Source organism: Bidens hawaiensis, unplaced genomic scaffold, assembly GCF_021521415.1.
Source record: "Bidens hawaiensis isolate Kalapana, Puna unplaced genomic scaffold, B.hawaiensis_p1.1 tig00007954_1, whole genome shotgun sequence".
In the NCBI taxonomy this organism is placed as follows: domain Eukaryota; kingdom Viridiplantae; phylum Streptophyta; class Magnoliopsida; order Asterales; family Asteraceae; genus Bidens; species Bidens hawaiensis.
The window spans coordinates 6137-78225 of record NW_027491554.1 but is presented as its reverse complement, the minus strand read 5'-3'; the positions used below and the strand labels follow the sequence as shown (position 1 = coordinate 78225).

The 72089-nt window shown below is 37.1% G+C and overlaps 3 protein-coding genes across 3 annotated transcripts; all 3 read left to right on the top strand.

Annotated features, from left to right (window-relative positions):
- Positions 1-20924: 20924 nt before the first annotated feature.
- On the top strand, positions 20925-21707 carry LOC143636446 (uncharacterized). The gene has a single exon (XM_077104035.1). It carries the CDS (start codon positions 20925-20927, stop codon positions 21705-21707), a length of 783 nt encoding a protein of 260 aa, XP_076960150.1.
- Positions 21708-26470: 4763 nt separating this feature from the next.
- LOC143636445 (uncharacterized) lies at positions 26471-26932 on the top strand. Its single transcript, XM_077104034.1, has one exon. The coding sequence runs from the start codon at positions 26471-26473 to the stop codon at positions 26930-26932; it is 462 nt and encodes a 153-aa protein (XP_076960149.1).
- Positions 26933-62530: 35598 nt separating this feature from the next.
- On the top strand, positions 62531-63799 carry LOC143636436 (protein SPIRAL1-like 1). The gene is made up of 2 exons (XM_077104028.1): positions 62531-62832; positions 63512-63799. The coding sequence occupies exons 1-2, from the start codon at positions 62545-62547 to the stop codon at positions 63590-63592; spliced, it is 369 nt and encodes a 122-aa protein (XP_076960143.1). The 5' UTR covers positions 62531-62544; the 3' UTR covers positions 63593-63799.
- The last annotated feature ends 8290 nt before the right edge of the window (positions 63800-72089 follow it).

Genomic DNA, 72089 nt, shown 5'->3' with positions numbered 1-72089 from the left:
ATATTTTTTGTATATAGCCTTCAGACTTGTATTGTAATGGTAGTATCTTTTACTATAACAAATTACCAAAACAAATTTGTTATAAGTTTCGGGTCAACCAGAATAAACTTTTAGTTTTGAAATTAAATATGTTTTCATGTATAATAATTTAAGTCTTAGCCACTAAAGTTATCCGAATCTGGCTCCAATTGACTATTGTCATTCTAACTATTATGGATCGATTGTTTGTTATTAATTTATGTTTTCTATTTATTACTAATAGCAACTGAAATCGAACAACCAAATTACGACTCATTGAATACGATTATGGTTCAAGTGCGATTCACTCTACTTTTGAATTGTTTTACCAAGTTATGTTAATTTGTTATTTGATTGTTTGCATTATAAGTAAAGAAGAATATGTTATTTTAATTTTAATATTGTAGTTTTTTTATGTTTTTTTTGGTTTATTTTCTAGGATACTCGAAACCCGATTAACTGTAAGGCCCCGTTACCGGCGCCTCACATTTAGACGTTGGATTTACTCATCAACATAGTTCTAATAATCATAGTTAATAAAAACATTCGCGGAATATAAAAACTTTCATAAAATATTACATATCTTGTCTTAAATAAACATCTTTGTCTTTTAAAATAAACAAAACATTAAGCATAAACTGATAAACGTCTCGAGTCTGCCGATGCCAGCCTCTTATTCAATGCCATGTGTTCCCCTCAAGAGAGCTGCTTCAACCTACTCACCTGCGTGCATACTAAAAGTCAACTACGCTGAGTGAGTTTTAGTTAATCAGGCAACATACAATACATTCACATATTACATATTACTTATATACGTATCCGGAGATACATATTACATACTTAACCTGTTCACCGTTTTTCCATACACATACTTTCATTCTTTCGTGCCTTCTTTCTTTAACATACACAATACATACGTAACTAACCTTACATTATAAAGAGCAACTCGCCCTACATACCTCGGATATTGTTAGGGTCCGGTACCCTCCATCCTCGGGTATTATTAGGGTCCGGTCACCCTCCAACCTCGGATATTATTAGGGTCCGGTCACCCTCCATCCTCGGATATTATTAGGGTCCGGTCACCCTCCATCCTCGGATATTATTAGGGTTAGATCACCTTCCATCCTTGGATATTATTAGGGTCCGGTCTCCCTTTCTTCCATACAACTATACATTACCTTATATTCATACATACATACATACGTATCATATATACGTTATTCGTGCATACTTTGTCTCATGTACTCATTCATACTTACTACATAATACCTTCCTTAACAATACGTGCAATACCTGAAGGTCGTTCACGTACTGTTAAGTATTAATTCATAACATAAGCATCACATTCATCAATAAGGCATACACTTACCATTCAAGGTAAGTGTATTAACATTCACATTGAGTATACACACAGCCCCGAAAACGTAACAAGGAAATAGGGCTCGAAACTCACCTAGATCCTGTTTCTTTCTCCGTTTATTGTAATTCCTTTCTTTAACCGCGTCCTGCTAACTGTATATAGGGTACGCATCTTAATATTCATCTTATTTGTATTCCAGTTGGAAATGACTAAGTCTGGTATGATCGGTTGGCCTTGTTTAAATTTCATTTACTTATTATTCTTCCTACGAACCCTAATGTAAGGTTTTATAATTGTTTTATTATCATTTTCTCTTTCCTGAAATATTTTATTATTATCTTAAGACTCGATTATTTAAATATTATTTTAATATTCTTTTCTTTATCGAGTTCACGTCCCTCCTCGTAAACCGTCTTTTTTTATAAGTATGTTCGTATATAGACGTATGTGTGTGTATGTATAGGACACGCGGGCTATCCCATACTTGTGGACCTCCAAGTGTGATCTTAGGTGTGCACTTAAGCGAGTTTTTCTTTATACGTATACGTACTCTCGGGTTCTCAACGAGATCAATTACAAATTAATCAAATCACTCCGTAATGTAATCGAACTATAAGTGATCCGAGTGTGGGGGTGTTATAGGGATCGGGTTTGTATTTGGGCTTGGCTAGATCTTTGGGCCTGGGTTGAATAAAAAAAAACACCAAGCCCAATCCCTCCTTTAAGCGTCGGCCCATCTTCTTCCTTTTTCATCATTTTTTTTGTTCTTCACCGCCGTTCCAAGTAAACGAGTTCCTCCCCCTCCCCCGAATCGATTACAATGTAATCGATAATGATGAAATCAACTGACTATAGGGACAGCTTCATAGTAATCGATCCTCCCTTGTATGTGATATGCAAAAATATATATATAAAGAAAACACAAGTCGCAACTAAGCTTTAAAAACCAAACAATCTATCCTAGTTCACACAAAAGACAAGTGTACCGATCGCGTATAGCACAGATAAGGAAAGTCCGGATATCGAACTCGAAGACACGTGAAAACGTTTATAATTACTAAACACTAACCAAAACTCACCAAAATATTTAATTAATTTATTTTAGAATTTAATTAACTACTTAACTTAACTGAATGAAAACTTTTAACAAAACTTTGAAAACTTTGACTGCAGTGATAAAAACGTCTACCTAGGAATGAATCATGTTGATAGAAATAACAAGACAACGGATTGAAAATATTCAAGACACCGATTATAAAAGATGACACAACTAAATTTTTTTTTAAGAAAGTAAAATTACCTCTCAGTCTCTCTAACAAACTCTAACTTATTTTAGTTGATTTTAAAGAATAAACCGGAAAAACAATTATTAACGTGTTCAAATACCGACTCACCTCTCGGTCTCACCGACACACTAACCTAATGGAAACGAATACTACGCAACCAAGGATAGAGGAACAATTTAACTTAACCCAAATTAAACCAACTAATTGCACATAAACACTCAAACTTGACAAGACAAAAACCCGCTCTCGCGCGGTCTTAATTCTAACAAGTAAAAACAACGAGACAATATTACTTCTTATCACCTCTCGGTCTCAAAAAAGGTGTATTTTAACTGATTTTAGATGATTATATTACCCACTTATCCCTACGGTTGTACACCCCGCAAATAAACCCGAAACACCAAGTTAAGAGTTTAACAAGCAATCAATTAATCAAAACCAATTCAATTAACTAATGCAAGAGTATTATAAGTAATAACAAATAAAACACAACCATCACACACAATCTAATTTATGGTTTAGTTAAACTTTACATCTATAATTCAAGTCTTGAACATTAACAATCCCTTAAACAAGTCAAAACTACTCAACAATCATCTATCCTAGGTAGAACAAACAAGTTTAGCTACTCATTACTTTTGGACAGCCATGCATACCCAAGAAAAACACCATAAACATCATCATAAACATTATAAAACTCATTCAAGATCCAAACAATATCACTAACAAGTCAAACAATCAATCAATTGCAAAACAATTCAAAACAAAAGATCAAATCAACAAAGTTAGGGTTCTTAAACAAAAAGTAAAGTTTATGAATGTTTTACTAAGTATTATGGCTGAGATTTATGCTTATTATTGATCCCTAGTAGCTGCCCCGATGTCCCTCTTTGATTTCTAGCCGCCAACACCTCAGCCGCCTTGCTTTTTCTCTTTTTTTTCTTTCTTTCTTGCCGGCGGCAGATTCCGATCGGAATCCTTAGCGTTCTATGGTTCTTTTGTGTATTTCGGGATTATGGACCAGATAATGGCTGGTAACAAGTGTTATTAACTTAATATAATATTATAAAAGGCTTTTAAGAAGTGGGCTTGGGTCGGGCCTTGACTTATAAGTTTGAAAGTTGCACAATTAAGCCCCTAAACTCTTCAATTTAACTCTTTTTTCCACTAAACTTCATAACCTACAAGTAAACAATCATCTTTGTAATATTAAGCATAAACAAACCATAAAACTTAATAATTAAACTAAAAAGTAATTAAAACATGATAAAAATGATACGGAAAGTAAGTGTGTTTCACTACACATCAAACATCCCCACACTTAAGTCTTTTTCGTCCCTGAAAAAGTCTAATGCAGTTGGATCAGAATCGGAGAATCAAAGTTAAATCAAACATATAGGTTATATTTTAAAGCTCAGAAAAACGCAAAAACCGCGATCATCGATATTGTTGTCCACCTAAACCCATGCCTTAATCTTTACCGGGACAAATAAGATCCGACAATAATATTATTTAGTGGTTTACACAATTAAGACCCGCTTATTTTCTGCTTTTACCGGACCAGACCACCCCAACTTGACTTAAACCTCAAAGTTAGCAGAATTAAAACTTTGTTGCTCCATATTTATGAATAGTTAAGACGATCAAGGGTATTGTTTATCCACCTAAGCTTAAGCAACAAAGTCTACCAGGCAGCCATTAGATATATTTAAGGTTCAATTATTTATAGTCAGTGCTCCCCACAACATGACATACCCCCGTTATCAAGCAATACCCCAAATCCATAACCATAGGTGAGTATGCAAAATTTTATCTGTAGGGCTTACATGTAGCGTGTCCCTTGTGGTCCGTTTCTTAATGGTAATGAGACGCGAGCAAGGGGACCCCACATGACTAACAGCGTGGATGATCAAGTCTGTAGTGTATTTGTACTTTCGTACTTTTTGTGATCATGTTTATAGACTTATAAGGGTTTGCTCTTTGGCTTTATTTTAAATATACACAACCCCACTTAGGAATTGTGAATACCCAGCTAAATAGATTGCATACAGACCCATGGTCTCCGAACCCGAAGCATCCCATCAATATAGGATTTAAGGTTATAAAACCATCGCCGATGAGGTGTAAAACACTAAACTAGCATTTTAAGATTTATATCACAGGCTACACGGCATACTCTAACGTTAAACCTACCCAAGCATCATATAATAACGTATTCAAATTTTTAAAACTCATGATACTTCCACTTTTTCATACCAAAATTTGAGGCTTGAGTATGGCCCGATCTTTCATTGCTTATTTTCCACGGACAAAACGCTTTACCCACAAAAAATTTCCGTTTAACCGTTTTATCATATTTGCCCTTTCATTTTCAAGGCTGAGCCTACCGACACATCCCAAGTTAAGTGCGTTTTCATTAATTTATCTCATATTATTAGTAGTTTGAAAAACCGATTTCCGATAAATATCATCATCTCCCACTTTAATGCAAAAGAAGCTAAAAACAAGGGACACATATTTTAAAAAAAAAAAAAAAACGTACGAAAACGAAAAACAAGTGAAAACTTTTTATTTTTTTTTAATTTTTTTTTCTACAACTAAGTAAAATAAATTCTCATCCCCACACTTAGAACGAAATCATCCTCGATGAGAACAAAGAAAAGAAATAAAATAAAAATAAAACGTAAAGCATAAAATTAAAACTTGAAAGAACAGAAATTAAAATAGAGAACGGGTTACTCCCCTGGTTTAGATGCAAATTCTTTATCAGCTGTATATGACTCAAACGAACGACCGTATAGCATTTCATTCGCGGCCGCAACCTCGGGTGAACCAGTTCCAAAACGCCATCAGAGCTACCATGCGCATAATAATACCTGTAACAACTCAAACTCGCTCGCATGTAGCGGCGTACAAAACAGAAAACAGAAACATAAGAAATAAACATATTTTTGTGTTTTTGAATTTTTTAATTTTTTTGATTTTTATTAAATATTTTAATTTTTTTTTGTATTTTTATGTTTTTATAAATATAAATAAAAATAAAACAAATAGAAACAGATAATAAAGAGAATCATGATACAAACTCTACAACTTGGGCTGTCTCCCGAGTGATGCATCCATCAAGACTATTCCTCGGTGAATGAGTCAAGGTAGAACACCTCGACTGTCTGATCAGTTATCGGCTCTCCAATATAGTGCTTCAATCTATGGCCGTTCACCTTAAACTTCCCGCTTCGATCTTGTATCTCAATCGTGCCATACGGGAAAACCTCAGTGACCGTGAACGGTCCCGACAATCGGGATTTCAACTTTCCCGGGAATAACCTCAACCGTGAGTTATACAGTAAAACCTTATCCCCACACTTGAACTGCTTATTACCCTTCAATTTCCTGTCATGCAGTTCCTTCGTATGCTCCTTATACCGAAATGATTGTGCATATGCGTGATACCGGAGCTCCTCTAATTCATGTAATTGATGGAAACGATTACCCTCTGCGGCGGGTAAATCAAGATTAACCCTTTGAAGGGCCCATGAAGCGCGGTGTTCCAATTCAACAGGAAGATGACAGGCCTTCCCATAAATCATCCGAAATGGTGTGGAACCAGTCGGAGTCTTGTAGGCTGTACGGAAGGCCCACAGAGCGTCATCTAATTTGTCGGACCAATCCCGACGATTTGAACCAACCGTTTTCTCGAGAATACGTTTGATTCCCTGATTACTCACTTCTACTTGCCCACTAGTCTGTGGGTGGTAGGCGGTCGCAAGCCGATGGGTGACCCCATAACGCTTCAACGCCTTATCCATCTGCGAGTTGCAAAAGTGAGTACCTCGATCACTGATCAAGGCTTTCGGGACTCCAAAACGAGCAAATAGACTTTTCAGAAAACGGACTACCACTCGGGCATCATTGGTGGGTAGAGCTCTGGCCTCAACCCACTTAGACACGTAATCGACGGCCACGAGTATGTATTTGTTTCCATGCGAAGATGAAACGATCCCATGAAATCAATACCCCAAATGTCAAAAACCTCACAAACTTGAATGACATTCTGGGGCATTTCGTTTCGCGAGGAAATGTTGCCGACACGCTGGCAACGATCACAACTCTTAACGAACAGATGAGTATCCTTAAAGATAGACGGCCAGTAAAAACCAGAATCAAAGACTTTCTTTGCCGTAAAATTAACACCGTGGTGACCTCCAGTTGGTCCCACATGACAATGGCTCAAAATTTGCCATCCTTCCTTGACATCCACACACCTTCTAATAAGCTGATCAGCACCAATGCGGAAAAGATATGGATCGTCCCAAAGGTAAAATTTGATGTCAGCAAAGAATTTCTTCTTTTGCTGGTAAGGCATCTTTGGGAGGTATCCGTCAGCGAGATAGTTCGCGAAATCAGCAAACCATGGAAAACCTTCCTCCTGTGCAGTAACGAACATCAGACTCTCCGTCGGAAAACGATCGTCGATCCTAACTCCTGAATCTCCTGAATCAACTCCCTCTAGTCGTGAAAGATGATCAGCCGCCACATTCTCGCCCCCCTTTTTATCACGGATCTCTATATCGAACTCTTGCAGCAACAGGATCCATCGGATAAGACGAGGCTTAGCATCCTGCTTGCTGAAAAGATATCTAATAGCGGCATGATCCGTATAAACAATCGTTTTGGACAAAACCAGATAGGACCTAAATTTGTCGAAAGCGAACACCACAGCTAAAAGCTCTTTTTCGGTGGTGGTATAGCTTTCCTGTGTGCTATTTAAGGTCTGGCTCGCATAATAGATCGGATGGAAATGTTTATCCTTCCGTTGTCCAAGAACCGCTCCGACTGCGAAGTCGCTTGCGTCACACATCAACTCGAATGGTAACGACCAGTCGGGAGCAACCATGATCGGGGCGTTAACTAGTTTGTCTTTTAGAAGATCAAACGCCTCGATACACTGCTCAGAAAAAATAAATGGAGCATCCTTCTCCAAAAGTTTGGTCATGGGTCTCGCGATTTTAGAAAAATCTTTGATGAACCGGCGGTAGAACCCAGCATGACCTAGGAAGCTACGAACTGATCTCACAGAAGTAGGCGGGGGAAGATTAGAAATGGTCTCAACCTTTGCCTGGTCAACTTCTATCCCCGCACTTGAGATTCGATGACCTAGAACAATGCCCTCGCGAACCATGAAATGACATTTCTCCCAGTTAAGGACTAGGTTGGTGTCAACGCAGCGGGACATCATCCTTTCGAGATTTGATAAACAATGATCGAAGGAACTCCCAAATACGAAAAAATCGTCCATGAACACCTCCATGGAGTCCTCGATCATATCATGAAAAATGGCCACCATACACCTCTGGAATGTGGCCGGAGCGTTACAAAGTCCGAACGGCATACGTTTGTAAGCAAACGTTCCGTAAGGGCAGGTGAAAGTGGTTTTCTCCTGGTCGTCGGGAGCTATCGGAACCTGAAAGTACCCGGAGAAACCATCTAGGAAGCAATAGTACTGCTGACCTGCTAAACGCTCTAACATCTGATCAATGAATTGGAGAGGAAAGTGGTCTTTCCTGGTGGCATCATTCAATCGGCGATAGTCAATACATACTCGCCATCCCGTCACAGTCCTCGTGGGAATAAGCTCGTTCCTCTCGTTGGTGACGACAGTCATGCCACCCTTTTTAGGAACCACTTGGACTGGACTCACCCAAGCACAATCAGAAATGGGGAAAATGATCCCCGCATCAAGGAGTTTAATGATCTCCTTCTTTACGACCTCTTGCATTTTCGGGTTAAGCCGCCGTTGCGGCTGGACGACAGTTTTGAAATTTTCCTCCATGAGGATTTTATGAGTGCAGAATGATGGGTTGATACCCTTGATGTCGATAATCTTCCAAGCAATAGCCTCCTTGTGCTCTCGTAGCACCCTCAACAACTTCTCCTTCTTGACCTCGGTCAACGCAGATGCAATGATAACCGGAAGCTTCCTCTCTTCATCTAAAAAAGCATACTCAAGGTGGGAAGGTAAATCCTTAAGCTCTAAGGAGAGAGGAGGACTCTCGACCGAAGGTCGGTCCATCGGATCATCTCGTACGATCTCAGTAGACACGCCAGATTCAGGGGTATGCGACTCGGTGTCGTCATCTAAGGACTGATTGGTTATGGCAACCATTTCAATCTCAGGAATCTCCCTATCGAGAATCTGGGTGTCGGAGGCAGATCCTCCACAAATTTCGCTGAAAAACTCCCCGACATGCTCCATGATGGTATCAATGAAGTATAAGGAGTCATCAGCAGACTTGGGGTGTTTCAGCGACTGTCGAACGTCAAAGGTGACGTTCTCATCCCCAACTCTTAAGATTAATTTACCCTCGCAGACATCGATCAATGCCTGTGCAGTGGCAAAGAATGGTCGGCCCAAAATGAGTGGGACACTATCGTCGTCGTTCATGTCCAGGATGACAAAGTCCACCGGGAAGATGAACTTGTCTACACGAACAAGCATGTTCTCGACCACCCCTCGGGGGTATTTCACAGAACGATCAGCAAGCTGGATACTCATACGGGTAGGCCTCGGTTCGCCTAGACCCAACTTGCGATACACGGAATACGGCATGAGATTAATACTGGCACCAAGATCTGCCAGCACATGGACGACCGTATTATCACTTAAGATGCAGGGAATTGTGAAACTCCCAGGATCGGACATCTTTTCTGGTAACTTTCTCTGCAAGACTGCAGAGCAACCAGCACTCAGAGGAATGGAAGAGACTTCGGCCAACTTCTCTTTGTTTGAAAGAATATCCTTGAGAAACTTTGTGTATTTGGGCATTTGCGTAAATGCCTCAAGGAAAGGAATATTAAGATGAAGTTGCTTCAGAAGATCAAGAAATTTGGTGTTTTGCTCCTCGTCTCTATCTCTACGGACTCTCCCGGGAAATGGGAGTCTAGGTTTCTAGACTCTCGGTGGTGTGCTGTGCTGGGTAATGGTTGGTTCTCGGCCTGTGCTGTACTTCCTGGGCTGTGCCTTTGATGCACCCTGGCTGGTGGAGACTCCAACTGAATCTCCTCCTCTACCTGCTCCTCAACATCTACCGCAGGCTCGTTAACGACTCCTCTCATCGCCTCTTGAATCACGGGCTCGCTACGTGCCCCCGCACCGCTCCTTGTCGTCACAGCCTTCGCAAACGCCTTCGGATTTTGTTCAGTGTTACTTGGAAGTGTACCTGGCGACCTCTCATTTAGACGACTTGCTATCTCTCCCATCTGACGCTCAAGATTTTGAATTGACGCTCCTTGATTTCTCATGAATGACTCATGCTCCCGGAATTTCTCTTGAGTTTCTTTGTGATGGGAGTCCTCTCGAGTCATGAGTTGCTGCAGCATCTGTGTCTGCTGTGCCATCATCTCCTCGAACGTGGGCTTCTTCTCCCCACTACTCGGTCCCTCATCGGAATCCTGGAATAGGCTCTGACGTTGCTGGAAGCCGGACTGATTTCCATTCCTCCAGTTGGAATTTTGGTTACCTCTCCACCCCGAATTATAAGAATTGAAAGAATGTTGATTTCGGTTTGGATTATTAACGAAGTCGACTGCCTCCTCCTGGAAACCTACGGGGCATTGAACGGTATCGTGCCCCCCTCTACAGATCTCGCATAACTTACTTTTCACCTGCAAGTCCTTCACGATCTTTGCTAACGCTTCAACTTGTGCCGCCAGTGCGGTGTTGTTGTCGACCGAATGCATGCCGCGTGATATGGAATCGACGGTTTTGGTGCTCTTAGCTGGTGGTCGCTGGTATCCACTCATGGCTAAACCGTAAAACAAGGCAATGCACTCATCCGTATCTTTCGTTGTTAGTAGGTTACCTCCTGCAGCTGTGTCGAGCATACTCTGAGTTGCGTACGTCACCCCGTTGTAGAACTTCTCGACAACCGCCCAGTCTTGTAGGCCGTGATTTGGACATAACACGAGTAGATTTTTGAACCTTTCCCACGCCTCGTAGAAGCTCTCGGTGTCCTCCATCTGGAAAGAATGAATCTGGTTACGCAAACGAGCGGCCTTAGCCGGAGGATCGTATTTTTCAAGAAATTGGGTCTGCATGGCAGCCCAAGTAGCAATGGATCCCTGTGGGAGGGACTCAAGCCACAGACTCGCATGATCAACGAGTGAGAACGAAAAGATTCGGAGTTTTATGGCGTCTTCGGATACGCCGGCTAGATGAAACGTGTGGCAGATACGTGCAATACGAGCGAGATGAGAATGCGGGTTCTCGTGGAGCAACCCGTGAAACTGAGCAGAATGAGCAATCGTGTTCAGAACGTTAGATGGAATTTGCCAAGTCGTTTGAACTCCTATAGCTGGTGGAGCAATGCTGGATCTCGCGCTAGCATCGACCGGACGGGCCCGGTCTGCAACTGTCCTCCTCGGTAGTGGATTCGCGTCGCCCATAATCCTATCCCTAATGACGGGTTCAGAAAAAGTAGGAGAAGAAAACGTATTACCGACGGATGTAGATGAACTGGAAGACGGTTTTGTACGACGTCTCTCAAGAAGCTCTCTCTCTGGTTCGGGAAATCCTTCAACTTCTGGGGGTCCTAGAGATCGAGTACGTCGCATACAACTATTAAAATAAATAAAAGAAATTATAATTAGCTAAATATTTTAAAGTAACAAACAAAACAATTAAGAAACACAAGTAATAAACAAGGCAAGTCCTAACTCGAGTCGTTCTTAATACGCCTCAAACCGTGTCCCCGGCAACGGCGCCAAAAACTTGATGTGCGAAAATATATATATAAAGAAAACACAAGTCGCAACTAAGCTTTAAAAACCAAACAATCTATCCTAGTTCACACAAACGGCAAGTGTACCGATCGCGTATAGCACAGATAAGGAAAGTCCGGATATCGAACTCGAAGACACGTGAAAACGTTTATAATTACTAAACTCTAACCAAAACTCACCAAAATATTTAATTAATCTATTTTAGAATTTAATTAACTACTTAACTTAACTGAATGAAAACTTTTAACAAAACTTTGAAAACTTTGACTGCAGTGATAAAAACGTCTACCTAGGAATGAATCATGTTGATAGAAATAACAAGACAACGGATTGAAAATATTCAAGAAACCGATTATAAAAGATGACACAACTAAAACTTGTTTAAGAAAGTAAAATTACCTCTCAGTCTCTCTAACAAACTCTAACTTATTTTAGTTGATTTTAAAGAATAAACCGGAAAAACAATTATTAACGTGTTCAAATACCGACTCACCTCTCGGTCTCACCGACACACTAACCTAATGGAAACGAATACTACGCAACCAAGGATAGAGGAACAATTTAACTTAACCCAAATTAAACCAACTAATTGCACATAAACACTCAAACTTGACAAGACAAAAACCCGCTCTCGCGCGGTCTTAATTCTAACAAGTAAAAGCAACGAGACAATTTTACTTCTTATCACCTCTCGGTCTCAAAAAAGGTGTATTTTAACTGATTTTAGATGATTATATTACCCACTTATCCCTACGGTTGTACACCCCGCAAATAAACCCGAAACACCAAGTTAAGAGTTTAACAAGCAATCAATTAATCAAAACCAATTCAATTAACTAATGCAAGAGGATTATAAGTAATAACAAATAAAACACAGCCATCACACACAATCTAATTAATGGTTTAGTTAAACTTTACATCTATAATTCAAGTCTTGAACATTAACAATCCCTTAAACAAGTCAAAACTACTCAACAATCATCTATCCTAGGTAGAACAAACAAGTTTAGCTACTCATTACTTTTGGACAGCCATGCATACTCAAGAAAAACACCATAAAAATCACCATAAACATTATAAAACTCATTCAAGATCCAAACAATATCACTAACAAGTCAAACAATCAATCAATTGCAAAACAATTCAAAACAAAAGATCAAATCAACAAAGTTAGGGTTCTTAAACAAAAAGTAAAGTTTATGAATGTTTTACTAAGTATTATGGCTGAGATTTATGCTTATTATTGATCCCTAGTAGTTGCCCCGACGTCCCTCTTTGATTTCCAGCCGCCAACACCTCAGCCGCCTTGCTTTTTCTCTTTTTTTTCTTTCTTTCTTGCCGGCGGCAGATTCCGATCGGAATCCTTAGGGTTCTATGGTTCTTTTGTGTATTTCGGGATTATGGACCAGATAATGGCTGGTAACAAGTGTTATTAACTTAATATAATATTATAAAAGGCTTTTAAGAAGTGGGCTTGGGTCGGGCCTTGACTTATAAGTTTGAAAGTTGCACAATTAAGCCCCTAAACTCTTCAATTTAACTCTTTTTTCCACCAAACTTCATAACCTACAAGTAAACAATCATCTTTGTAATATTAAGCATAAACAAACCATAAAACTTAATAATTAAACTAAAAAGTAATTAAAACATGACAAAAATGATACGGAAAGTAAGTGTGTTTCACTACACATCAGTATGCGAATGTGTATGTATTGTAATCGGGTTGTGTGCGATTACTATTTTAATCGAATTGGTATTTTAATCGACTCATCGTATAATTGTATGCGACTATGATTGAGTGTGATTGTAATCTACTCATTGTCTAATCGATCCACTACTTGTAATTGGCTTCTATTGTGTTCGAGGGTGATATGCTTGGTTGCAAGGAAGACGATGTCCAGATGGTTCTCCACTGTATTTAGGTTTGGGCTGGGCAGATGGGTTTTGGTTAACATGAGGTTCAAGGGTTGGGTCTCCACCCACAGCTCGTTTATTATTATTATTATTATTATTATTATTATTATTATTATTATTATTATTATTATTATTATTATTATTATTATTTACATATAAACCTTTAACATGAAGCCATTTTTCCCTTAAGCACTCTCGTGACCATTTTCGGGTAAGACTTGACTCTGGAAATCATAAAGTTCGGATCTTTTAAAGTTAAAATGTTCAAGACTAGATCTACGGTTCATTTTAAATGAGCCGTTCATTGTTACGTGTTCGTTAAGTTTCATTTTAACATCAAGTTTTCAACTTTAATGTTCGTTTAGACCCGATCTACTATTGTTTCAAGTTTCAAAGCTAAACGTTTATAAAAACGTAAACTTTAATATCAAAAACATACCTTTCCGGGTTCGTTTGGTCTCAGTTAGCTTGATTATAAATCTTGAATCTTGTATCTATCTATATATTGAAGATTTATCTATGTTTGGCTTGATTTTGGTCTCGGATCTCGTTTCTCTCTCTCACGACCGTTTATATATAGTAAGGGAGGTGTGTGTGTGTTCTTGAGTGTGTGTAGAGATTATGGAAAGGATGGAATGAGAGTTAGGATTTTAGGATGATTTAAGAGAGTATTTATATCCCTTAAAGCCCATGGACCTAAGTTCGATTACCCTTTAACCCACCTTAATTATTCCAAGTCCATGATCATTTCTTTAATACTAATTAATTATTTTACACACGATAACTTTAACAAAATATTTCTCTATTTAATATTATAATTTTTCTATTACTTCGAACAATTTTTAAGCCATAAATAAATAATATATTTAAATATTATTCTTTGAAAATCCGAGATGTTGCAAGTCTTCCCTCCTTAAAGAGGTTTCGTCCCCGAAACCTAGCTTATTCCTTGTAAAAGGAACACTCCCCGTATTCGCGTACTCTCTTGGATCGTCTTTGCACTCTGGGTTACCCTTTTTACCCCTGTCTTGTAGTCACCGAGTGGTGTTAATGTGTTTTAGCTATTCAAGGTAGCTTGTCCATGAGGCCCTCGATGTTTCAAGTCTCGTCTCATCCTACCCTGGGACTTTGTTTTGTATCATTTAACACTATTTTCTAAACGACATTTATAACATAAATAATCATTCATAACCAAACTCGATATATTACATTTCATAAATAAACATAAGTTTTAAATCTTAGCATAAAACAAGTTCTTGGACAATCATACTTTAAACGAAATAAGACTATTAGGTAAGTAATTATTCTTTCATCGAGCGCTCCCTTCTACAGTTTTCCTTGGCATATGCTCCTACCGTTTCGCGCCTCCCCCCTCTGTTCCCTTGCACTCCCTTGCCATGTGATCTGTCTTACCGCATTTGAAGCATGCGGGTTTTGTGTCACATTCATTAGCATAGTGCCCCACCTTCCCACACTTGTAACAGGCATTCGTCCCAAGCCTCTCCACCATGAGCTTTTCCACATTTTTGACACACATCCGAACCAATACTCCACCTGCACTCACCACCATGCACCTTCCCACACGTCTTGCATGTCTTCCTCTCCCATACCTCCTACTTCTTGTCCTTTGGATTACATAACTAAGTACCTGGTCGTTTAACAGGAGCGACCCACTTCTTATCCTTCTTTTCTCCCCCCACCACAACATCGTCCACGGCCAGATCCTCATAAACCATCTCTACGAGTTCAACGGCAGAGTCAAAAGTAGCAGGTTTATTCGCCCTGACTAGTACACGAACTTTCTGCGGCAATCCCCTCACATAGGACTTGATTCTCTTAGCCTCAGTGTTAACCATATCGGGTACCAACCTTGACATTCGGTTGAACTTGGCGGTGTACTCACGATGTGTCATCGTCCCAACTTTCAAGTTCAGGAACTTCATCTCCGCCCTTTCAACCTCAGCATCAGCACATAACCTCTTCATAACTAGTTCCTTCAGATCCTCCCACTTTATGGCCATAATTTCCTCTGGACTCTTTCTCTGCTCAATTGATTCCCACCAATACATCGCCTCTTCATCAAATGATTGGGTGGTGTAACCGACAGCTTGGTCAGGGCGACACTCGCTGATTCTGATAATTTTATCCATGGCTGTTATCCATTGAAGAGTAGCAATAGCGTCTCCCAAACCAGTTAGCTTCGGCGGGTCACATCCTTTGAAGGACTTGTAGTTGCACCCACCTCGGCCTCTTTTCCTGTCATCGGCTTTCAAAGACTTAACCCCACTCGAGGCCTCTCTCTCCCCTTCCTCATCTCTCCTACCATCACCACCTGCTCCTTCTGCAGTTCTTTCACGGCTTCCAGCAGACCTTCCAGGAGTCATATTCTTCACAGCAGTGGCTACAGCTTTTACAATAGCTACTTGAATTGCGGGATCCAGTTGAACCCCTTCGTTGTTCCTCGGGTTTCCTCCAGCCACGCTTCCTTCATCTCTGGTGTTGGAAGCTGTTTCGACCAAAAGTTGTTGGGCACGACGAGGCCTGCCCCGACGTCCAGAGCGACCTCCAGCTCTCACAATTCCTCCAACTCCCACATTTCCACCCATTCCAGCCATCGTATTCTAAAAGGGGAAACACAAACATCATCACTCAATGAACTATTTAGTACAAGGATAGTAAGGCTAACAGGTAATAACAGTGGCCAGTTGTGATTAGCTGATCACGTTACTTTCCGTGTCCTATACACTTCCTTTTATGAGTCTATTTGTGCTTATTCTAATCTTAAACAGTTAATCAATCAAACAACCAAGAAATCCGTTCCACATCAATCAAGATAACATTAACATTTACTATTTAACCATACACTTTACCTTTACTGAGCTTGCTTGAGTGATACATGGCATTCTTGAACTTGCATCTTCTTACTTAAACACCATTCTCTGTTCGAGTCTAAGCATGTAGGATGCTTAAATCTCTCGAACTTTGCTCTGATACCAACTTGTAAGGCCCCGTTACCGGTGCCTCACATTTGGACGTTGGATTTACTCATCAACATAGTTCTAATAATCAGATTTAATAAAAACATTCGCGGAATATAAAAACTTTCATAAAATATTACATAACTTGTCTTAAACAAACATCTTTGTCTTTTAAAATAAACAAAACATTAAACATAAACTGATAAACGTCTCGAGTCTTCTGATGCCAGCCTCTTATTCAACCTACTTACATGCGTGCATACTAAAAGTCAGCAACACTGAGTGAGTTCTAGTTAATCAGGCAACATACAATACATTCACATATTACATATTACTTATATACGTATCCGGAGATACATATTACATACTTAACCTGTTCATCGTTTCTCCAAACATATACTTTCCTTCTTTCGTACTTTCTTTCTTTAACATACACAATACATACGTAACTAACCTTACATATATAAAGAGCATTTCGCTCTGCATACCTCGGATATTGTTAGGGTCCGGAACCCTCCATCCTCGGATATTATTAGGGTCCGATCACCCTCCATCCTCGGATATTATTAGGGTTCGGTCACCCTCCATCCTCGGATATTATTAGGGTCCGGTCTCCCTTTATTCCATACAACTATACGTTATCTTACATTCATACATACATACGCATCATATATATGTTATTCGTGCATACTTTATCTCATGCACTCATTCATACTTACTACATAATACCTTCCTTAACAATACGTGCAATAACCGAAGGTCGTTCACGTACTGTCAAGTATTAATTCATAACATAAGCATCACATTCATCAATAAGGCATACACTTACCATTCAAGGTAAGTGTATTAACATTCACATTGAGTATGCACATTGCCCCGAAAACATTACAAGGAAATAGGGCTAGAAACTGATGTGGTCTAATTTATATATTCTTTATATTAATATTTCCAACACTTTTAAATACTTTTGAGCCATGTTTTTGTTCGAATATTATATTAATTGGCTCATATGTGAGTTTAATGGTTTCGAGAGACAATGAGCTAAAATAGAGTAATTTTACTAACTTAAAACCAACGGGTGAATATTTGAATATGTTAGTATAATTATTATAAAGTGGCTTTCAATTAAATGGTGTGATGTGCACTTGAGTGAAATATGTTATTCACCATTTTTATTTGTTATGGAAAGTAGCATGATGAGGGAAGTCTAAAATTAACGTGGGGTCGCAAGATTTGAAGACATGTATTATTGACCCTACTTTGGACGGAAGAGATCGTTATTATTATTAGTTACTCCAGTAGCCTCCATATATATTATCATTATTATTTTCTTGGAGGTTCATTATGATTACAATAGTAGACGTGAGGGCTGCAGAACTATTATTATTAATTTGTTGGGGTGAGCCCACGACACAAAAAAAATGCCTATTGTTTTAGTTGGGAAGCAACAGATTATTATTAATATAATACAAAACCCTACGTGGGTTTGGAGGGGGAATCAAGTCAGAAGGACGTGAGACAACACCAGCGCCGCCATTGTTTGGATTTTGGTGGGGGGCGCCATTGATAGTGAAAGGCATTCAATATCATTATTATTGTTATTCACGTGGGTGGAGACAAGGTCAGACAGCAGCAGAACGCAAGAGATTATTATAATTATTCTATCCCTACTTTAAGGAGCAGACGAAATTTAAAGAGAAAGAGGAAGCGGTTTGGTGTTCGGGTTCACATCTACTTCAAGATTGGTTTGATTTTATTATCTTTATTATGAACTCCATTATTGAACTCCATTATTAAACCCTTTTAGTTATCTAGGCTTGTGATGATGTTTTGTTGACTGCTTTGGACTTGTTGGTTTTCGGGTTTTGTTTATGGGACTTTGATTAATTAAAAATTTTGATTAGTTTTATTGGATGTGTCTCATGCGTATTTACTTTTGATTTGTGTCTGGATGAATGTTTCACATGTTACTTTATTGATTGTCTTTAAATTATATGTTGCATGTTAGGGTTGTTTACTGTGTGTTTGCAACTTGTTTATGGTTTATTGAGCTCTTTTACCATAGAAACTGATTTTTGGCATATTTTAGAAGTTTATATTCTTACTGGCTTAAATATCCGATGGGTGATAAGTTGTTGGGTTTGTCTGCGTTGTTAGGGTTTTAGGTTAAATTATCTGACAGAAGGTTTGCCTATTTTTGCCTTAATTTCACTGTTTGCCCGTATCCTTTAGACTGTTCAAAAACTACCCCGTGTACTTAGGTGCATTGAGATAGTGAAACTGACGGGTTAGCAGTTTTTTAGGGTAATTAATCATAGTTGGTGAACTGACCGGTTAACCAATAAGCCAGTGTTTTTATATGATCTCTAAGATTTCTTTTTAGGTGACACCTTGAGAGTGATTAAGGATCCATTAAGTTTCCTAGAGCTTCATACCTTTATATTCCCGGTTCCCATAGCATTTTCCCGTAACTGATAAAAGCCCGAGTCGTCACAATTCGGATTCCTTGCCTAGGTAACTCTTTCTCATATTTGAATTTACTAAAGTCTTATTCGGTAATTTAATTATCTAGTTTACTTTAATTTAATTAAGTAATTAGTTTAATTACTTATTAGTTTTTAAAATAAAATAAATAAAAATCCAAAATTATATATTTTTTTAATTATTATTTTAAATTAGCTTTTAGAACTAGTCTCGTTATTTAAATTAGTGTCTCTAGGGTTCGATATTCCCGGTCTTCCCATAGCTATTCTACACCCGATAGGTTCACTTGCCTGTTGCTAGTTGTTTGGTTTAGGGTATTCTAGGTTTTTATTACTCGTTGTGCTTGGTCATTATTTGATAAAATTTTATATACCACTTTACGCACATCAAGTTTTTGGCGCTGTTGCCGGGGACACTTGGTAATAGAGAACTAGTTTCTATTTGCTTTTATTTGTTTTTAGTTTTAGTTTCTAGTTAGTTAATTAGTTTTATTTTATTTTATTATTTAATTGCTCCTGATTGCTATTTGTGCCTTGATTTTAACGTTTGTGCTTTATGGATAATCTTGGGTCCTCATATTTTACTTGTTTTTCAGCGTATGCGACGTACTCATTCACTAGGACCCCAGAGTTCACTGCTTCTGACAAACTCGAGAGAGATTTTCGTGAGCGTCGTAGGGAGTTTCGAGAAATTGCACGTGCTCTACGCGAAAACAAGGTACACATTTCTTATTCTAAATTAGATATGGGTGACGCTAACCCCCCTAGGCGTACGGTTCACTCGAGAACGAATGAGGGAGTTATGGGGAGACGGTCTGCTATCACACGTCCGGCGATGCCCGATGCTACTAACTGGCAAATTCCGACCAACGTCATGAATTCCATCACTAATTCTGCCCCATTTCACGGACTTGGAGACGAGGACGCGCCTGGCCATCTGAACAAATTCACTCGTATATGCGACACTTTCATTATTGCCAACGTCACTCGTGCTTCTATTTACCTTCATCTTTTTTCATTTTCTCTGGAGGGTCGCGCTTCATCATGGCTGGAAAACCTTCCCCCTGGGTCCATCACTACATGGGAGAATCTTCAAGCCGAATTCCTTAAGAAATATTTTCCGCCATCTAAAGCCTCGCGACTTACTGATCAGATCTGTTCCTTCCGCATGGAGCCTGACGAGCCATAATCTTTGGCTTGGAAAAGGTTCCATAATCTGCTTAGTAAATGCCCCCAACATGGTCTACTTGAATGGGCTGCAGTCGAGAAATTCTATAACGGACTGACCTTTGAGATGCAAAAGAGATTCAATACGTCAGCTGGAGGAAACATGTTACAAAAGTTGGATAAAGATGAGTGTGAGTCGTTGTTTGAGAGTTTCGCCCTAGCTGAGCAGCAGGAGCCGTCCGCTCAAAGTACTTCTAAAACCACCACCTCTTCCGCTCGAGGCATTTATCATGTCTCGAATGATACTAGCATCGCGGCTGCCCTAGAGGCAGTGCAGAAAGATATCCGAGAATTGAAGAAGATCGCTCAGGAATGCAAAATCCATCGCAGAGGGCACAATACAGTTGATTGTCCGGTCGATCAACATGAGAAGGTGGACAACTTGGGTAATCAGAGTCGGGGAGCGAATTCCTATGGTAACTCATGATGGAGAAATAACTCCAACTATGGTTGGAGGTCAGGAGGTAATGCTCAGGGTATTCAGCAGAGGCAGGAGCAGGTTAGTGACCCAGAGGCAGCAGGAAGTTCGAGTGCGGGGAAGAGTAGCGGTATGGATCCAGATCTTAAGGAGCTTCTAACTAAGCAATCCACCATGCTTTCTCACCTTATTGACAGAGATAATAACACACAGCAGAGACTAGCTGAGCACGACACTCTATTGAAAAACCAGCAATCGTCACTATTGGAGATGTCTCGAAAGGTGGATGAGATGATGAAGCAGATGCTACCTAATAAACAGGTTGGTGCATTTCAGGGAAGCACTGAGCTTAATCCTAAGGCATAGTTGAATGCGGTGACCACCCGTAGTGACAGAGGAGGTGATCGAGAGCATTCACCGGCAGATGATGAAGAGTCGGTGGACGAGGAGATAGAGATGGAGACTCCTGTGAGGATGCACGAGAGGCAAGTCCCAGCAAGTACCGCGTCAAACGATGAGTCTCCTGCAGAGAAAGTTGTTGAAAAGAAGATTGAAGATAAGAGGAGTCCCGAAGTCGATATTACTCGTGTTCCGTATCCTGCTCGTCTTCTGCAACAGAAGTATGCGCAGGAATATGGACATTTCTTGGACATGTTTAAACAGCTAAAAATCAATCTTCCGTTTGTCGAGGCACTCCAGCATACGCCTAAATATGCCAAATTCCTAAAAGATCTTCTTTCAAACAAGAAGCTGGAGGGGCTTTCGACAGTACGTCTAAATGAAGGATGCTCTGCGGTAGTCCAGAACAAGCTGCCGGAGAAATTAGCAGACCCGGGACACTTCACGATCCCGTGTTTGTTTGGCAGATCAACTAAGAGCTACGCGTTGGCCGATTTAGGTGCTAGCATAAACCTGATGCCATATTCTCTCTATAAAAAGCTAGACCTTGGCGAGCCGGTCCCGACGCGCATGAGTTTATCCTTGGCCGACCGTTCGGTCAAATATCCGCGGAGAATCGTGGAAAACGTACTCGTTAAAGTCGATAAATTTGTTTTCCCCGTGGATTTCGTTATTCTTGACATGGAGGCTGACGATCAGGTCCAACTCATTTTGGGACGACCCTTCATGCGTACTGCTAAAGCGCTTATTAACGTCTTAGACGGCAAAATTACACTTCGTGTATGGGAGGAGAACGTCACCTTCGATGTCGTTAAATCGATGAGAAACTCCACTAGTTAGGACGATTCCGTTTACTTTCTTGACACGTTCATATCTCAGTTCGAGCACTGTCTTGACTACATCTCTTGAGCAGATTTGCTCAATCAGGAGGACAAGGTTGATGTTTCCCCAAGAACGACCTAAGCATTCTTGTTAGCCCAGCTCGGTGTTCACGGTTGCCGATAGCATCGAGGAACCGAAGGAGAGACCATAGATTGAGGCGCCACCGTCATTAGTGACTCGATTAATTATACAAACTCCTTGAAACCTCCCCACAGTTGAACTTAATCAGGAGGTTTCTCCTTAATCCGGACCCTATCAAACCCGTTTAGTTCCACCCGGAATTTAACAAATAGTAATATATCAATGATGGAATCGCAAAATATTAAACTAGAATTAAAAATCAATAACGGGTCAGACCACCTATATTTAAACTTACCTGGCAAGAGCCGAATGCGTTGTAAGTATCGAGAAGACTGGTCGTGTTTGACTTTTAATAGCTTTTTCACTCCCGTAGACCATCTTCTAAAGTATACGCAACTTCGGTTTTCTGGTAACCTATAATCCTCGACCTTCTCCCGTGGTTTTGATTCTTGATAAGCATTCAAAACACAGTCCAGGGCCGGCAGTGGTGTTCTTCCTCTAACACCACATCATCATCTACAACGTCCTCTACAAGTAGGGCCTCGAAAAACGCAACATCCTTATTAACGTCCAATGTATCCCCCTCGTCATACTCTGACAATCCATCCAACTCCAGATTCAAGAATTCATCTTCCTCATTAAGCTCATTATCAACCTTAACCATATCCTCAACACCAAACATTAGCTCGGGTGACTCTCCCAATTCTATCTCTTCCTCAAACACAGGTTTCACCATAATTGATCTCAGATATGCAGCCCACTCCTCCTCGTCAAAATCATCATCGGAGTCACTACAAAACTCAGTACAATTAGTAACACATACCTGTGAAACCTGAGGTGGGACTTCATCAACCACTCGTGTCTCCATATCCAGGATGATCTCCTCTTCTTCATCTACATATTCCATAATTGGCTCTTTCCCTTCTTCTGGAAACGTCGGGAACAACTCGCCCAACCGATAACTAAAATTATACTAATCTAGACACTAAGTAATACTCTAGACCCTTAAACTACTAACGGCAAGTGAACCGATCGACTCTAGTACAGCTAAGTAAGTCCGGATATCGAACCCACGAGACTCTTTAAATTACGAAACTAGCAAATTAGACTCAACTACAAGACACGACTATTTATTAATAATATATGAGGGGGATTTTAAAACTAATTAATTAAAACTCTAACAATAATTAACTAATGATTACTTTAATAATATAATAATAGAACAAGCCCTAATTATTATAACTAATAAACAATTTAGAAAACTTGGTTTAATTCAGATGATAAAAATAGCTACCCAGGCCGGAATCCCCAAAGTTACGGTTATTAATTTAAATGGCAAAACGTAAGTTATGAAACCGGGATCATAAGATAGACCCTTGACAGAAAACCCGAACAGGACCCTTGAACTTCAAGAAGACGCCTATGGATTTCTAACAAGTTTTAAGACTCACCAGTTTTATATTAAACTTCCTTACGGTTATTTAATTGCTTATGTCTAAGTATCTTTTATGACGAAAACCTACCTTACAGCGCGGAATTCAAAAGATAGCAAAGCAAACCCAATTAATTTAATAGACTAAGCTGACAATCAAATCTAGACGGACTCCTTACGAAGAACTAAATCTAGCAATCTCGACAAGCAAAGATCTATTAATAGCCTATCACTTTACAGCTTTTTAGACTAGCAGCTCACTTTTATTTGTTTAGTTGATTTTATTGTTTCTACGATCTTAATCGATATCAATCATAAACTAGTCAAGAACACACAGTAAATGACCTAACAAAACCCTATCCTATGAAACACTCAACAAGGGCAATGTGAAACAATAGATTCATGTAAACAAAACCAAGCAATCATACGCATCAACTAAATAAAACTCAACCGTTTACTTAGAACATAATATCCATAACGAAGCGAAAATCCAAATAAAATCAAACCGAACTAAGGTTCATCACGACCTAGGCAGTCTATGGAATTTAGCCTAGCATATTAAAATCTATATCAAACAAAACAAATAATAACGAAAACATGGTGAAAGTATAAGAAACGGGGAATCAAAGATGATAAAACCCGTAAACTCGAACGTGAACGTGTAGCTCTTCACCGGATGTTCTCTCGCCTTCAAAATCACCAACAAACGCGTAAAATAACTCCAAGAACTCTCCAAAATCGGCTGGTGGCTTTCAGGTTATGTCAGGTTTAAGTTAAAGGTCTTTAAATAGCGAAAACCAGGCCCGACAATAAACAAAAACGAGTTAAAAACCCATCAGCAGTGCCTAGGCGTCGCGCTAAGGGCTTTTTGCCTTTCTCCTAGGCGCGGCGCGGCGTGCTTCTTTAAGAGGGGCGGTCAGACCGGCCCGGTCTGACCGGTTCTCTGTTCCGGTTCTTCCTGACGCGTTCCGGATCTCCGTTTCGGCTCGTTTTAGCTCATTTTTCGCCCTTTTTAATCACGATCAAATCCCGGAACCTACGACACACAAAAGCGTTAGTAGTATACAAATCTTGACTAAAAACGAACAAAAACAATTAAAATATTAAATAAAATAAACAAGAGAAACATATATATTTAGCATTATATCCGCGGGTGTGCATCAACTACAGGAGGCGTAACGATGCTACTAGGAAAGACCACTTTCCTCTTTCGTTCACCGATCAGATGTTGGAGTGTCTGTCGGGACGACAGCTTTAGTGTTTTCTTGATGGATTTTCAGGTTATTTCCAGATCCCGGTCGCACATGAGGATCAGGAAAAGACCACATTTACATGCCCATACGGTACCTTTGCGTACAAACGTATGCCTTTTGGGTTATGTAATGCTCCGACTACTTTCCAGCGTTGCATGGTAGCGATATTCCAGGATATGATCGAGATTTCCATGGAGGTTTTCATGGACGATTTTTCGGTATATGGGGACTCATTCGATCAATGTCTTTCTAATCTTGAGAGGATGATGAAGCGGTGCATAGAGACTAAGTTGATGTTGAACTGGGAGAAGTGCCACTTCATGGTGACTGAAGGCATTGTGCTCGGGCATAAGATTTCGCGAGATGGTATTGAGGTAGACAGAGCTAAAATCGACACAATCAGTAGACTTCCTCCACCGACTATTGTGAAATCTGTTCGTAGTTTTCTCGGTCATGAAGGTTTTTATCGTAGGTTCATTAGAGATTTTTCTAAGATCACCCGGCCCATGACTCGCCTTCTAGAGAAGGACATCGCATTCGACTTTGATGGTGATTGTCTGAAGGCATTTGAGTTTCTCAAGGGGCAGTTGGTTAATGCCCCTATCTTAGTAGCACCCGACTGGAGCTTACCCTTTGAGCTCATGTGCGACGCTAGTGATTTTGCAGTCAGGGCTGTTTTAGGTCAGCGGAAGGACAAGCACTTCCATCCTATCTATTACGCAAGTAAGACCCTCAATGAAGCTCAAGATAATTATACGACTACTAAGAAGGAGCTTCTAGCAGTGGTCTTTGCGTTCGACAAATTTCGTTCTTATCCCGTGTTGTCCAAAACCATCGTTTATACTGATCATGCGGCATTGTGATACCTGTTCGTCAAGAAAGATGCCAAGCCTCGCCTGATACGATGGATTCTCTTGCTTTCCGAGTACGATATTGAGATTAGAGATAAAAAGGGAGCGGAGAATGTAGTTGCGGATCACTTATCACGTCTGGAGGATCCGAAGAGAGAGGAGATTAGAGAGGATGCCATCGGGGATAAGTTTCCCCATGAGTCGTTGATGATGGTGAGAGTAAGATTTGAGAGAGAGCCAGTTTTGTACGTGAGTGCTGAAGAGGAGGGTCTGCCATGGTTATCCTACATTGCGAATTATCTGGCCGAAGGAGTAGTGGTTAAGGGCATGATTTATTAGCAGAGGAGGAAGTTTTTCGCAGACGCCAGTCACTACATATGGGATTCGCCGTATTTGTTTCGTGTAGGCGCTGATCGAGTGTTGAGGAGATGTGTGAGTAGGGAAGAGGGCCGTGAAATTCTTAGGCACTGTCACGAGGATTTAAGTGGAGGTCACCATGGTTCTTCTTCCACCGCTAGGAGAGTTCTAGATTATGGCTTTTATTAGTCATCGATTTTCAAAGACTCACACGAGTTTGTCAGACAGTGCGACGCATGTCAGCGCACTTGTAACATCTCATCCCGTAATGAGATGCCCCAAAACCCTATTCAGGTTTGTGAGGTTTATGACGTTTGGGGCATTGATTTCATGGGTCCATTCCCTTCTTCTCGAGGGAACCGATACATTCTCGTGGCTATCGACTACGTTTCCAAGTGGGTTGAGGCTCAAGCCTTGCCCACTAACGACGTCCGAGTTGTAGTGGGATTCTTGAAGAGGTTGTTCTGTCGGTTTGGTACTCCCAAGGCCTTGATCAGTGATAGGGGCACACATTTCTGTAATGCCCAGATGGAGAAGGTGTTGGCACGATATGGGGTCACCCATCGGTTGTCCACCGCTTATCATCCAGAGACGAGCGGGCAAGTGGAGAATGCAAACCGAAGAGTTAAATGAATTTTGGAGAAAAATGTCGACAAGAACCGAAAGGACTGATCTGACAAGTTGGATGATGCACTTTGGGCTTTCCGTACAGAGTTTAAAACACCTATTGGGACCACACCCTTTAGGATGGTTTACAGGAAAACGTGTCATCTACCGGTTGAGTTAGAGCATAGAGCATATTGGGCGTTGAGATCCGTTAAACTTGACCTGACCCAAGCTGCGAAAAACCGGTTTCTCCAAATTCATGAGGTAGAGGAGTTGAGAGATGAAGCGTATGCTAGATCATGGAGTTATAAGGAGCGTATGAAGGCGTTACACGATCGAAAGTTGAGGAAAGTGAAAGTGTTCAAGTGTGGGGATCGAGTGTTGGTTTATAATTCCCGTATGAAGTTATTTCTAGGTAAGCTTAGATCGAGATGGGTTGGTCCATATACGGTGAAGGCGGCATTCCCGCACGGTGCAGTTGAGTTAGTTGATCATGAGGGGAGAGCGTGGAAGGTCCATAGGTTAACACATTATATCGGTGGGCCGGCTGATTCGGTCGAGGAAGATGTATTTCTCCTCGACATCCCTACTTTGACTGCTTGATAGGGATTGGCCTCGGGAAATACCCGAGTGTAGAGTTTGTATAATTTTTACTTGTTTTCTTTTATTTTTGTATTTTGAGTCAGTTTTAAGTTTTTAGAGTCTGTTTGATGTCTGCTTTAGGTGCTTTGAGCTTTGTTTTGCAGGTTTGGATACTTTCATTCGTACTCAATCTCCATTCGGACGGGGGCGTTCTGAGCTTATTTGATTGTAGAGGGTACCCAACAGCTGCGGCCGCGAATGAAATGCTATACGGTCGCTTTATCGGAACATGACATATGCAGATCATTGCCATATTACCAGGGGAGCCTGTTCCATTTTCTTTATGCTTTGTTTTATTTTATTTTATTTTATTTCTGCTTTATTTTTGTCTTTTTCTTGTCTCCCATTAAGGACAATGTGAAATTTAAGTATGGGGATGGGAAACTGACGTTTTTAGATTTTTATATAAAAAAAAATTTCAAAAAAAAATAATAAAAATAAAAATAAAAAAACGAAAAAAATATATAAAAAAATAAATAAATAGAAAATTTTAAAAAAATATAAATAAAAAAATTTGTCCCGGAAATTTACTTTGCGTATAATGGAAAATGATATTATTGTTTAAGGTTGATCTTTTAAAACTACTATTATATATGAGATTAAATAAAATATTGTGCACTTAATTTGGGATGTGTCGGTAGGCCAACTAGCTTTGATAGTCCTCTTTAGCATATTTTATATATCTAATAATTTGAAAAACGGTGAAACCGAATTTCGATGCTTAGGGAGGATTACCATAATCTAAAAACTTTGAGCTGGTAAGACTTAGATGCACTCAAACCAGCACACCACCACATGTCCATCTTTTTACGAGCTTAGAAAATAGTTATATATTTAGGGTGATATAAAAAAAAGAAAAAAGAAAAAAAAAGAAGAAAAAAAAAGAAGTATGTTTTGAAAGTGTATTATGAGAAATCATTCCGAAAAGCAAATGATTGTGAAAAAGTTATGTAATGAAAAATGCCAAAGAAGCTTCTCAAAAAAATAGAAAAAGAGGCCAAAGATTCACATACTAGACGGAGCTTAGAGTTTACGTGTTACCAAGGGGATAGTGACTCTGAGGATACACTATTGGGGCTCGAAGGTTCTTAGTCAATAAATATCAAATTAGAAATTTATAGGACAAAGTCCAATAATATTTAGGAATAGCTCGTACGACCTCCACATGACCATTCATCCATCAAATTTCACTGAGTGCATCTAATTAGTACCATCAACGAGTTATTGGCTTATGGTGATTTGTCGAACCAGTTTGCTTCGACTCTATTTATTTTAGCTCTCTTTGTCTGAGATGGGGTAGGTGTAGCTGTAGCTTTTGAGCTTTAAAACGCTTAATGCAATTGGGGGCTTGATAGGCTGGTGACTGGGTTTAAGTGGACAACAATATCGGCAATCGCGGTTTTTGCGTTTATCTAGGCTTAAAAGATAACATATATGTTTTGAAGATCGACTTTGAATTATGATTCCATTGCAATATATATTTTTCGAGGACGGTAAAAAGTTTAAGTATGGGAATATTTAATGTGGTCTAATTTATATATTCTTTATATTAATATTTCCTACACTTTTAAATACTTTTGAGCCATGTTTTTGTTTAAATATTATATTAATTGGCTCATATGTGAGTTTAATGGTTTCAAGAGACAATGGGCTAAAAGAGAGTAATTTTACTAACTTAAAACCAACGGGTGAATATTTGAATATGTTAGTATAATTATTATAAAGTAGCTTTCAATTAAATGGTGTGATGTGCACTTGAGGTCTTGAGTGAAATATGTTATTCACCATTTTTATTTGTCGTGGACAGTAGCATGATGAGGGAAGTCTAAAATTAACGTGGCGTCGCAAGATTTGAAGACATATATTATTGACCCTACTTTGGACGGAAGAGATCGTTATTATTATTAGTTACTCCAGTAGCTGCCATATATATTATCATTATTCTTTTCTTGGAGGTTCATTATGATTACAATATTAGACGTGAGGGGCTGCAGAACTATTATTATTAATTTGTTGGGGTGAGCCCACGACACAAAAAAAGGCCTATTGTTTTGGTTGGGAAGCAACGGATTATTATTAATATAATACAAAACCCTACGTGGGTTTGGAGGGGGAATCAAGTCAGAAGGACGTGAGACAACACCAGCGCCGTCATTGTTTGGATTATGATGGGGGCCGCCATTAGTGAAAGGCATACAATATCATTATCATTGTTATTCACGTGGGTGGAGACAAGGTCAGACAGTAGAAGAACGCAAGAGATTATTATTATTGTTCTATCCCTACTTTAAGGAGCAGGCGAAATTTAAAGAGAAAGAGGAAGCGGTTTGGTGTTCGGGTTCGCATCTACTTCAAGATTGGTTTGATTTTATTATCTTTATTATGAACTCCATTATTGAACTTATATATTTTATTATTTTGAACATGATTATTGGCTAAACCCTTTTAGTTATCTAGGCTTGTGATGATGTTTTGTTGACTGCTTTGGACTTGTTGGTTTTCGGGTTTTGTTTATGGGACTTTGATTAATTAAAAGTTTTGATTAGTTTTATTGGATGTGTCTCATGCGTATTTACTTTTGATTTGTGTCTGGATAAATGTTTCACATGTTACTTTACTGATTGTCTTTCAATTATAGGTCCATGTTAGGGTTGTTTACTGTGTGTTTGCAACTTGTTTATGGTTTATTGAGCTCTTTTACCATAGAAACTGATTATTGGCATATTTTAGAAGTTTATATTCTTACTAGCTTAAATATCCGACGGGTGATAAGTTGTCGGGTTTGTCTGTGTTGTTAGGGTTTTAGGTTAAATTATCTGACAGGAGGTTTGCCTATTTTTGCCTTAATTTCACTGTTTACACGTATCCTTTAGACTGTTCAAAAACCACCCTGTGTACTTAGGTGCATTGAGATAGTGAAACTGACGGGTTAGCTATTTTTTAGGGTAATTAATCATAGTTGGTGAACTGACAGGTTAACCAATAAGCCGGTGTTTTTATATGATCTCTAAGATTTCTTTTTAGGTGACACCTTGAGAGTGATTAAGGATCCATTAAGTTTCCTAGAGCTTCATACCTTTAGATTCCCGGTTCCCATAGCATTTTCCCGTAACCGATAAAATCCCGAGTTGTCACAATTTGGATTCCTTGCCTAGGTAACTCTTTCTCATATTTGAATTTACTAAAGTCTTATTCGGTAATTTAATTTTCTAGTTTACTTTAGTTTAATTAAGTAATTAGTTTAATTAATTAATAGTTTTTAAAATAAAATAAATAAAAATCCAAAATTATATATTTTCTTAATTATTATTTTAAATTAGCTTTTAGAACTAGTCTCGTTATTTAAATTAGTGTCTCTAGGGTTCAATATTCCCGGTCTTCCCATAGCTATTCTATATCCTATAGGTTCACTTGCCTGTTGCTAGTGGTTTGGTTTAGGGTATTCTAGGTTTTTATTGCTCGTTGTGCTTGGTCATTATTTGCTAAAATTTTATATACCACTTTACGCACATCAGAAACTCACCTGGATCCTGTTTCTTTCTTCGTTTATTGTAATTCCCTTCTTTAACCGCGTCCTGCTAACTGTACATAGGGTACGCGTATTAATATTCATCTTATTTATATTCCAGTTGGAAAGGACTAAGTCTGGTATGATCGGTTGGCCTTGTTTAGATTTCATTTACTTATTATTCTTTCTACGAACCCTAATGTAAGGTTTTATAATTGTTTTATTATCATTTTCTCTTTCCTGAAATATTTTATTATTATCTTAAGACTCGATTATTTAAATATTGTTTTAATATTCTTCTTTATCGAGTTCACGCCCCTCCTCGTAAACCGTCTTGTGTTTATAAGTATGTTCGTATTTAGACGTATGTGTGTGTATGTATAAGACATGCGGGCTATCCCATACTTGTGGACCTCCAAGTGTGATCTTAGGTGTGCACTTAAGTGAGTTTTTCTTTATACGTATACGTACTCTCGGGTTATCAACGAGATCAATTACAAATTAATCAAATCACTCTGTAATGTAATCGAACTATAAGTGATCGAGTGTGTGGGTGTTATAGGGCTCGGGTTTGTATATAGGCTTGGCTAGATCTTTTGGCCTGGGTTGAATAAAAAAAACACCAAGCCCAATCCCTCCTTTAAGCATCGGCCCATCTTCTTCCTTTTTCATCATTTTTTTTGTTCTTCACCGCCGTTCCAAGTAAACGAGTTCCTCCACCTCCCCTGAATCGATTACAATGTAATCGATAATGATGAAATCAACTGACTATAGGGACAGCTTCATAGTAATCGATCCTCCATTGTATGCGACTGTGTACGTATTGTAATCGGGTTGTGTGCTATTACTATTGTAATCGAATTGGTATTTTAATCGAGCATCCCATATATGCGACCAAGTGCGGTAATCGATGTCTATTGTAAGCGAGTTACTAATGAAATCGAATTACAGTGTGTTCGAGGGCTATTGGTTAACTGTCAAGAGTAATCGACTAATGTATGCGAGTGTACTTGAATGGTGTTGTAATCGGATCTGTAATCGAGTTTATTGTATGCGAATTCAGCAATTGTGAGTGAGTATAGTGTAATCGAGTTCTGTTGTAATCTGATCCAGATGTAATCGACCACTCTTTGTAATCGATTGTATCATTGTGATCGAGTTTACTATTGTAATCGAGTCTAGGTGTAAAGGAACACAATGTAATCGATGGGTTGTATCTGAACTAAACTGATTGATCTATCCAATTGTAATCGATTTGTCCATGTGATTGAGTGTGATTGTAATCGACTCATCGTCTAATCGATCCACTACTTGTAATTGGCTTCTATTGTGTTCGAGGGTGATATGCTTGGCTGCAAGGAAGACGATGTCCAGATGGTTCTCCACTGTATTTGGGTTTGGGCTGGGCATATGGGTTTTGGTTAACATGAGGTTCAAGGGTTGGGTCTCCACCCACAACTCGTTTATTATTATTATTATTATTATTATTATTATTATTATTATTTACATATAAACCTTTAACATGAAGCCATCTTTCCCCTTAAGCACTCTCGTGACCATTTTCGGGTAAGACTTGACTCAGGAAATCATAAAGTTCGGATCTTTTAAGCTTAAAATGTTCAAGACTAGATCTAGGGTTCATTTTAAACGAGCCGTTCATTGTTACGTGTTCGTTAAGTTCCATTTAACATCAAGTTTTCAACTTTAATGTTCGTTTAGACCCGATCTACTATTGTTTCAAGTTTCAAAGTTAAACGTTTATAAAAACGTAAACTTTAATATCAAAAACAAACCTTTCCGGGTTCGTTTGGTCTCAGTTAGCTTGATTATAAATCTTGAATCTTGTATCTATCTATATATTGAAGATTTATCTATGTTTGGCTTGATTTTGGTCTCGGATCTCGTTTCTCTCTCTCACGGCCGTTTATATATAGTAAGGGAGGTGTGTGTGTGTTCTTGAGTGTGTGTAGAGATTATGGAAAGGATGGAATGAGTTAGGATTTTAGGATGATTTAAGAGAGTATTTATACCCCTTAAAGCCCATGGACCTAAGGCCCATTACCCTTTAACCCACCTTAATTATTCCAAGTCCGTGATCCTTTCTTTCTTTAATACTAATTAATTATTTTACACACGACAACTTAACGAAATCTTTCTCTATTTAATATTATAATTTTTCTATTACTCCGAATAATTTTTAAGCCATAAATAAATAATATATTTAAATATTATTCTTTGAAAATTCGGGATGTTACATTAACCCAACCAAAAAAACCCGAACCCGAATTATCCGAATCCGAAAAACCCGTGAGAGATTTAGGTTGGGTTTGGGGTCAAGATTTCAAGCTTTGAAACTCGAAGAACCCGAACCGAAAAACCCGAAACCCAAAAAACGAACCCGAAGAATACCCTTACTGCTGGACCAATTGACCTTTGGTTCAAAGTTTGTTATTTAAATGGGTTTTTTAGATTGAAGATCTACTCAAGAGAAGGATTGGATTGGGCAACACCACCTTGTTTTGACACGACAAGTCGAAAACTTGTTCAACAAATTCGTTATTGTATAGTTTTATTATGTGGCTTATTCAATATGGAGACCTCAAAAAAGTGTTTGGTAGCTCATTAGGTGCTGATTAATAGCAATTTGTCCAAATCATTAACGTGATTTTGGAAAATAAAAACACTAAACTCTCAGGAACAATGGACCTCGTGGGTTTACCTAGCATAATAGGTGTTGAAATGGACTACCCGAAGTAGCCGAATCGAGAAGATAAGCTTACTGCTCGAGGATGGATTATGAACCAAGTCAATCGTGTGTGTTGGAAGTGAGTACGTTATGTTGTAATGAATGTCATTTACTAGTGGTTGGAGTTATTTATAGTCTTTAACTGACCAACATCAATCTCTGCTTCTACTACTGTTCATATTTTATTTTGGTGGCGGAGGCGACTCCCTTTCGTTAATAGTTGTATCCTCATAGGTTCTTGTTCGAGAAATCTACTTTATCGGGACTCTAAGTCATCAGGTTTCTGGGACTTACTTTGTCAATGGTCATATTAGGTGAGTGTAAGGTCCAGACTGTGATTCTTGTGTTTAGATCCCGAGCCGTGGAGATAGGACTGATGTCCGTACTAGGGTATTGTAGTGTTGTGCTTTAGTGTCCAATATTCGGATTCGTTAATCCGGACCTGACATCCGTCATCAGTAGTTAGTTTAAATTTTTGACTGGAGGACAATTTATTGTACAGAGCTATCAATTATTCTTGTTTTTTTCGGTTTAGTCTATTCAGAAGGTTTTAGCCTTTAACTCTACGTCATGGCCTCAGTGAAAAACTTTATGTGGCTTAATGGTATCTATAATTATAGTTTTTACAAGGTTGGCATCAAGTTTAAAACTACCTATTAATATAATGCACACGCATTTTAACTTTCTTACATTAGAAGTTTAGAACCGTTCTTAGGTGTTTTTTCAAAACTCAAAAGCCCAGGACCGATGCAATTTACATTTTATAACACACTTATTGTTATTGACTTATTTTCTCACGTACTTATTTGCATCTTGTGGGCCAGCCCAAGAATGAATTTATTGTGACAGAATCGGATTTTGATAATGTCACACCCCGAAAACCTTAATTAAGGCAGCGGAAGACTTTAACTAAGTCATTCGGGTCGTGACAGATGTCGATAGCCAATCATAATAAAGTACAATATTTTGATAATAAAAGTTGACTTTTATTTAATAAAAAGTAATATTTTATTACATGATCAGAGTTCTACACGTGCTACCCACACGGTTTATTACATTCTCAGTTTCCACGTTATTCAAACACGCTTCCCACTCTTTCTCCATATCTCCTCGAAGCCATCACTTACCTGAAAAGCATATTAAAATAAACGTCAAAACGAATGTTGGTGAGTTCTCTTTATTTAAAAATAATATATAGATACATACATATATATATATATACATATATATTACTATGAAAGTATGGCAAACGAAAATTTATCGAGAAACATAACAAATGAATACTTATAAATCTCACCATGCAATGATTCAATGACCATTCTTTTCATAATTTATTACCATAAGCAACGACAATAATCTTTTCTTGCCGTTCTATTAACATGGTTTTATATCTTTAAAAATTCATAATAATCGAATTTGCCATGAAAAAAGGCATTTTATCTTTTAAACAAATCGTTGGTTGTAGACTAACAATGAATACAACAAGTATATGACTATCAATATTGATAACTTAAAACATACCATACTCAAAGTATTCCCACTTTTAACCCAACGCGATTGGAAGTGGGGGGCATCACCCCAATAGATCTACCAATATTTTTGTGCCCTTATTAATGCGGTTAACAGTTATCAAACCAATTGTTAACTTATCCCACTTTTTACATGGTTTGTAAAATCAAATGCTTTTTAAAATTTCAATAAAATCGATAAAAGAATATGCTTTTCCCAAAAAACACAATAAAAACATTTCATTTAAAAACGAAGGGTTTTTAGAGAAACTCACAGTCGAGGCTTTTTCGTCCCAAAAATCGTGTGTCCTCTATTAGTACACGTTTGTTAATAAATTTGGGTTGGGTTTTAGTTTATAAACTCTTTTATTTGTTAATCTTAGTCTAATGACCACACAAGCACACAAGCAAATAATTTCCTATCTAATAAGTTAACAAGTAAGTATATTTCGGGTTTTGTTAATTATTGTCTTAATAACTAAATTAATTAATAAATAAAGTAAACATATAGATATTATAAAATATTAAATTTTCAGTTACTGGAAAGTTTTAAGAAAATATTTAATTATTATTTTTAATGAATTTTGTCGGTTTTGCCGGTTTTGTCGGTTTCGCGTTTAAAAACGAACCGTTCGGCTTTTCGTATAAAATATTACTTTTAAATATTTGAAAACACTTGTTACATATATATTATTTAATTTTTAGGAGTTATGTTACAAAAATATGTTATTTTTCATTTTAGTTAATATTTTCTTAAAATAACAACTTTTAACGTTTCGTGTCGGTTTTTGTGACACGAACCGTTTAGGACCAAGTTTTGTTATCTTGTCCTCTTTTGATATATTACCTTATGTTATATATGAGTATTTTACAACTTTAGGGGTTGTTCTAAAACATTCCCTAATTGTTGTGTCGGTTTGCGTTTAAAAACTGATTTTTCAACCGTTAAAGTTACTGATAAGTAAAATAAACCAATTAAGTCCACACCAATTTATTATGAACTAATTATACATATTTTAACATATAATTCACTATTATTTCCAGATTTGATCACATAATTTCATATAGCACATTTCAATCAAATTAGGCTCCTAATTCATAACTTATGTTTACTAATAATGGTAACAATCAACTTAGCAAAATATAATATAACAAACATCATCATATCATCAAAAAGTCCAGATCTTTATCATTGTCATGATCTCTATAATAAGCCAAACTTGTACTTCTCAACTATACTCCTTATTTCTTTTTAGAATGTTCTAATATGGATGTTTAATCATGTATGTTCTTTTTGAATCAAATCACCAAATCATAAGATCATTTCTATTATCATCACATCATCAAATCATCTCATTATATATGCTCAAGTTCAAGTGTTTCATCATCAACTTATGAATTTCCTAAGTGTTCAATCAACAAATGTTCCTATTATAGTAACTTTTAATTTTTAATAATTCTTTCTAATCCAATCTTACAATTATGATCAAGTATGATTTTTGTTTATCTCATTCAACTAGTTTGACAAGGTTTCATGCAACGTATTATTCTATTTAGATTTTGATTTTTCTATTATTCAAGTTACAAAGTTTCTATTTCTAGCAAGTAGGTGACAAATAATCTATACAGTAATCCAATAGGTACTTTGATGATGTATTCTATCCTAATTCAAGTAAGTAACTTATTGTCTATCAAAATCATATATGTTAAGTATTCATATAACAATCAAAAATTTAAATGTGCGTCCAACAAAATTTCCTTATTTGGCAGTTTAACAATATTCAATAAACATCTTCAAGTATTGTCTTTCAAATTAGTAGATTATGAATCCTCTAACGTACAACCTATCCTTAATATCAATCAAAACCAATCAATATCACTTTCTAACTTCATCAATCATCAAAATCATCAATTTATCCAAGTAATCCAAAAATCCCTAAATTTTAAAATTACGAACAAGTTCTTGCCAATTTCAATTTCAATACTAGCAATTTAATAGATTATGTTCATAACATTAATCTTATTGATCATTAACTACCCAAAATTCATTCTAACATCAAGCTCAATCACCAAATTCATCCATAATTTCACTTAAATATCCAATATCCTAACAACACTTCTAATCAATCTCATCAATTCAAATATGGTATTCAAAATGAATGTATGCATGTATAGGTGGGTTCAACACTTCCCTTACACATGCATACATACACACAGCTCACACACACACACATGCATTCATAATTTCCAATCTCTAAGATCAATCTCAACCCAAAACACATAATCTAATCTATTCAATCATATAAATCAACTTATAGCTATAACTTGGGTTTTTGAAGATCTTAAGATGAAGAAATGGATGAGATGTATGGGTGTGGTGACTCCTTCCTCTTAATCCTTCTTCCTAGAAGCTAATCACCACCTTGATCTTGATCTAACTTGTATATGTGATATGATTTGAATTTGAATTAGTGGATGAGTGAGGTGTGTGTGTGCGCCGAAATTTAGAGATATTGAGGAGGGAGTAGGAGTAGGAGTGATGAGTAAGATATTAGGGGGTAATGTGGATTAGATAGTTTACTTACAACTCATTAAGGCTAAGGTTAGGAGGTAATCAATGGGTGAGTTGGTGGAAGACTATTGGGGGAAAGAGAGGTGGTGTGACATCTGCCCGATCCGACCCGACCCAGGTACCCGTTTCTCTGACCCGATCTCTTTCTTTTATGATTTAATATTTATTTATACTTATATTTTACTTTTAATAATAATATATATATATTTTCCTTCCCGCCTCTCTCTCTCTTTCTTTCCGCCGTCCCATCCCTCTTCTCTCTTTCCGCCTTCTGTTCCCTCTTGTCGCTGTCCCGCCCTTAAGCCTTGTTTCCTCTTTTTCTTCTAACTCTTTGCTTGTCCTTTGGTTCCTCCCGCTTAAGGATGTCTGCAGCTCCACGCGCCAGACTCCTTACATGGAAGCCTGCGTGAAGACATCTTGTTCCTGCGATGCGTGGAGAGAACTCTTCTCGCAGCGCGCTAAGAATGTATGTTCTTCCCGCAATGCGCTAAGAATGTATGTTCTTCCCGCGATGCGCTTAGAATTCTTGTTCTTCACGCAGCACGCTAAGGATTTGTGATTCTTCCCGCAGTGCGCTAAGGATTGTTGTGCCAGCCTTCGCGCTCGCGCACTCAGCCTTCTCGCGCTTAACCCTTGTATCTTCTGTTTATTCCAGCCTGTATGCTGTGTTGTCTTATCTTCTGTGCTGTTGACCTAACCTATCTAATGTCTGAATAGTTACTTTCGGCGCTGCATGCGTACCAACCCCATTGGTTGGTAGATAAAGTGACTGACATTATCTTTTGAGATCTGCTTTTGCCATGCTTGACCAGTACCTTTATCTGACCTGCCCATGCCTTTTTACTGTTCGCTGACAGCTTTATCTTGCCCCCTGCAGCTGCCATATCTTTTGATATCTTTACTTTTCAGAACTTTTTACCGTTGATATCTTTTCTTTTACTTTTTGAGATCTTTTCCCCTTTTCTGGATTTATGTCTCCTAGGGTTTTCCTATAAATAATAATAATAATATTTTCCTAACACATCACACACAAACACTTAATCTCTCCTGTTCTCTTGCTCCTTGCTCTCTCTGCCTCCGTCTTCCTCCCTGTTCTGCCCTGCTTTTCCGGTAATATATATATATTATATATAATAATTTACTTATTTAATTATGCTAACTTATAATCAAGACTTAAAACAAATCATTAAAACAATAATCTTAATTATAGGTTAACTTTGCTTGTTTAAGAGTTGATTCTTGCATATCTTTCACCGCATCGTTTATCAAGTGAGTTATCTCGTATCTAATCCCTTTTTATTTTAAATGCTTTGGGATGTTCATGTGTTCATACAAAACTTGAGTCTTAAACTGTTTATGAACTTTAGTCGCGCAGTATCCCATGTGTTGAGGACGTAAACTTGGCTGTTTATTTGTATGTGTGGATCATTAACCGTATGGACGGTCTATTCCGCAGTTTTCATGGTACCATTAGATGAACACGGGAGAACTATCGTTTATGATTTTCTCTTTTGTATACACATGCACAGTTAGTCTTGTTTGTGAGCTCAATTGTGAGCACTGGCAGTCTTGTCTCTTAGAGTTGGTCCCGATCAGATTACACCCTTGTTGAAAACCAGACATACACATGTTGCGCGCAGATTTATTGTTATCTATGTATTGTATTAAACTTGATTTCTCACCAACACGCAAGTGTTTGACGTTTATTTTAACACATGTTCAGGTTTGCAGTAGCTGTTTTGGAGCTTGTGGACACGTAGGACGTTTTTACTTTTGGACCTAGAATTAAAATGTATCAAGACAAGTTAATGTTGTTTGAATGTTATAATTTATAATATATTGATTTATGTTTGATTTATGTTCTTTATTTTCCCCGCTGCGCGTGCGCGATAAAATGTGTATTAATAAATATTGACACCAATAGTGTCGCGAGTAATGAAGCAATATGTGGCGCCCCGATGTATAATCCGCCTTTGGTCGGGGTGTTACAGATTGGTATCAGAGCTCGTTGACTTTAGGATAGGTGGTTAGACGTAACGGCCTAGAATACCTAAGAGTCCCTTCTCGCGCATGAGAGAAATCTCATGTTTGCGCGCTTATTGTTAATTACTCGTTATTTGTGAAGATGCTCGCGCTTGCGCAGTATATGATTTTATGTTTTATTTCGCGATATTTCGATTTTGGTTGAATTTCGATTTTTATTGATTTTACTTACATATTCGTTTGTGGGATTTGAAAATCCGAAAAGTCATGGTGATACATGAATAGTTGATTTTCAATTTCCATTTACGATTATGTTCTGAGGTTGGAGACTTGAAAAGTCATGGTGATACATGAATTGTCAACCTCCAATACTCATTTTCTTGTATATTTTATATTGAGGATTGAAAAGTCATGGTGATACATGAATCGTCAATCTCCAATACTCGTTTACTCATCATTTTAAATTGGGAATTCGGAAAGTCATGGTGATACATGAATTGTCGATTTCTGATTCGAATTTGTTACCTTTATTAAGTCTGCATTTAGGGTCATTTATTTTACTTTAACTTTTGATAGTATCTAACTCCGTGAAACCAAGCTTTTCGAGGTTAAACTTTGTGCTAAAACTAAGATATTAACTAAAATTAAAATTTTTATAGAATGCCTCCGCTATTTCGCCGATTTCAGAGAAGAGAAGCCTCGCGCATGCGTAGACAGCAACGTTCCCAGGAAATGGCCGCCGCAATAGCCCAAGCTTTGAGCCAAAACAATACCAACACCTCCAGTTATAACATTAAATCCTTCAACGCGGGTAACCCTCCAAAGTTCACAGGTCTTGAAGGAGCCACCGTGATGCTCCAGTGGCTTGAGAAAATAGAAAACACTTTTCTTCACACCCAATGCCCCTCAGAAAGACGAACCCTATATGCTTCCAGTGTCCTGGAATCCAGAGCGCTTACATGGTGGAATGGAGTAGCCCATGCGCGTGGCGCAGAAGCTGCTTCTAGCATGACATGGGAGGAATTCAAGGAAATTCTTACGCGAGAATTCTGCCCTCCCAACGAAGTAAAGCGCCTGGAGGAAGAATTTTGGAACCTGAAGCAATACAGCGGTGAAGCGCGCGAGTACGCGACGCGCTTCCACGAGCTAAGCTTACTGGTCCCTCACCTTGTTACCCCTTCCCGCCGAGCCATCGAGAAATTCCTTGGGGGTCTCCCCATGGAAATTCAAGATTCTGTATGGGCCAGAAACCCAGTAACCCTCTCTGACGCCATCGAATTGGCCGCTGTGCTCAGCGACAACCATGTCAGAGCAGGAACCCTGTTCCTGCGGGGAACTGAGAAGACCAAACCCACCAAAACTGCCCCTGAACCCGCAGAAACCAAACCGGAACCCTCAAACCATAACCAGAAACGTAGGCGCAGACAAGCCTATGCGCTTACCAACCCGCCCATAGTCCAGCAACCCGCTTACCAGCCTCTAGCATACGCCCCTCAACCTCTGTCGGCCTACCCAACACCTCCTATAGGCCACAACTATGCCTTAACCAATCCCGCACTCCCTGCCCCGCCTCCTAAGAAACCTTACACAGGGAACCATCCCTTTTGCCCAACCTGTAGATTTCACCACCCAACCCAGACCCCGTGTCGACTTTGTACCCGATGTGGCCGTACTGGTCACATTGTAGAAAACTGTAGAGTCCCTCTCGCCAATCCAATTGCGCCAACACCACCAGTCTACCCGCAGAACCCACAACCAACCTACCAAAACCCACGACCCAGGTCGTGCTATAACTGCGGTGATCCCAGTCATTTCCGGAACGCGTGCCCGAGACTACAAGTTCAGATTACGCAAGCGAATCCGGTGAACCAGATTTCAAACCAAGTAACGCGTGGACGAGCTTTTAACATAACCGCGCACCAAGCGCAAGCGAATAATGACGTAGTTAATGGTACATTTTTACTTAACGGATTTTATGCTTCTGTACTTTTTGATACTGGCGCCGATCGAAGCTTTATCTCTCGCGCCTTCGAGCAGAAGCTTGCGCGACCGCGCGATGACTTAAAAGAAGATTTTTCAGTTGAATTGGCTAATGGTGAAATTATTTTAATTAACTCAGTGATTAAAGATTGTACGCTTAATCTTAACGAAAACGATTTTCTGATCGACCTCATCCCCATGCCTCTTGGAAGCTTTGATGTTATCATTGGTATGGACTGGCTCTCGAAGAATCGCGCCGAAGTTATTTGCGCCAAGAAGTTGATTCGCATTCCTCGAGAAAATGGTGATCTTCACATCTACGGCGAAAAACCCTCCAGTGGTCTTAAACTTATGTCTTGCGCCGAAGCCCAAAGACTCATGCGGAAGAAGTGTATTGCATTTCTAGCCCATGTGGTTAAACCTGTTGAAGAGAAGAAGCTTCGCGATATCCCTGTTGTGCGTGATTTCCCTGAAGTTTTTCCTGATGATCTTCCTGGTATCCCTCCCGCTCGTGAAGTCGAGTTCCGTATTGATCTTGTCCCTGGTGCTTCCCCCGTGGCTAAATCTCCTTATCGTCTTGCACCCGCTGAGATGCAAGAATTGGCCAGCCAACTTCAAGAGTTGACTGCTAAAGGATTTATTCGCCCTAGCTCTTCGCCCTGGGGTGCTCCGGTGTTGTTCGTTAAAAAGAAAGATGGATCGTTTCGCATGTGTATTGATTACCGCGAGTTGAACAAACTCACCATTAAGAACCGGTATCCCTTACCGCGCATTGACGACCTCTTTGATCAACTCCAAGGTGCCTCTTGTTTCTCGAAGATTGATCTCCGCTCTGGCTATCACCAGTTGCGCATCCGCGATGAAGATGTTCCGAAGACTGCTTTTCGAACTCGTTATGGCCATTTTGAATTCTTGGTCATGTCCTTCGGTTTGACCAACGCACCCGCCGTTTTCATGGATCTAATGAATCGGGTGTGTAGGCCTTTCTTGGATAAATTCGTGATTGTGTTTATCGATGATGTTCTGGTGTATTCTAAGACCAAGGCCGAACATGAGCAACATCTCCGGTTGGTGTTGCAAAAGCTTAAAGCTGAGCAACTCTATGCTAAGCTTTCCAAGTGTGAATTCTGGTCTGATGAAGTACAGTTTCTTGGTCATGTTGTAAACAAGATGGGTATTCATGTTGACCCATCCAAGATTGAAGCAATCAAGAACTGGATCACGCCATCCTCTCCTTCTGAGATCCGTTCCTTTCTGGGCTTAGCTGGTTATTACCGGCGCTTCATTTCGAACTTCTCGAAGATCGCTTTGCCTTTAACAGCTCTGACGCACAAAGGTAAGCCGTATATTTGGGGCTCGAAGCAAGAAGAAGCCTTTCTAACGCTCAAGCGTTTGTTGTGTGAAGCTCCTGTTCTTGCGCTACCTGAGGGTAATGATGATTTTGTCGTGTACTGCGATGCCTCCAACCAAGGTCTCGGTTGTGTTCTTATGCAACGAGGCAAGGTTATCGCTTACGCATCAAGGCAACTTAAGATTCATGAAAAGAATTATACAACCCACGATCTCGAACTTGGTGCAGTTGTTTTTGCCTTGAAGATCTGGAGACACTACCTTTATGGTACTAAGTGTATCCTTTACACTGACCATAAAAGCCTTCAGCATATCTTTGATCAGAAGGAACTTAACATGAGGCAACGCCGATGGAACGAACTCATCAGCGATTACGATTGTGAGATCCGGTATCATCCTGGTAAGGCTAATGTGGTAGCCGATGCGCTCAGCCGTAAACCCAGCCAGCTTAACTGTATCTTGCCGCGCACCCAGCTTCACTTTGCGCCAATTCAAAGCAGCCTTGAATCGCGCATTCGTGACGCGCAGCGCGCATCCATCAGTAATGGTAACCTTCGCGCCGAGTTAGCGTGTGGCGCGGAAGCACTCTTTGTCCCTAATCTGAGTGGAATTCTCTGCTATCTCAATCGCATCTGGATTCCCTTTGATGGGAATCTTCGCGCTGATATCCTGTGTGAAGCGCACAAATCTCGGTATTCTATTCATCCCGGCGCTGATAAGATGTACAAGGATTTGCGCATAACTTATTGGTGGCCCGGTATGAAAAAGGATATTGCTGTGTTCGTAGCTAAGTGCCTGACTTGTTCTAAAGTTAAAGCTGAACACCAACGCCCATCTGGTTTGCTCGAACAACCAGAAATTCCTACGTGGAAATGGGAATGTGTAGCGATGGACTTTATTACCAAGTTACCTTTGACAGCAAGCAAACATGATAGCATTTGGGTAATAGTGGATCGATTGACTAAATCTGCTCACTTTCTGCCCATTCGTGAAAACTACCGTGTTGAGCATCTCGCGCAGCTTTATGTCAAGGAAATTGTCTGCCGCCATGGTACTCCTTTGAGCATCATATCCGATCGCGATGGCCGTTTTATATCTCGCTTTTGGAAATCTCTCCAATCTGCGCTAGGAACTCGCTTGGACATGAGTACGGCATATCATCCTCAGACTGACGGTCAGTCTGAGCGAACTATTCAAACTCTTGAGGATATGCTTCGATCTTGTGTTCTTGATTTTGGAGGTAATTGGGATTCACACCTGCCTTTGATCGAGTTCTCTTATAATAACAGCTATCATTCCAGTATCGGTATGGCCCCATTTGAAGCACTTTACGGTCGTAAGTGCCGCTCCCCGATCTGTTGGAGCGAAGTGGGTGAAACTCAAATCACAGGACCCGAACTTGTTCAAGAGACAACCGATAAAATCGCCAAAATCCGTGATCATCTGCTGACTGCCAGGAGCCGACAGAAGAGTTACGCAGATCGTAGGCGAAAGCCTCTCGAATTTCAAGTTGGTGATCTTGTTCTCCTCAAAGTGTCGCCCTGGAAAGGTGTTGTCCGCTTTGGGAAGAAGGGTAAGCTTGCTCCTCGTTATGTTGGTCCATTCAAGATTCTCGCGCGTGTGGGAAAAGTTGCCTACAGACTAGACCTGCCGCCCGCGCTCAGTAATGTGCATCCAACGTTCCATGTATCCAATCTCAAGAAGTGTTTAGCTGACGAGAACCTTCACATTTCACTCGATGAAGTTCAAGTTGATGAATCTATGCATTTCGTTGAGAAGCCTGTTGAGATTATGGATCGCGAGGTTAAGCAAACCAAGCGCAGTCGTATCCCTATCGTGAAAATTCGTTGGGAGTCCAAGCGCGGAGCCGAGTTTACATGGGAAAGGGAAGATCAAATGAAGATCAAGTACCCGCACCTGTTCTCTGCGCAACCTACTTCGAGATAAATTTCGGGACGAAATTTCTTAAAGTAGGGGAGACTGTGACATCTGCCCGATCCGACCCGACCCAGGTACCCGTTTCTCTGACCCGATCTCTTTCTTTTATGATTTAATATTTATTTATACTTATATTTTACTTTTAATAATAATATATATATATTTTCCTTCCCGCCTCTCTCTCTCTTTCTTTCCGCCGTCCCATCCCTCTTCTCTCTTTCCGCCTTCTGTTCCCTCTTGTCGCTGTCCCGCCCTTAAGCCTTGTTTCCTCTTTTTCTTCTAACTCTTTGCTTGTCCTTTGGTTCCTCCCGCTTAAGGATGTCTGCAGCTCCACGCGCCAGACTCCTTACATGGAAGCCTGCGTGAAGACATCTTGTTCCTGCGATGCGTGGAGAGAACTCTTCTCGCAGCGCGCTAAGAATGTATGTTCTTCCCGCAATGCGCTAAGAATGTATGTTCTTCCCGCGATGCGCTTAGAATTCTTGTTCTTCACGCAGCACGCTAAGGATTTGTGATTCTTCCCGCAGTGCGCTAAGGATTGTTGTGCCAGCCTTCGCGCTCGCGCACTCAGCCTTCTCGCGCTTAACCCTTGTATCTTCTGTTTATTCCAGCCTGTATGCTGTGTTGTCTTATCTTCTGTGCTGTTGACCTAACCTATCTAATGTCTGAATAGTTACTTTCGGCGCTGCATGCGTACCAACCCCATTGGTTGGTAGATAAAGTGACTGACATTATCTTTTGAGATCTGCTTTTGCCATGCTTGACCAGTACCTTTATCTGACCTGCCCATGCCTTTTTACTGTTCGCTGACAGCTTTATCTTGCCCCCTGCAGCTGCCATATCTTTTGATATCTTTACTTTTCAGAACTTTTTACCGTTGATATCTTTTCTTTTACTTTTTGAGATCTTTTCCCCTTTTCTGGATTTATGTCTCCTAGGGTTTTCCTATAAATAATAATAATAATATTTTCCTAACACATCACACACAAACACTTAATCTCTCCTGTTCTCTTGCTCCTTGCTCTCTCTGCCGTCTTCCTCTCTGCCTCCGTCTTCCTCCCTGTTCTGCCCTGCTTTTCCGGTAATATATATATATTATATATAATAATTTACTTATTTAATTATGCTAACTTATAATCAAGACTTAAAACAAATCATTAAAACAATAATCTTAATTATAGGTTAACTTTGCTTGTTTAAGAGTTGATTCTTGCATATCTTTCACCGCATCGTTTATCAAGTGAGTTATCTCGTATCTAATCCCTTTTTATTTTAAATGCTTTGGGATGTTCATGTGTTCATACAAAACTTGAGTCTTAAACTGTTTATGAACTTTAGTCGCGCAGTATCCCATGTGTTGAGGACGTAAACTTGGCTGTTTATTTGTATGTGTGGATCATTAACCGTATGGACGGTCTATTCCGCAGTTTTCATGGTACCATTAGATGAACACGGGAGAACTATCGTTTATGATTTTCTCTTTTGTATACACATGCACAGTTAGTCTTGTTTGTGAGCTCAATTGTGAGCACTGGCAGTCTTGTCTCTTAGAGTTGGTCCCGATCAGATTACACCCTTGTTGAAAACCAGACATACACATGTTGCGCGCAGATTTATTGTTATCTATGTATTGTATTAAACTTGATTTCTCACCAACACGCAAGTGTTTGACGTTTATTTTAACACATGTTCAGGTTTGCAGTAGCTGTTTTGGAGCTTGTGGACACGTAGGACGTTTTTACTTTTGGACCTAGAATTAAAATGTATCAAGACAAGTTAATGTTGTTTGAATGTTATAATTTATAATATATTGATTTATGTTTGATTTATGTTCTTTATTTTCCCCGCTGCGCGTGCGCGATAAAATGTGTATTAATAAATATTGACACCAATAGTGTCGCGAGTAATGAAGCAATATGTGGCGCCCCGATGTATAATCCGCCTTTGGTCGGGGTGTTACAGGTGGAGGGGGTGAGGTGGCAAGGGTGGGCCGACCAAGAGAGGGGGGGGGGTGTTAGGAGGTGAAGGGTTGGGTTAAATTATAATTGTTTGGTGAATTGATTTAACGTATTGCGTGTTTTGGGTAAACAATCGGATCCCGTTTTTAGTAATTTTTGTTAGACTTTGAACGAAATTAAATTCTTGACATTATAGACTATAGAAATTATTTTTATGAAAATAGTTTGTGTCGGGTCCTTTCAGTGTCCTGTACCCGTTTTTGTTTACTTAATTTTCAGTTTTTGCGATTCGATTCTTTTAAAATTATGATACATTATCTCTAATGTTTTAACATATGTTTTAAATTTTTGGAGCCATTTAATCATATTAATGATTTATTTATTTTATGGCTCGCTGCCTGAGGTTATTCCACATCATGCTCGTTACGTGGCGGAATTTGGACTTTTTGTTGACTTTGCAAGATTTTGAATCTTAACAAATAAAGATTTTATTCATATAACAATAATTTATTTCTAATCATGATTACATTAACGATAAATTTTTGCCAAGTGTTACACATAATATTGTAGAAAATTTTAATTTAAGATATCAAAATGTTCTAACATATAATAGCTTAATTTGTATGCCAACGACGAGGCGTGACATATTTTTTTGAAAAGCCGCAAGCGTGATCACTCGTGATGTTTGGTGATTTGAACACGAATGATGGAGGCGGGCGCTCTCACATATATATCATTTTATATATTTTAATGGAAAAAAAAGGCATGAAACTAAGAATAAGTGTTATAAATATGAATAAATATAAGATGTGTTAGCTGATGTGACCTTTTTGCTAGCGTATGAGACGCTTAGTATTGATAATGCTCTTAAGGAGTTTATAGAAAAACACTAACCCAAAGTTTATAAGCTATTGAATGTCCACGCATGAAAAAACCTAGTTGGGACTTCACCTAAAAAGACTAACCGAGCCTGTTTGTAAAAACCTAGAATTACAATTAGGTAAATAAGATTTTAAGCCCAACGATACATGGAAAATCATACGTTATTAGTTAACTATCATGAAAGAGCTACAAATCCTACAATAATCAAATGGACAATTTTAAAAATTATAATGGCCTAATGTTAACCTAGCTAGAAGAATTCTACAAATTGATTTGTAATAGCTTGTTGTTAACCTAGCCGAAAGAATTAATATCACACATCCATTGTCGAAGAATACCGGCGGCCCAGGGTCAACCCCCTGCTCCGTTGTTTAATTTTACGCTTTTTAGCCCCAAAAAAATTATATGTATTGAGTTCGTCTAGTGTCTATGACACCTAAACTAAGTAGACCCATTATACATGGAATGGGTTGCATGATCACAATTTTTTTTCTTCCAAATTTGTATGTAACATACTAGAACACTACCTAAATTTGATTTGACTCCAGGTGTTTTCGGACATTAAACTTAAACAAGCTATTGCCGAAGAATAAGATTAAATTGACAGTTGCTAAAATAATGGTCACCATTGAAGCATTTCACTATTCATTAAAGCTTGAATGGTTAACCTCGTTTCTTCATTAACTGAAGGCTTGATTTCGATGACGAAGACCGATGGATGAAGAAGACCGGTGGTTCAGAGCCCTGGTGTCTTTTCAATTTGTGCATAAAATATTAAGTGTGGCGCAATTGAGAAGATATATGGGCGGGTATTTATTATTTTATTTGGTTTCAAGATAACTTGCAAATATGACACGCAAGGTCGACAATGGTTTAATGACGCACAAAAATGGTGTCATAAATATTTTAATTTTTTAAAGACATGACTTTTTTAATGACACACATTTGCCAGTCATAAATCACTGCATGCCGTAGTGGGCATGTCATTAAAAGCCTTTTTTCTATTAGTGACAATTGCTTTAAGTTACTCGGTGATTTTTTTGTATAGAAAGTCGAAGTTATATATTTTTACATGGGTAAAAAAATTATTTGACGACCGAACTCGATAAAATTTTTCTAGTGAAAATAATTCATTGGCCAACCATTGTCCATCAACAACCTCACAAAGTCAAAACTCTTATGTCAAGGTTCCACACCTATAATTTACTTCTTTGGTATACCTTTGAGCATTTTCAATGGTGTCATATGTCATGCTGAGCCTGGCATGGTAGATGATATGGATACGAGGAGGGGATATAGAGAAAGAAAATCATTGTGAATTTGTGATGAACTCCTACAACTGTAAACAACTATAACATGGCTTAATGCCATATACTCATATAAAGCTACATGCACCCCAAGAAAACTCAATGATCCTGTCACATGAAGGCCAACTTTATACACCTCTATGGTATTCCTAGTGAGCTATTAAGGCTAAGTTTGTGTGCACATGATCGCTAACAACACTCGTGTATGCATCCTTACCTTGTAACAACTCACAATCGTTTGAAATTACTAAGATATTTTAACAATACATGTTTATTACAACAAACTGTATGATTAACTCATTAATATTATCAATAACAAGTAAACATGCATAAATAACAAAACACACAATACATAGCAGTTTCAGTCATGTGTAACCGAAAAAAATTTAATATTGATCCATATTTTAAATTTTTAATGTATAAAGCCAAAAGTGAGTTGTGGTCCTTATGGACGGATGAAGTGGTATGCGGACTAAAGATTGTCATGGGTGAAATTGTTGAGTGGAGGATAAACTAACAATTTGAACTTAAGTTTTCACAACACGTATACACACAACAGTAATCTAGAAAGTTTTCTAAATAGTTCACTGTCATAACAAATTTGAATTAATTGCTATAAAATATGTGGTTAGAAATTAAAACCACACCAAAGACACATTGTTGAATCAAAACAACACCAAAGACACATTCTTCTTGGAATGACATCTGGATAACTAAAAACGCAAACCCGTATACCACAACAATAAAAAAATACTCTACAACAATAACACATTGGCGTGCGTTTTCCGGTGAGCATCGGCGATACATATGTAAAAAACACAAAAACATTCGAACTCCAGATTGAAAAAATAATAAAACCCTAAGATTTGAGGGTTTAACAATACAACAATTAAAACAAAAAAACACACCTTGATTATTAATGATGCGGAACGAGCCTTCAACGGGGATTTCTTTTCTCCATTATTGTTGAATTGTACACCCAATTAATAACATCATAAACATCTCCGTTTCAAACAGCCACCATTGAGAACAAAAACACACACCACACTAACTGATTGGGAGGGTGGACTGTAACTAAAAATAACTCACCTTCGTCTGCTACAATTTTTTTTTGTATGTCGCCAATAATTGAAAGTCGTTTTTGGGTTTGAATGCATGTGACGGTGGAAAGATATTATATTGCATAAAAGTCTTTCTTGGTTTGAATAATTGAGATTCCTTTTTGGTTTGAATATTAAAAGGATATTATATTGTTAAGCATATTTTGGAAGATCAAAAAATAATAATTGCATAAAAGTGGGAGCTTCCAAATATATTCGGTGCATGTTATCATATCTAGTATGACTAAACTACCCTTTAACACACCAATCTAATCCTTTAAGATAAAACACTCTTCAATTTGTTCCATCTTTCAATCTTGACCAATGACAACCAAGATCTTGTGACATTTCGGGTTTTCGTATTTGTAATCATCACCCGACCCGGGTTCGGGTTCGGGTATTTTATCAATAAAGTTCGGTTTTTGTTTATTAATTTTATTTGTTTTCTTTTTATAATTGAATACAACTATGAACAACATGCAAAATCAACCCTAAACTATAAATTTATCCACTTTTGAACCCACAACCATAGATCAAGGACCAATTAGCAAATATTAACAAAAATATTCTTTCCCACCATCTCCATTCTCACCACTGACTCCATAGATCTTTCTTGAACCAAAATTTTCGGCCAAATCACGTAATTGACGTAACCCAATCATTAACATACCTTAAAACGCGTCTACCAACACACTAAACATGGTAAAACATCACGTATGACAACTAATTGATTCGCAAATACAACCATAACGAACCGCGGCCTAAATCAACCATATTACACTATAAATACACACTTATAATACAATTAAACTTGCTCACACACTCCATAAATCCTCACGAACCAAAGCCCTAACTGAATTTTATCATTCGAAGTCTGCAAGATCGGATTTGAGATCAAGCTTGAGCTGTAAAACCCACTTCGCCGTTCGCCATAAATTTGTCATCAATTACGGTAATTAAATATTGTGTTATGATCGTTTTTAATCAACAATCCTTAACCCTAACTTAATTTGAATCAACACCAAACAATTAAATGGATTGGATTTCTAGGGTTTTAAAGTTAATTGGGGAAGAACAGGACCATGTGTGTTTATCATTTTTTTTTGTTTCCAGATATAATACAAGTCAAGGCGCTGGCATGATGGCCAGCGCATGTTATATAAAGCTTGAGAACCGGCCTGGGGCGCGGGTTCGAAACCCCCATGCCTGGTTTTTTGCTTTTATTTGTTTAAATTTCATTTTTAAAAGGTTTTACTATTATACATACATAACATTTAAATAAATATTGTTTTGATAAACCAAACCCCGAAACAACTCTTTTCTTTACGTATTCATGTCATATATATATATATATATACATACATACTGTGTGTGTACACATTTGCTTAAATTTTATAATTGAGTCTATATATAAATATATAACTCCATGTATTATACGCATACACTTAATAACGAAGATAAAAAAAGATGTATAATAATTCTTTTACGACTCTCGCTAACGAACCCAATTATACTAGATATTCAAAATATTTCATTTAACTTTTTGATAATATATACATATATTATTAATATCTACCTTATTTTATGTAAAAATTAATCATAATAATAATAATAATAATAATAATAATAATCACAACAACAATAATAATATGACAATAAGACTAATAACCCATCAAGACCCAAGATCCGTCATATTATTTTGTCATTTATATTTAACTCACATTATCATATTTAACAACTAGGAATTCTTGTTGACGCATCTCGAGGATTTTGACCGCTTCTATCCGAACTTTTCATTATCTCATCCTCACAAATCCACTCGTTAAAGGTAAGTAAATTCACATTCCCCTTTTTACCGTTTTACGTTTTTGGGGGCGTTATGCGTTCAATCAAAATTATTGTTTTCGCTACGATTCCATTACATGCGTAATTGAAATTGCTCAATTGGTTGATAAGTGTGAATGTGACTACATGTTTATTTTATGTTGGTTGGTACCTCATGCTCATTAGTATGATCATACGCCGTCAGAGTAAACCCTTATCTATGTGATTCGATTGAAAATACAACTTTTATTTATTGTTACACTAATTGTAGTGATTTACGATTATCTCATGGAATTGCCATTTTATTATTATATATACTCAAAACCGTGGTTTACTTTGTCAACTTTATGTTGACAAATATATATTTTTTCACGCATGACGCATGTAGCTGTCTTGGATGATTTCAAGAATGTTGAAGTAGATGATACCATAGGTTGCTCGATGATTTGAAGAACATTAATATATTTTAAATTTAATCATGTTGAATGTTTTGTTTGAGAACAATGTACGACTGTGTTTTGATGTATGGTTTAATTGAAAGAATAATTTAGATATTGAGACGTGTAATTACATAGTGTCTTCTAAGCTATGATACAATCAATGTCGCACCCCGGCATGTTCCGCCGTAGGTTGGGGTGTGATAGATCTAACCATCCAGATTACTTCCTACACTTTTTAGATACACTCATCTTTTTAGGATAACCCTTACACACACATATTAGATAGGTGCCCGCGAGATGCAGCGTGGAACAAATATCCTAGTAATTGGATGTTCAAGGTTCGTTTGAAACCTTAAAATCATTTAAACCAATCATCACTCTTGGTCAACCGATTTCTAAATGTTCAAACCATAGCAAGCATTTTGATTTAATGTTTATACCAAAAATCGGCCATATAAAACCAGACCGGACGGTAAACTTATTATTGAAGCTCAATGCGTGAAACCGAACCACTAGTAACGATTCAATTTAAATTTTCAACGGTTTAGTTTCGGTTTTAAATGACAAAAAATCAAACCATGGTTTGGCTCACGGTTTAACTTAGAAATTGTTAAAACCGAATTCTGAACATCCATACGTAACATGTTAATTTTAATAGAAAAGAACAATAGCAGTACCATACCCAAATTAAAGACATTAAAGTACTCATTTTTATGATGCAATGCTTTTTTAAAATATTAACATATGAAAAAGTTGCAGCCGTTGGAAAATCATTGATTGGAAGTTGATTTATAATTTATTAAAAGGAATACATGGGTCAAGATGAAGGTCCAAAGTGGTAACTATTTTGTAAATTTACAGAAGTTGGTTAAAATTCAGGGGGCAATGTTGTAACTAATTTTAGGTATTTTTCCAAATGGACAAGTTTGCCCCTATTTTACATGTTATATAAAAGCGTACCTTATGCATTATAAGTAATAAATTACTTAAAAATGAGATGTCTTAATTTGCCCATGACTCATATATTATATACTAGAGTTAATGGCCATTTTCGTCCCTGTGGTTTGCGACTTTCACCACTTCAGTCCAAAGTTTGAAATTTTGTTAATTTCGTCCTCACAATTTTAAACATTGGCAAATTACGTCCCACCGTCTAACGACATCCAACTATGCCGTTAGTTTAAGGGGTATTTTCGTCTATTATATTTTCTAAATATTTTAATAAATAAGTCAAAAAAACATATTTCTTTTTCTCTTTCTTCTCCAACTCACCTTCCTCCTTCCACCAACCCACCATCACCACCACCACCACCACACCCACCTGACCACCCCCACATCTCAAACCTCAATTTTACAATAAACCACCAGCCATCTCATTTTCCATCTCCCCTAAATTAATACTGGGTTAACCCTCAATTTACCCCCCACCCCCAATTCCACGGTTCCGATTGTCTTGGTACAATTAACGACAACAAAAACTTGACCCACCTGTTCTTCCACTGTTCCTAAATCGGTTATCGAAAACCATAGAAGTAATATTATTAGAACCCTCCACTTCGTTCTTCAATACCAAGATTCCGGTGGCGGGGATTTGGGATTTTGCCGGAAAACGAGCGGAAACCAACGAAAAAAACGAGCAGGAGCAGTCCCTGGCGATGAGTTTTGGGAAATTATGTTACGAAATCTGAGTTATTTGTGGTGGTGGTAACACACGGTGGGGCCGATAGGTTGTCGTGGTCATAGGCGTCATAGGCGGTGGTTTTGGTGGTCGCAGGCGGTGGTTGTGGTGGTCATGGGTTGGTGGTGCCGGACAACTGATTGAGAGAGGGAGAGAGTATTCTTTTAGATTCATATATATATATATATATATATATATATATATATATATATATTAAGTTTTATTTGTTAAATGTATTTTATTAAATAAGTGAAAATGACAATTATGCCCTCATATAAAAAGACAAAATACCCTTAAACTAACGACATAGTTGGATGCCGTTAGACGGTGGGACGTAATTGGCCAATGTTTAAAATTGTGAGGACGAAATTAACAAAACTTCAAACTTTGGACTAAAGTGGCGAAAGTCGCAAACCACAGGGACGAAAATGGCCATTAACTCTTTTGGATTTTAATTTAAGAGTTAAGTGCCATTTTCGTCCTTGTGGTTTGGCGAATAATGCGAATTTAGTCCAAAAAGTTTATTTTTTTCATATGGACCATCCATGTTTCCCAATTTTTTCCAATTACATCCAAATCACTAACTCCGTTAAATTTATTTGTTAAGTTAGGGGTAGAAACTGTTAAAATTGAATTGTGAACATCCATACGTAACATGTTAATTTTAATTGAAAAGAAATATAGCAGTACCATACCCAAATTAAAGACATTAAAATACTCATTTTTATGGTGCAATGCTTTTTTAAAGTATTAACATATGAAAAAGTTATAGCCGTTGGAAAATTATTGATTGGAAGTTGATTTATAATTTATTAAAAGGAATATATGGGTAAAGATGAAGGTCCAAAGTGGTAACTATTTTTTAAATTAAAAAAGTTGGTTAAAATTGTGGGGGCAATGTTGTAACTATTTTTAGGCATTTTTTCAAATGAACAAGTTTGCCCATATTTTACATGTTATAAAAGCGTACCTTATGCATTATAAGTAATAAACTACTTAAAAATAAGATGTCTTAATTTGCCCATGACTCATATATTATATACTAGATTTTATTCCCCGTATTACAGGGCTATGTTTCATTTTTCGTGTCGTATATATATACACTTTTTTGGATTATAATTTTAGAGTCAAGTGTCATTTTTGTCCTTGTGGTTTGGCGAATAATGCGAATTTAGTCCAAAAAGTTTATTTTTTTCATATGGACCATCTATGTTTCTCAATCCTTGCCAATTACATCCAAATCACTAGCCCTGTTAAATTTATTCGTTAAGTCAATGGTGGACATGTCTTTTCACTCTTTTTTATTCGTTAAGTCACCTCACGAAAATGCAAATTTGAACCTATTGTACTAAAACCGCAGATTTGGACAAACCAGATGGACAAAAACCGTAATTCACTGAAATAAGTATTATAATAAAGAAAGAGTGAAAAGACATGTCTACCCCTGACTTAACGAATAAATTAACGGGGTTAGTGATTTGGATGTAATTGGCAAGAACTGGGAAATGTGGATGGTCCATATGCAAAAAATAAACTTTTTGGACTAGATTCACATTATTTGCCAAACCACAAGGATTGAAATGACACTTTACTCTTAATTAAATTTATTGTAAGGAAGTTAATAATATACTTAGGGTTTGATGATGAAAGAGTTTCACAATAAATGAGATAATATGTGTGTGTGTGCGCGTGTGTGTGTGCATGTGTGTGTATATATATATATATATGGTGGGGTTAGAATAAAAAGTGAGTTATTTGTAAGAAGTGTGAGAAGTAATATCGGGCGTTGGATGTGATCATTTGATGGTGGATATTGTTAGTATGTTTTTTGTTTGGTGTGTTTTATTTTTTTAAGGGTAAATAACACTTTTTACACTTCTTAGGATAGTTTCACTTCTTATTTTAACATTGCTCTATATATACATATATATATATAAAGAGAGAGAGAGATAGAGTAATTACAATTTTTGTTCTTTTGATTTACCTAAATTACGAAGTGGGTCTTTTTCGAAAGTGGCTTTCACTTTATTCTTTATTTGCATATTTTCCTTGCTTTTAGTCATTCACAGTAATGACCATCCACTTTATCTATTAAGTCTCATCATGCACCTTGCACATGAGGATGTTATGGTCATTTTTCTCTAAAAGGTCTATTAATTGTTGACGTAGTTAAACTTAAATAATAAAAATAACTAAAGAATTATTTAAAAATACATAACGAATTTTATATACACAGACTTGTATATTAACTTTACCCTCTAGGCCTCTATACCTTCTCAGTAAGACCATCCGTTGTGGTCAGCGATGGAGCCGCAAATGGGTGTTTGTTTTTATTTTTACCTATATACCCCCCCCCCCCTGTTGACTAAAAAAATTACCAACACTCTCATTTCTCTCCATACTACTTTAAAAAAAATTACCATATTACTCATCTACCTTTTTTTAAAAAGTATGGATCAATGGGGTGGGTGTTACCGACCCGAAATGTCTTTTGGTTAAGACGACAACATGTTTGGCACCACCGAGATGGAGCATAACATGAGTTAAATGCCACTACCGTCTCCCGGTTTTTTTTGTTCCGGAGACACAAGAGGTTCGTAAAGAGGCCGTCAAGGGAAAACTAACCCAAAAAAAGAACTAGGGAGGAGCTGGAGGCTCAAGCCAAGCGGGCGAGGGGGTTGTTCTAAAAAGAAAAATAACTCCTTGGTCAAAAGACGAGAAAAAGGCTTTGTGTCGTGCTTGGGTTGAAATATCCCAACATCGACATGCCGATATTTAATTTAACCTTTTTTTGGTTTGGTAAAAAATTTATAAAATATGTTTTAAACATTTGTTAATATTATTTAATTGTATCGGACTATCCAAATTATCGTATAATTTGAGGCAAAGTGCGAGAATTGTTCTACACGGTGGTGGGAAGTAGGAACTGTACCGAAAATATGATATTGGGAAGATGGTCTGAAACTCGCAAATTTATCGGACTTTTTTACAAATTTACATAATAGAAACAGTCGTCGAATGCGAACGAGCGTGAGCGATGATCTTCAAGTCTATAAATTCATATGCGATGAATGGAAAGCCGAAATGCTCAACAAGTACGACACGGTAAAAATGTGAGACGAGGACCACTTGTGGAAAATACTCAAGTCGTGCTCGAAATGGGCTGGGTTAGTTGAACCGGGCCATGATGTCGGCTCAATGCCAAAGCGTACGAAACTACTTCATCATGTGCATATGTCTCATGTAGCAGCTTCGATGCTCATGTAGGGTTCTACCTAAACGTGGATGGTCAAGAAGATCAACCACAAGTCCTACGTCGTCCAATGGGAAGAGACTTGGGGAAAAGATCAACCATAAGTACCAAGGTCGATCAAGAATTTGTTGAAGACGTCCACAAAATATCAAGTGGTATCGGGGTGGCGGTTGGGGCGAAATTTTCAAAAGAAATGTTTAGGAAGTTAGACTTTCTTACCAAGGACTTTAGCAACCTTGATCCCATGAGCCATGAGGTATTTGAACAAGAACAAACTCCTGTTCTTGAGGAAATTAAAGCAGATTTATATTTTTTTATTAAATTTGTACTTTTTTAAAATATTTTTAGGATGTTTAATTTTTTTTATTTTGTATTATTTTCTATGTTTTTAGGATGTTTAATGTTTTTTTAAAATTTTATGAATAAGTTTTTTTAGTTATTTTATTGTGTTATATTAAAAAATAAGAAAAAAAATCAGATAATTCGCTTAAGCCACCGTATGCCTGAACCATAACAGGCTCAGGGGCCTTCAGCGAGTGTCCAGTCAGCATTGCATGTCACAGTATTATTGGATGAATTTAGTGCCCAACTTCAACGACAACACGTATTCGTAGCTCAGGTCACCACCATCAACGTCACCTATTATCCCCTCAAAGATTCAATAGCCACCCCACAAAGGATTTCGGCCATAACGGCTTTCCCCACCTACGATTTACCAATTCAATCTAAAACCCTAATTTCCAACACCCCAAAATCCAATAATTGTATCTAAATTGAGTTTCCAAATTCAATTTCCAGAAACCTAAATATGGTGGGTTAAGATGGTGAAAAAATATACTCAATTTACAATCGATCTTACAGTGTAAATTCCTCTCCTCATTCTACCCTCCGTCATTCTAATTCTGCCACAACCATGATAGGTAACTCACATCCAATGAAACACTGAGGTAAACTTACTCACCAACACCTGATCTGCAAATTGCAACTGATCACCATCATATACCCATCACGATTTTAGTCACACCTAGGCTCGTCAATTTATAAATAATCGAGTTAAGGTTAGGTTGCAGATGGTGGTTGGCATTAGTAGAAGACATTATTGGTGGTAGACGATGGTGGATGTGACAATCCGAATTTTTCGTTATTGTTTTGTTAGCCGTTACCCGACCCGTTTCCATAATCGGGTAATTTAATTAATAAAATATCACATTTATCGATTATTATTATTTTTTAATTATATTTATTTAATTATCCATAATAACTTTGAGTTATATACAATTTTCACCCTAAACTTTAGTTTTAACCCATATGTATCCACACACGAACTTAAGAGACCATATTGCAAATATGCATAAATATTATATTATACTCATTAACCCAAACCTGTAACCCATATCCAAACCCGTATCCGGATCTTAACCATAACCCATTGATTTCTTCAACCTTAATTCTCGTATTTTACTTGGAATTGATCATAGAAAATCGTTCACAATGCCTAAACGAACTTACACCGATGTTTTAAGTTAGGAATAATATCAAAAACGATTTTGTTCAAAATAAACAAACTGTCCTATACTAACTTAGCATTATACCATCTAGAGTTTATAATAATTCAATTAATCACGTATACATCTTCTCTGTGACCTTGCGAATCAAATCTAGAAGCAATTGACTTGTATCCGCCTGCTATTAACGTTCCAGTTCGTGCACAAGCCGGCCCTATTTCATTCTAATTGACCCTAAATTCCTCATCGTTGTAAGTAATTGTTGTGTGTTTCTCTTTCGTCATGACTCCATTAACAATAACCCCATGACCAATTAACCAAACATCAAACGTTTTGGCCAATTATAACTGTTAGGGTTCTTATCGATTAGGGATAATCTGGGATTGTGTATTAAAATTTTTGTTTCCATCTAACACCTAGGTTAGTGGGCTGGTGCATACTTGGTTAAGGCTTGGTGAACGGCTGAGGCACGGGCTCGAGTCCCCCCAGTCCGTTTTTTTGGTAATTTACTTTTAAAAGGTTTTTAATTAATAAAAGTTAATATAAATAATATAAAAAGGTAATTAAATATATGTTTGAGATTTTGGCACTTCTATATTTTTGTGTTTCCATTCTTTTTGTTAAACCTATAATATATATATAAAGTTAAAACAAATAAAATTATAATATATATATATATATATATATATATATATATATATATATATATAAAATAAAAGTTTTCCAACAAATAAAATTATAATAAATATATTAGATGTGCTTTAATTTAAAATAAATATTTAAAAACAAATAAATTTATATAACCTATCAAATTATAATAATTATTGGTTTAAGTATTTTGTGTATTAAGTATATTTATATTATAGTATTTATAATATATATAATCTTAAGTAAAAGAGATTGTTTTTACAAATAATAAGAAAATTAAATAATTTATGATTTCACTAACACACCCGATTATCCTCAAATCCTGAATCCCTATCAAACATAGAATCCGTCTTTAATCCATTTTCATTTTCCCGCTATCATTCTCGAAGAGCGTGACATTTTATTTCTTATCAAATCGTTTCTCTTTTTGTTTATTTGATAAGGTGAGTAACTCATTCCCCTATTTTACTTGTTTTCAATATTTTTGGGGACATATGCGTATAATATCTTATTTACATATAATTAGTATTCACATTAGCAAACTGTTAATATTGTTTGCATATCAATTTAATTGCCTAATTTGCTATATGTCTAATTGTTTATTTGATCGCATTCGGAAAGGTCCTTCATAATCACACTAATAGTATGATCATATGACTATCGTAGTAGCCAAAGTCCACTTCGCAATGCCATGGTTTTACCGACACTCCTTATTTGCTCATTGGATTTATTATTTAGCTCACAAAGGGCAATTTTGTGTTTTTATATTATATTATATTTAAATTGATGATGTTTTACTCACTCAACTTTGTTTTGACAAATCTAATTTATTTTATACGCATATGCAAGTTTTCGTTTGAATTGACTGCAAGTTGGTGAAGAACTTAGTGATGTTTAAGTTAGAAGAAATTATCAAGACTATTTGAATTTGCATTTACTTTGCTTTTATTTAAAGATTATGTACTTTGGTTGTTTGGATTACTTGAATTATTTAATTTAAATAAATAGATATTGTCACTTTCAAATTTTGCGTGATAGTACATTGTGAGCTGTGAATAATCAGTTCGAGCCCCGACATTTTTCTTAAGTTGAGGTGTGACAGTGGAAGGGTGGGGACATTTGGTTGTAGATAAGGTGGGATGGAGGCTTTAAATTTTGGAAAAGAGATGCTTTATTTTTGACATAAATAGCCCTTGTAAAGTTTTGTGAATGAACCAAATCTTTAAACAATGTTGCATAAATAGTGTCTTAAGAGATAAGAAGACTAAAATGCTCTCATGTGCAATGACATGGGTGATTAAACTGAAAAACTTAACAACCATTAGTTTAAAGTAGGCCTGTAAACGAACCGAACGTTCGGTGAACTGTTCGTGAACCGTTAAGCGGGAAGTTTGTTTATGTTCATTTATTAAATAAATGAACAAACATAAACACAAAATTTGTGTTCGTTTAATTAAATGAACGAACATGAAAAAATGTTCCGTTCATTTATTTATGTTCATAAACGTTCGTTTATGTATTAATAGAAAATAATTAAATATTATCTGGATATGTCATCTGCTTATAGGTTTTATATTTGTTAATTTATGTTCATTTATGTGTTTTCAGATTTAAGTTTGTTTATGTTTGTTTGTGTTCATTCACATTGGTTCATATATGTTTATTTATGTTCGTTTATCTTTGTTTAGTTACGTTTGTTTAGATATTAAACAAACGAACACAAATGTCCATTTTTAAATAAACACACTTGAACATAAATTTTTGTTCGATTAATTATAAAGTTAAATGAACGAACACGGATATGCCCTTGTTCGTGTTCATTCAATTCATTTACAGGATTTCAATATTCACATTGATGAATACATCGGTCTTATTCTCTAGCCTCTACCGATTTTATTTGTGTTCGTTTGTGTTCGTGAACCGTTCATGAACACATTAATTTTCTTAATGAACGAACACAGACATAAAATCTCGTTCGGTAAGTGTTCGTGAACCATTCGTGAACACAATATTTTCTTAACGAACGAACATGAACAAGGCCTTGTTCGTGTTCGATCGGTTCGTTTACAACCCTAGTGTAAAGGGCTAAAATCGACGAAAATATGCAAATAAAGAATAAAGAGTGAAAGTCATTTTTAAAAAGTATATATTCTCTAATTTAGGTAATTCAAATAAATAACAATCAGAATTTTTTCATATTATATATATTTATAATAGACGAGTTAAGTCCGAACTAAACTTAAGCTTTTAAAAATGTTACGAACCCAAATCAATTTTTCAAAATACAACTTGAAACAAGTCATGCTTAAGCTCTCACATTCCAAACCAAACTCACCTAATAACCAAAGTCCAAACGGCATATGTTACCTAAAAAACGTGTGATGTTTATATAAATTTGATTTTTATATTATATTATATTCAACAAAATATTATGAAATATAATTAAATTATTTGGTTCGCATGAAATATGATGGGTTCCACTTCCAGCGTCATGAATAGTGTGCGGTGAACTTGACTTTAGTCTTTGTTTCAATATTTTGCAATTAAATTTTGGTGTTTGAGAACGAACCAATTCTTCATCCTCTAGATCCGATCTCAAATCCACATTGCAGGTAACCTAATTTTCTGTACGCCTACTTCTGATTCATGCCTAGGCCTCAGATCTGCAGTGTTTAGCTTCCGATTCGCCTTTTGTCTGGTTTCTTTTACGGTTTTTGAAGTTGATAATCGCTGATAGGCTGTGTTTACTCCCGATAGTTTGAGAATTGACCTCCTGAAAGCGTTTTATTTCCTTAATAATGAAATCGCTCACTCAGTTAGTTTCATTCAAGGTGCTTGTTTCTGATTAATGCATGTTGTTTAGGTGAATGAATATGCTTCTAGGGTTTCTTTGTTAGTTTAAGTCATGTAACAGATCTTCTTAGGCTTTATCTTCGCCTTTGAATTATGATAATACATGCTCAGGTTAATGGTTGTTTTTATTATCAGAACGTAAGTTGTTTGCGCTTTCATCATGTTTCTCATTAAAAAGTGTTTGATGACATTACTAAATCTGCAATACTTTTTGAGTCTTGATCTATCTGTATAGGAAGTAGGAACAGCTTCAAACACACCTCTAATAAACTTGTTTGTATATCATCCTATTTACCCAATATAATGCTTAAAAATGACATATTAGTTCGATAAAACACTTCAGATTTCATATTTATTTGATATTTTACATTTGTTTATTGCATTAATCTCATTTAAATGACTATTATAACCTCTTCTTCTGTGTATACTTTAAACTCTCATAACTTTTATTCAAGTTTTAAGGAGAATGTGTTCATTTGATATCATAATTTTGTTTTGGTAAACATGATGTCATGCAATTTTAAGGCGGATATACGAATTATGAAACTTCCCATTGCAGAGATCATGGGCCGTGGTGTGAGCAGTGGTGGTGGACAGAGTTCACTAAACTACCTTTTTGGAAGTGGTGAGGAGTCAAAGCCTGCCACCGTGTCTACAGGCAATGCACCCAGCCAGGTCCAGGCTGCCGCTGCTACCGAGCCGCCTCCTAAACCTGCGGTGGCTGTAACACCGCCGGATGTTACAAAACAGATTCCAGCTGGCATCCAGAGTAGCAAGCTTAACAACTATATCCGAGCCGATGGTCAGAATACTGGCAACTTCATCACGGTATGACTTTGTTTTACTTCATTTATGTTCTACTTATGATCCTAATCCCTAACCATTTTCATATAAGTTTACCAGCTCAAATGTTTATACAAAATGAGGTTTCATTATATGTACATACTTTTAAGTAGAGAACCGTATAATACGTGTACAAGATGAGGTTCCAGACTTCCAGTATAGTTGATAATGCTGTTACATCACTCTTTTATGTATTTCAATTAAATCAACAAGTTTTTGCAGTTCTTTACTTAAAAATTGATTGTCTAGGGTGAGGTTCATTACAGAACACTAAGTTATTGCTGGAACAGAAGGAACAAAAACCTAAATTGTCTAAAATTTTTATAATCATGGTTCATATTTTTTCTTTTTTAGTTTTGTACTTACATACAAATGTGTATGTTATGCACATAAAAACCATCAAACTAATATGTTCATATGTTTTTAGGTAATATAGGTTATATACATAAACATAATTTGTTCATATCCATCCTTCCTTTTTTAATTAGTTTTAGGAGATGTAGAACATTGCATTTCTCATTCATTTTCTTATAATTTGGAAATTGTTAAGATTGAAAAAATGAACTTACTACTTTTATTCTGTGTTGCATTATATAGTATAGTTGCAAATTGCAATATAATACACATATATAAGCACAATCTTTACAATCTTGATCATGTACAGGATCGTCCTTCAACCAAAGTACATGCTGCTCCGGGGGGAGGGTCTTCACTGGGTTATCTGTTTGGTGATGGAAGTAAATGATATTGTTGGTGTAGTAGTATAATAATAATATATAATAATTTCTAGTGTTTGCTGTTGGTTTGGATCCCATGTGTGGTTTGTTGGTTTGGATCCCAAGTGTGGTTTGAAGAAATCATTGTCGTTTGTGGTAACTTTTGACATTAAGAAATTGTAATGGGTTTAAATAGACAGTTTTAAAAATAATATAGAAATGGGTTCGGGTCAGAATTGGTTGGTTCATCTTGTTTGACCGCTACTTTTTTTGTCCTGAATTTCAAACCAATCATTCTATATTAATAAATTATCTGGATCTTGCTTATTTGAGTGATGCACGATTATTCTCATGGCTAAGACGTCTTTAAAATCTTTTTTGCGATTATTCTATGCTTACGTTTTATAGTGTACATTTACTGGTTCTGGTTTCCAACCGGAAAAGGTACGATTCAGTTCTAAACCAGTTTCAACGGTGGGGTTCTTAACCGATGATAAACCAACAGTTTCGGGTCATAATTGGTTATTGCCAAAGCAGTTTCAATACTGGTTTTGGTCCCCAAATAGGCTTTTGACGACTCTACTATCTAGAGAAGCGCCGGAATGAAAATAGGTTTTGAATCTTTAGGACAATTCATATATTCGGAATCAACATAGATTCATAATTTAATTAAATAGATGTATCTAGGGAGAATTTACTTTGAAGTGACTGTTTCTTTGATACATATGTTGTGATATTTGTGAAATAAAATATCACGACATGTATCAAGAGAACATTCGTTTCAAAGTGAATTCTTCCTAGATACATCTATTCAATTAAATAATGAACCCGGTCCAACCCTACCCGAAACCCGAAAAAAACCTGGTCAAATACCCGACCATACCTGGAACCGGTTCTTATCCGGACCATGTTTTGATTTTTTTATTTTAACCATACCCGTAACCGATTTCTACCCCGTTCTAGTTCCTGAATATACTCGGCTTGTGCACCTCTACCTTTACTAGAGAGTAATAGAATACCATCACTAGGGTTTGGGCCGAGCCCTTATTTTTAATCGACCCTGGTGTGGGCTTAAAGTTAAAACTAAAGGTTAAGAGAATGGGGTTTAAAAAATCCGAATATGAATCTGTATTTGAAAATCCGAATTATCCGAATCTTCGGATTTGGATAGTGATTTTGAAATTTTTCGGATAATCGAACTATCCGAAATATTTTATTAATTATTAAATAATAAATATTATTTCTAAAATACGGATAATGTTTGGAAATTTTGATATTTTGGATAATTTTGGATATTTCGATATTTGGAGAATTTTTGTATATTTCGGATAATTTTTGATAATTTTGGATATTTCGGATAATTTTGGGTACTTCGGATAATTTGTTAGATATTTTGAATAATTTTCTGGATATTTGAAATATATTTAAAAGTAGTTCTCTAATTTTTATAATTATTATTTTTTCTCCAGTTTTTTGATATCAGATTCACTATCGTATATATGAAATTTCTGTTTCGGATCCAACTTTAAAAAAACATCCCAACCTAAGAGCATTAACATCTTACCCATCAAATTTTGTGAGTGGTGTTTCTATAATTTAGGGAGTGGTTTAAGATGTTCTGAGTGAATAAAAGAGAAATTATAGTGATTTTATTTATATTTGAAAAGTTTTTATAACACCCTATAAATTTTATAATATTTTTTTAATGTGGTTATGAGTGGAGGGGTGAAAAACATAATGATATATGTATAAAAAAGATTCTTTAATTGAAAATGAGAGGGAATATGTAATGACTTTTAGTGTAACATTATATATAAAGACATGGGAAAGACTTTATTAACCGTTTTTACTAGAACAGAGCCCACGTGATACACTAGTGGTTAAAAAACAATAAAAAAACTAAATTTAATAATATACATAATAACATACCTTATGGATTCATAAGATATAAATAATGATAAACAAAATTTTATAATTCATAAATATCTAAAACCTCTTCGAATACAACATTGGGTATATACTTAAATGTTTAATGATTTGCTAGTATTAATTATAAGTGAATCAACAATATAGCATTTATAAGTCAAGAAATCTAACACAATTACCACTTAAGTGAAGTTGATATGCATCTTTAGTTTGAAACATAAGGTCTTTGATTTGAAACTTGTATCTCACAATACTTTATTTTTAAAATTTTACAAAGTCTTACTTTCATATGAAGATGGATGTATTTGAGGAGAAACCGAGTCATTGTTCTAGCATGAAAATCAGGTCATGGGTTATAACATAACTAAACGGGTTCGTGTCCCATATTGTGTTCAGAAGAGAAGACGATAAAATAGGAAATTGCTCACTTGACCTCTAAGTGGTTTTCTATGTGAAAAAAGCATATTCCTTTAAGACTAAAGGGTAAGGGCTTCGATTTTCCACCCAAGATCAGACCTGGCTAGCGGCACCAACGGTGAACACCACCCAGGCATGTTGGCGTCGCCCGACGGTATACTTGTTGTGAATATTTTGTTGATGAAAATGCCGCTCACTTTTCTCTTTTAAAGCTTTTGTTTTATTTTCTTTCCTTTTTGAAGAAAAATGAGAGAGAGAGAGAGAAAGAGAGAGATAGAGAGACGGGTGTTGCGTAAAGAGAGGGAGGAAATGATAGAGAAGAGTGTAAACATATGGATGCTTGTTTATATATATTATATATTATTAAAATATAGTATTATTTTAAGTTTTGCATTAGTTATACTAAACATAAAACTAATGTTATTATTATATTTTAAACAAGTCTTTTTACACCTAATATATAATTTGATAATATATAATTTGATGTTTATTTTAGTTATATCAATATTAGTAAAAACCTAAACGCAAAGAATGTATTGTATGTGACGAGTTGAGTTCGGTCATTTCGTTTTTTTTTCACACGATTTTAAATTTATTTATATTAGTTATATAAATATTATTATTTTATTTGAAAATAAAGAAAGAATTGGTGAATTAGTGACCATATTCATGGTATTGTAGAAGATGATGGAGTAAAGAGTTATGATGTCGCGCCAACGTGACACTACAAATTGATAATCAAAATGGTATCCACACCCTAGTCTAATATTATAGTTAGATTAAATATGCCGAAGAAACTTATGTGAATTCCTACAAAATAATACGATATCAAAGTGTACATGTTTTGAAGAAACTAAGAATTTACTAAATAAATTGAAAAACTGGATTTTAATAATCTTATCTATTAGTCATTGGTCAATATTTTTGGAGTTAAAACTCTTGATATGAGTTGGGTTATTACGGAAACGAAAGTCGAAGTCAACGATGGGTTTCTTTTGGTTAGCTATTGAAGAAACACGAAATCCCTCCTTAGGTCTAATGGTTTAGTCCAAGGGTGATGATCTAGTATTTCCCAATATGAGTTAAACTCCTTTTTGGCGCAGATGAGTAACACCTACAATATAGGGCACCGTGGGCTCGTTACGAGGGATGGGGGGGGGGGGGGAGATCCTCTCGTACCCACCTTCCGGCGTGAGAATCAATATTTTATTTGTGATAAGTATCAGGAGAGAGTTCAGAGTATTTGATTATGGGTCATTTACCGTTTGGAGGTACATTGGTATTTATAGTCATTGGAGGGGAGAGAGAGGATGTGGCCAACTGCCTTGTTAGGCTCTCCATCAATTATATCCCTTGCACGTGTGTTCTAGGGAGTTGGTGGGCATCTGGCCATTTGATGTTGACATGCCGTACTAGGTAGTTTATCCCTTATTGGTTAGGCATCATTTACGATGAATATTGATGTGCGAAAAGCTATATATAAATATTAATAAATAATTCTCGAAATTCAACACTAAGTCTTATATTTATAAAACCAAACAATCCTAACTAAGCTTCACACAAACGGCAAGTATACCGGTCGCGTAGCAGCACAGTCTAATGGAAGTCCAGATGTCGAACACAAAGACACGTGAGAACGACTCAGATAATTAACCCTAATCTAAGTTCCGCCCTAAATAATATATTTCTTTATCTTATTTATTTAAAACTAACTTAACTAATTTAACTAACTTAACATAGCTAATGATAATAAGAAAAAGAATCACCTAGGTAAGATGACTTAACGGTCGTAAGATGACACGAGTGCTAGCATGTGGTTGAAACCAGAGTTCTAAAGATGAGCTAACATAGGTGAGGTCAAGGCAACTGGGTCCCTACAATCAGTTTTACCAAAAAACCCTAACGATGTCTAGATAGCTTTTAATTCATGGTTGTTAATCTACGTACTCTAATAACTCATCAAAACTAGGCGATTCAAACAAGTTTAGCCAACAATAATGAATGAACAACAAATAATAATCATAATTAAGCTCAAATTATCCATTACAAACTGATTGGAACTTGTTTCAAAGTGTAAAACTCAAAAACGAACTCACAAACGTTAAAATAAGCAAAACCGACAACGATTGATGAAACTCCGATCCGGAAGCTCCTCCTCCTTGGTTTCTCCGCTAGAACAGGTGTGGTGGCTGGAAATTTGATTTTTTTCATTTATAGGGTTTTAGGGTTTAATTACATTACTTAAACTTAATTAACAAGCCAAACTAGGTCCAAAACAAGCCCCCAAAAGACAAAATAGCCGTGATTAACGAAAGTCAAAGGGCTGGGCAGCACCTAGGGTGCCGAGCTATGTGACCACCAAGGCCTAGGTGGCTGCGCGGCGTGGCCAGGTCACTTGACTGGTTTTTCGTTTTCTGACTCGCTTATCTTCAAACGCGTCGGCTTCATCCGAATCCCGTTTGAGCTGATTTCTTCTTCCTTAAACTTGTTTTTACGCTCTCTTCAACATGGAATCTATCACATACACAAACATGTAAATTCACGCAAAACAAATGATATTCGTTAACGTTTAAGCGCAAAACGTCATAGAAACTAGCAAGGAAAACTGTGTGTTTCACATCACATCAAACATTCCCACACTTAAACCTTTTTCGTCCATGAAAAAGAAGTATGCACAGGACATAACTGATAGATAGTAGCGACTCAACTCTTGATTTTTTTTATTTTATTAAAAAACATTATCAAAACATTAATCGCGATTGTCAGTGTGTTGGTCCACTTTAAACCCAAGCCCTTTCCATACGCATTGAGACAAATAACATGTAACAGTTTTTAAGTTTATATAAACTAGTGGATGCCAAGATTAATAAATATCTTTCTTTTGCTCGGGTTTACCGACCCGGAACCACCCCAAGTTGACTTAAACCTCATATCTAATTGAATAAAACAGAATACAACATTTAAACAAAAACTGAGACGATCAAGGATATTGTTTATCCACCTAAGTTTAAGTATTAAGGTCTACGAAGAAGCCGCTTAGATACTCGATTAAGTGCAATTAAGAACTCACTAGCTAGTGTTCCCCACTATATGGCATACCCTCGTTATCAAGCAACACCCCAGGACCATCACCATCGGTGAGTATACACGAATTCATCTGTGGGTTTACATATGACGTGAGCCTTGTGGTCCGTTTCTTAATGGTAATAGGATGCGAGCAAGAAGACCTCATATGGCTAACAACGTGGTTTGATCAAGTCAATAATGTAATTTGTAGTTTAAAGCACGGGTGATCAAGTTTTATTACTTATGATTTGGCAAGAAATTGTGGGTTTGTTAATTTTAGCTTATTTAAATATTCACAAATCCACTTAGGCGATGTGAATACCCAGATGATATACCGTATACCAACCCATAGTCTCTGAATCTTGGAGCATCCCATTAATACAAGATTTAAGGTTATAAAACCATACACCTATGAAGTGTCTACCACTAAAATTAGAAGTATGTTTTTTTTATGTTTATATCATGGGCTAACTAGTATATCCTAACGTTAAACCTACCCAAGCATTGTATTTCAGTATTCAGATTTTCATTAAAATTTAGCAATCAAATCAAACATGATGCTTGAGTATGGCCCAGACTTTCATCCCAAAATTATTTTAATGCATCCCACTAAAGTTCAAGCAAGTTAAGATTCAGTTAGAGTCAAACATGTACTATCTATACCAACTAAAGAGCTGAGCCCACCGACACATCCCAAATTATATGCTCTAATTTAAAAAAATCATTTTTCTTTTAGGATTCAAGAGTGATAATCATCGGTAGTTAATAGCATTTCCTGTTTAATGCAAAAGTTTGAAAACAAGGGACAACTTTTTAAAAATCTTTTACCTTTTTTTTATTTTAAACCTTTCTTTAATTTTATTTTTGTTATTTATTAGTATATTTATAACATCAATTCCCTATCCCAACACTTAAATTTCACATTGTCCTAAATGTGAGACAGAAAAAGACAAGAATAAAATAAATAAAGAAAAATGGAATAGATTCCCTAGTAAATAGAAGTGAACGTATGTCATGAATCATGTTCCGTGCCCTCCGATTCGAACGCAAGCCTCAAACTCAAGTGCTCTCTACCAAGCAGTCACTCACGAACAAACGCGACACTCATCTAAAACAAGTGGCATTCCCACACTTGTTTATAATCATCTCATCAACCAATAATTGAACAACCTGCAAACAAGAAAAGAAGCAACTGTGTATCGGAGAAATAAAACCAAAACTTAAACAAAATAAAATGAAACATATTACCGGGTTGCCTCCCGGGAAGCACTAAGTTTATATACGAGTTTTCAGCCGGACTCACTCCCTAAACGTCAATCAGGAGGCTTCTCCTTTATACGCTTACCATCAATGCTCCTCAATACTCTCCATTTACAATTAGTTGAGAAGAAACCAACTACAAAACTCATGTGGTCCTGAAAATCTGAATTCAGCTCGAACCACCAATTCTTGAATTCTCCCGAAAATGATTCCGTAAAGTGAGGTGGGGAATTCAAACTCTTCATCATACTATGATCCTTGAGCGCATGTATCCTCCTTCTAATTCTTTTAGCCAACTTTTTAAACCTCGACACGTCCCGAATGGAGATTGAGTACGGTTAATGCTTTGTTTTTTCGCATCCAAAGTGCAATGGTGGAAAGACTGAATCACCAACCACTTTGCTTGTTATACAATAGATCTTCAAGCAACTTTGCTTGTTATACAATAGATCTTCAAGCAACTTTAAATCACCAAGTGGGTCAAACTCTCCTTTATCCATCACTGTAAAATCCACCAACTCATCACAAAACTCACCCTTAATCTCGTCTTCCCATGAGGGAACATATTCCTCTGATTGCTTTTCCATCCCCGCATCTTCAAATTCAATAACCGGCTCACTAAGTTGTAATTGACTCATTAAACCAAGGTGAATTCCATCTAAAGCTTGTTGGGTAGGAAATGGGGCATTTGGATTTGTATCATGGATGATACGTAACCAATCAAGCAACACTTTGCAATCCCAGAAGAGTTTTCTTAAACGTAATCGGGATTTCACTCGATTTTTCTCCGGATGAGTTTTCATAACCCAAAAGATTTCCCTTTAAATCAAACATTAAACGTAATCGGGGTTTCACTCGATTTTTCTCTTTGCAATCCAGAATCCTCTTTATCTCCATTTGCCAAATGGTGTAACATTTTTGTTCTTTGAAACCATTCCCGTAAGTCTCCATTACTGCACACTTAAACAGAAACGGATCACGGGCACCAGATAGTGTTGGAAGAAAATTAATTAAAATTAAACTAAAACTAGAATATTAATAATAAGATAAGATAAAAACTAAACTAACTATATTTATCCAGATATATACAAAAATACAAAAGGCAAGTCCCCAAACTCGGGTCGTTCTCTAATCGCCTCAAACCGTGTCCCCAGCAACGACGCCAAAAACTTGATGTGCGAAAAGCTATATATAAATATTAATAACTAATTCTCGCAATTCAACACTAAATCTTATATTTATAAAACCAAACAATCCTAACTAAGCTTCATACAAACGACAAATGTACCGATCGCATAGCAGCACAGTCTAATGGAAGTCCAGATGTTGAACACAAAGACACGCGAGAACGACTCAGATAATTAACCATAGTCTAAGTCCTTCCCTAAATAATATATTTCTTTATCTTATTTATTTAAAACTAACTTAACTAACTTAACAAAACTAACGATAATAACAAAATGAATCACTTTGGTAAGATGACTTAACGGTCATAAGATTACACGGGTGCTAGCATGTGGCTGAAAACAGAGTTCTAAAGATAGGCTAACATAGGTGAGGTCAAGGCAACTGGGTCCCTACGATCAGTTTGACCAGAAAATCCTAACGACGACTAGATAGCTTTTAATTCATGCTTGTTAATCTATGTACCCTAATATCTCATCAAACTTAAGCGATTCAAACAAGTTTAGCCAACCATAATGAATGAACAACAGATAATAATCATAATTAAGCTCAAAGTATCCATTGCAAACTGACTGGAACTTGTTTCAAAGTCTACAACTCAAAAGCGAACTCACAAGCGTTAAAATAAGCAAAACTGACAACCGGTTGATGAAACCTCGATCCGGAAGCTCC

Coding starts and splice junctions, on each gene's coding strand:
- LOC143636446 (XM_077104035.1), top strand. CDS start 20,925: ATGGAGACTCCTGTGAGGATGCACGAGAGGCAAGTCCCAGCAAGTACC.
- LOC143636445 (XM_077104034.1), top strand. CDS start 26,471: ATGGTTTACAGGAAAACGTGTCATCTACCGGTTGAGTTAGAGCATAGA.
- LOC143636436 (XM_077104028.1), top strand. CDS start 62,545: ATGAAACTTCCCATTGCAGAGATCATGGGCCGTGGTGTGAGCAGTGGT. Junction 62,833..63,511: donor ATACTGGCAACTTCATCACG/GTATGACTTTGT, acceptor GATCATGTACAG/GATCGTCCTTCAACCAAAGT.